Source organism: Talpa europaea (genome assembly GCF_964194135.1).
Source record: "Talpa europaea genome assembly, chromosome: 1".
NCBI lineage: Eukaryota > Metazoa > Chordata > Mammalia > Eulipotyphla > Talpidae > Talpa > Talpa europaea.
This window is the reverse complement of record NC_140073.1, coordinates 42,466,793-42,537,695: the sequence shown is the minus strand read 5'-3', so window position 1 is coordinate 42,537,695 and position 70,903 is coordinate 42,466,793. Positions and strand designations below refer to the sequence as shown.

Here is a 70,903-nt window from a genome sequence, read left to right as displayed (position 1 = left end):
TAAAACCATCAAATATTTATAATTTTCCTTCTGACTTACCTTGGAAAGCACTCATTGAAATGGGGTAGGGGAAATGGAGAGCTGGCCAACAGATATGAAGTTCCAGTTCATGCAAGATAAATTTCTGGAGATCAACTATACAGCATAGTGCCTGTAGTTAACAATATTGCCCTTTATACTTAAAATGTGCTAAGAGGTATAAAATTTAAGTTAAATATCTTCTCAAATAATAATAATACTAATAACAGAAACAGACCCATAAAATATGTCCAAATGATTTCTTGCAAAGGTACGAAAGCAATTCAGTAGAGAAAAACAGTTTTTTCAGTAAGTATGCTGGAGCATTTGGACTCCAAATGCAAAACAATATGCCACAAGCTAAACCTCATACCTTATACAAAATTTAACTCAGAATGGGTCACAGACAAGTAAAAAACACAAAACAATGAGGATTTTTAGAAGAAAACGTGAGAGAAAAATCTCTGGGATCCAGGTCTAGGCAAAAAGTTCTTATGTTGGGCTTTGTCAAGTTTTAAAACTTGCTCTGCAAAAGACCTTGTAAAAAATATGAGAAAACAGGGGACAGACTGGGAGAAAGTATTTGCAATATGTTCAGCTAAAGACTAGTATTTAAAATATATAAAGAATTCTCAAAACTCAACAGTAAAAAAATCCAATTAAAATTTGACAAAAATCAGGAAGAAACATTTCACACTAAAGGACATAAAGATGACACAGAAACACATGACATCTGCCCATGGCTACTCCAGTAGCCATGAGGAAATACACATTAATACCACAATGAGGTATCACTTTCCATCTCAAAAATAATTTCGAAAGCAACACCACCAAATGCTGATAAGTCTGAGAGAGACCGAATCACTCATACACTGTTGGTAGGGATGTAGATGATGCCTCCTCTCTAGAAAGGTCTGGCAATTGCTTCTAAAACTAAACATGCACCTACCATGTGACCCAACAGCTGTCCTGTTGGGCATTTATCCCAGAGAAATGAAAATTTATGTCCCTGCAAAAACTCAGATGTGATTGCTCATAGAAACTTTTGGTTTTTTCCAAATCATCTAAATATATTTAAAAAAATCTTAATTCTCTTCCAAAAAATAGAAATTTCAAGCTTTTACTGTAAAGCTTGAAAAAAAATTTCAAGCTTTTACTTATAAAGATGTATAAGAAAAAGAAGAAGAATCTCTTTATTCCATTCTAGAAACATACCTAGTTGGCCTTCACCAAAGAATGGCTGAACAAACTCTGGTATATCCATATCATGAAACTTCACTCAGTAATTTTAAAAAAAGCAATGAACTATAACAACTTGGATGTATCTGAGGGAACAATGCTTAATCAAAAGAAAAACATTACATAGTGTTATAACATTGCATATTGTTATGATTCCACTTACGCTACATTCTTGAGATGACAAAATTGTAGAAATGGAGGAGAGGCAATAGGTTGTTAGGAGTTACTCAGGGAGGTATGAGCAGGTACCAAGGAGGTGGGTGTGCTTATAAAAGAGCAAATGGAAGGGATCACTGTGGTGATGGAATTATTTTGTGTCTTGACTATATCTTGGTTGTGATACTGCTTTGTAGTTAGTTACTACTGAGGGAGACTAGTAAACTTTCTCAGTACAATACAATGCAGTATAGTTCTAAATGTGAATATCTAATTATCTAAAAATCAAAAATGTACGCATATGTAGACAGCTATTTAAAGAGAAGCCATAAGTGCTATATCTATTAACGTTAAGGGTCTACAATATATTGCTATGAAGCAAATTAGCACTTGGCATAAAGTAGGTGTTTCATTGATTTTATGAAGTTAATTTAAAAACAGCGTAAATACATAAAATTTGATTACAAAGTCATGTCTCCTTTAGGTCAATATTAATTCTGGTGACAGAAAAAATGCTTCTTCCATGCCTCACACTGAAGGAAAAGAATAATTGAATAATTTAAGGAAGGTTGCAGGGTCCCAACCCAACCCAACCCTACTATCTTACAGTGTTGCCTTGGAGACAAAGTTGGGGACTTTGACCATTTAGGAGATCACTGGTGTCTCTGCCATACATGGTCAGAGACAGAGTCCGTGTAAAGGACAGACAGAGTTGCAGAGGAAGGGGAAATGAGCAACGAGAGCAGATAATATTAAAGGAAAGTTGATTATAATCTAGATCCAATCTATTCCACACCCATGCCAGAGCCTGACTTCTACGAGATGCTATTATAATGGAGGAGAAATTTCCTCTAGCCAATCTGCACTGTCGGAGACTGGGGGCTCCCATTGCCCCTAAACTTTATGGACTATTAAGAACATTTCTGTAGGAGGAGTGAGGAGCCTGAGATGGAGGGAAGGAGGTCTTCCTTAGCAAGAAGACCTAAAAGACAGAATGTTATGGTCATGGTAGTTCCATGACTTCTCCCAATCTCCATAGGATTGTGCCACTTGATCTTACCATGGGGCTTCAGAGTTCCTCTGCCCTTCCAGAAACTAAGGGAAGGTGAAGCCTAGGATGCTGGGGTGGCCATAAAGGAATCTCATACTGACCTGGCACCTGAGACTTGACAATTGAGAATTCTTCTTAGGCATTTATGTTGAGTGGCACCACTAGGACCCAAGATTTTCTGATCTATAGTCTAGTGTATAAATGGGTGATCTTCTGTGTTGCTGCTTGCTGGTCACTGTAAGCAGAGAACTGGCACAAGCTGATCTCTGGGAACCCTATTCTCCAGGAGGTGCTGGAGAATATCAGAGCAAGTTCCCAGAGTCCGTCTATCCTATTCCCATGCCAGTCCAGCAGCAACCGAGAGGGCCAATGAGCTTCCCTTCCTCCTCCTGTTCCACCCACTCCTCACAGAGAGCTGGCACCCACCTGGGGCATAAGCACTGGCACAAAGCTCCACATGGCCACAGGTGTCTTTTCAGGCTATACTTGAAGAGCCAATGTCCCAGGTGAAGAATGGCCAGGTGGCCCCCAGCCGATAATGCTGGGTTGCAGAGTGGGAGGCCAACAGATGAACTTCTCTGGAGATGAAGGCAGTGATACCCCCAGTACATCCTGGATTAGTGAAGAGTGGGAAACGTAGAATACAGAAACATGATGACTTCATTTTTGTTGGTTCTAAGGGGTCTATGTTATCTTCTGAACAGTATTTGTACAAGCAGCCAGTACCCCGGATAGACAAATGTCCCACTGTGTTCTCTTGAGGTAAAGAACATTTCTCCCACCCCTCTCCTTCTTGGTTTTCAACCCACTGCTCTCGCCAACCAACACTCCTCTTGCCTCAATGATGAGAAATCAGTTCACTGCCAGGTAACTGATGTATTTCCTATATCTCCCCGTTCAGTAATCCGAGGAGTACCTGACAGTCTCAAAGTCTTCTAACTCCTCCTCCTGGGAACAAATGCCTTTTGCTAGAAACTCCTATTTATGTGCTAAATCTCAGCAGAAATGGTTGTAGTGGTTAAGAGCGAGGAGGCTAGAGCCAGGCTTGTTGTATCCTAACTGATATTTGCCAGTTGTGTGATCTTAAGAAAGTTACATTCTTTTTTTTTATTTTAAAAACAATTTTTATTGAAGTAAAATTGCATTATAATAATATATAATTATTTAAAAAACTATTTTTCCAGCTTTACTGAAGTAATTTGACTTCTCCCATTGTGATGATCTAAAGTGTACATGTGACACTTTGATGTATGTATATATTGCAAAGGGATAACCACAATAATGTTAGTTTACATACCATCATCTTAGAGTTATATTTTTTGTGTGCTCAGGACTTTCAAAATCTCTCTCCTAGCAACTTTAAAATATACAATACACTATAATTAATAATTATGAAAGTTATTTTCATTGTACCTTGGTTCTGAGTTTATAAAGGGGGGGCTAATATACGCCTACCACGAATGGGTGTTCTGAGAATAGGGCTTAGATCAATGCCTGCCTGTAGGAAACTTCACAGCACCCTGGGCCTCTACTGTAATTCAAAGAAGACTGCCCTGTCTGCCAAGATGAGGGCGAAGACTCCTTTCCCTGTGCTTCCACCATTTCTGGTACTAAGCTGAATTAATTTAATAGCCCTGTAACAACTGTTTGCACACTGTGGCCACTAGAGTGTAAGCTCCTGCGGGCAGCAGTGTCTTGTTGCCAGGGTAGCCTCACCATATGGCGCAGGATCAGGCACAAAAGAGATGCAATCACTTCCTCCTAAAGTTGATTTTGAAATACAAATTTGTTCCAACCATTTGGCACATTAAGGAACTGAGCACGACATGAACTTCTCGTTTGCTTACATGTAGCTTCACCTGCAAGAAACTGAGTGAGTGCAGAAGGCTACACCCAGCCGAGCCTCACTGTGTAGAGACCCAACATGCAAACGCCTCAAAGTTCTGCTGCCTCTGGCCGCAGGTCACGTGATGACCCACGCCCATCCACAGCTGGTGTTGCGGCACCCCGCTGACCACAGCGCAGCCTCTCCTTATACCACTTCACAGAAATTCACAAGTTGCTTCCAGAGCACTTCCCCAAAAAATACTCCAGACCTTTTTCAAGGCAAAGTGTTGTATTTCTTGGCATATTTATGTACTTTCTAGCCATTTATTGTGTATAAAATTTTGCTACCATTTTCATTAGATTTCATTTGATTTTTAAATGTGTCATCAACAAAGTTTTGAAAGGTGTGGCCCTATTCCCATTCATCCCATAAGCCCTGTATTTTATTGCGTTACCTTACAGACTGGTGGTGCCTAGTGTCTGCCTCCATATAACTGAGAGAAACACACTCGGTGGGCTTGTGGGATAACCCTCATCTTCATGGATACTAAGGCTCCAGAAACTGTAGAAGACCCTGTGCCTCAGCAAATGCTGTTTAGGCTAGCAGTTCTGTCCCACAGTTAAAAGCAATAAATATGTATTCATCAGTAGCAGCATGCCAGGGGTTGTGACGAACAGTGGAGATACTGTGGTTAACAAGAAACACTGCCTGTAAATCTACCTGTCTAGTGAGGGTGAGAGAGACATGTAATTACAATGGGGGTGTGTGTTGGATGCTATTAAGGAATAAAGCAATGTCTTCTCTCCCAGGCTTCAGGGAGTCAGCAAAGACCTCCCAGAGGAAGCTTTCCTCTTTTCCAGATTTTTCCATTCTCTTAAGTCGGTCCCTTTCCTGTTGCCCCATCTCTGCCTCAATACTTTCAAGTTACTGGGTCCATTAGTATTGAGCAAAAGGCAGAACAGCAAAGAGTTAACATGGCACAGGTGGGAGAGGGAAGGGCCCCAGGGAAGCAGGTGGAACCGGGACATAAAAGGCCCCACAGGCACTGGTCAAGGCAACAGTCGCTGCCAACACACTCTGCTCAGACCTTTCCCCCGTCAAATCTTCTGCTAAGGGAATGCTTTCTTCCTCATTGACTACTGTTCTACATTTATTAAGCGTTTGCCGTGAGCTGGATTCTGGGAGGAATCAGTTCTGCTCACCCTGCCTCCTCCAACATCAGAGATGCTTCTTCCTTGAATGGCTTCTACTCTGGGTTAAGTACCATTTCCTCCTCCTCTGGCACCTCCACTACCTTGGGCATCCCTGGAGTGAGACTCTAGGTAGTGGGACCCTCTTCTGAGTCATAAAGAAGGAAAAAAGGTACAGAAGGTTTTTAGTTTGGGTTTTTTTTTTTTTTTTTGATGCCCTCTGTCTGTCTCCACTGCTTCCCAGGCACTTCATCTCACTAGCCATTGCTCAAGTTCACTACCTCAGCATCAAGTTAAGAATGACATGAGCAACCCACACCCCCAAGCCCACCAGGTTTTTTTCTATCACATCTGGCTTCTGGCTTTACTCCAGATCCCATTGTCTTCCTCCTCACATTTCTCCCTTTCTCTCTGCTCTCCTCATATATTCTTGGAAGGTTGGGACAAGAAGGTTAAAACTGCACATTTCAGGCCATTGTGTCCACCCCCTTTATAAAGCTGAGCTAGCCGAGGCCTAGAAGTTCTGCCTAAGGATAACAGTCAGGGGCAGGACCAGACTGAGGCCTGATCACTCCACAGCATGGCCTTTCTCCCCACCTAGAGAAGCTGAGACTGACACACTTGTATCCAGAGAACGAAAAACGTTCATCTCAGTTCCACTTAACTGACGTCCCCCTGGCAGTCTCTGGCTGTGCCAGCCTCTGCAGCAGTGACCGACGCCCCACCCCCATCCGCCTCTATACCCCTCATTTCCCTCTACAACACTCATGGGCTCTCAGGCACAAAGGACTTCCCCATCCTAGCCAGGATTGCAACCTTGATTATCCATCTAACCCCCAACAAAGTTAATAACCCTGTGGTCCTTCCACCCCTGTGCTCCCCCTACACATGCTCCATTGGATGGGTCCCTGCTACTGTGACATCCTCAAAAACTCCCCTTGGTCCTTCTATCAGGAGCCAGTCCCCCATGAGCCCTAAAGCTTTCACCCCCTCAGCAGAGAATGGCAGAAGCTCCACAGCCCAACTCCACCTTCCCTCGCCCACCTTTCTTCATACTGACAGGCATCCCTGGGCTAGCAGGCACTCAGGTCTGGCTGGCGCTGATCTTTGGGCCCATGTATCTGCTGGCACTGCTGGGCAATGGGACACTGCTGGCAGTGGTGCGGATAGACTCCACCTTGCACCAGCCCATGTTTCTGCTCCTGGCCACACTGGCAGCCACAGACATGGGCTTAGCCACTTCCATTGCCCCAGGATTGCTGGCCGTGCTGTGGCTTGGGCCCCGGCCTATACCATATACTGCCTGCCTGGCCCAGATGTTCTTTGTCCATGCACTGACTGCCATGGAATCGGGGGTACTATTGGCCATGGCCTGTGACCGTGCTGTGGCGGTAGGGCGTCCGCTGCACTACCCTGTCCTAGTCACCAAAGCCCGGGTGGGTTACGCAGCCTTGGCACTGGCACTGAAAGCAGTGGCCATTGTCGTTCCTTTCCCGCTGCTGGTGAGACGATTTGGACACTTCCGAGCCAAGACCATAGACCACGCCTACTGTGAACACATGGCGGTGGTGGAGCTGGTGGTGGGCAACACACGGGCCAACAACCTGTATGGGCTGGCGCTGTCGCTGGCGGTGTCGGGGGTAGATATCCTGGGTATCGCAGGCTCCTACGGGCTCATCGCCCACGCTGTGCTGCGGCTCCCTACCCGGGAGGCCCGGGCCAAAGCCTTTGGTACATGCAGTTCCCACATCTGTGTCATTCTGGCCTTCTACGTGCCTGGCCTCTTCTCCTACCTCACACACCGCTTTGGCCGCCACACTGTCCCAAAGCCCGTGCACATCCTCCTCTCCAACATCTACTTGCTGCTGCCGCCTTCACTCAACCCTCTCATCTACGGGGCCCGCACCAAGCAGATCAGGGAACGGCTCCTGGAAACCTTCACGTTAAGAAAAAAACAGCTTTGAAGCAGTAAAAATGATGGAAGCTGGGGGAGGAGGAGGGATATATTCAAGAGAGTCTGGGGCCTGGAGGTGTGGACAGTTACCTTGGCCTCATTATCTGCCTGTGACTGATAGTCACTCAACACTCTATTTGCTGTGAAGTCCCTACCACATGTACCCCTGACACCTGTAGACTTTGGGCTAGTCATGTAGCCTGCTTGGGAAGAAGCAGGAGGCAGGGGGCAATATGTTACCATGCCAGGAATAGAAGAAGGACCAGGGAATGTGGTGCACAAGATTTAGAGAGATCACACCTGGACCACGTTAACTTAAGTCATCCATGTTCCCACACAAAAGCTCCTCTCCAGATTCTGATCTGGGGGTCTGGGAAGAGCAGCACTGCCCCAGGAGGCAAGTGCCTGGGTATTTGAGATCATAGCACTCTATTCCTGGAAACAGATCCTGTTTTCAGCCTGTCCTTTGGGAAGGAGTTACAAAGGCTCACTCTCCACCTTCTGAGAATCTGGATTATGTGCCCTGGGGTCCCAATATGGCCAGGTTCAGAGGATCCTCTGGGCTGCATATGTAATCACTATCCTACTTTACTCTCCTCCCAGTCTCAAAATTAATGACTAGAACTTCTGTTGTGGGCCTGCAGCTTCTGGAGTCAGCGGCTAAATGAAAGAAATTTGGATATCCCAGAAAATCGTCCTAACTACCGGTTTGCTTGAGGTCCAGTCACCATGGCCTCTTACCAGTCTGGCCTTTGCACATCCTCAGCTAGGATTGTAGAATTTGCAGATAAAATCCTCGTTTGCACCACTTGCCCTGGTTAGCACTACTAGAAACATTTGATGTTGAAGCTGTGTGATGAAACAGGAATATTTCACACTGCTGCAGCTGCCGGAGTCTAGAGATTTCAATAGGAAGAGTCATGGTGTTGCCCAACAGGAGATTCACTTTCAGCTAAGATTGCACACTGGAAGGAACAATGCACAAAAATCCTTGACACCAGCATGGAGTCCACGACGAGTGTAATCACACACAACATGTAGAGAACATTGCTATGCGGTAGGAGAAAGCTGTGAGCTGCACAGGCAGACCCCAGCTCACTGGGAAAACTATCAGAATTCAAGTGTTGGCATGAGCCATGAAGTGCTGAAGCCAGGGGCAACCCGACCGCTCAGCAGGTAGCTGGTCCATGCCCCGTGGGGGAGCACTTGGGAAGGGACACTGTGGGCCTGGAAGACCAGCTCATGCCACGGCCACACGAGCGCTCACCAGGTCCTCTTTAACAAGGAACTGAAGAGAGCGCCAAAGTGGTGAGTGATTTTCAGAAGTATTGTCACACAGTAGCAAGGGGACAAGGAAGTCAATTCCAGTTTTCCCCCACCCAAATGTGGGGGGCTGGGTCATTCTCAAGGTTAACCTTTTTCACGTCGCTCGAAGTTTAAAGACCTACCAGGCAATAATTTTGTAGATAATTGTGACATATTTTAATCCTAATGGGTCTTGAGTCTTTAAGATGCCCACTGAGATTCCTCTTCAATAAATCTATTGTGACAAAATAATCAGAGATGTGAACAAAGATGTATGCAGTAAGATATTTATTACAATATTAATATATAGAAATATAAAGAAATGTCTGACGTTCCTGTGTCACACATACACACACGCACACTTTCTTGCCTTTCCCCTCTGGTACATGAAAAGGGAAATCATATGTGATCATTGTTCATAAATGATGAATTCTGCCACCCTCCCACCCCAGGAAGCTTCTTGTCTAAGGCACCTTTACTCGCTGCTTATGCACAATGCCCCAAGTTAGTTGGCCCAAAGCTGGACATTGTCCATTTTAAGAAATTTTTTCCTTCAAGCCAAAAATTGACCCCCTTGGATATTTGTATTTGGTTCTGCGTGTGGGAGTGCACACACACTACTATGATGTGTCTAGAAGGCCTTGCCGGTACCCACATTCCTCACCCCTGAGAGCAATTATAAGCCCACGATACCTTCTCTGTGATTCCAAAATAAAAATCTGTCTGAAGGAACTATTAGTTTTATCCCCATAACTTCACAATCACAATCTTATTGAGTGTTTACCTCCACGTGAATATTCATACATTTAGCTGCAGAAATACTGATGCATTTGATTATAGGGCATCGCCCCAAATCTCACTGGGATATATCTTAATATGTCACACAGGTACTCTACACCTTTCTAAAATCTGAAAAATCCTGAATTCCAAAACACATCTGTCCCTAAATGTTTCCAATAAGGGATTAGGGACTTGTACATATGTCCCCGTAGTCTGGGAGAAGTGAAAAGACTTGTTAGAGCTCTTTCTGAAATCTTTGCTAGTAATACTTTTTATACTGCCCCAGCAGTTCTTGCAGGAAACCTCAGGTTCTCTAGATTAACCACTTCCATGCGCTTGCTCTCCACTCTGGTCACCCCTCAGGTATGATGCTGATGATCTGCCTTTTTCCCAGGGGGACCCCAGAACGTTGACGCAAACCCCATGGGCAGGGCATGGCCCAAATAAGCCTTGACCTCATCCGCTCCATCTAGGACTCAGACGTCATTTGTTTTCCTTCAGTAACTTTCATTTTCAGATTATGAACCAAAATCAGACATACCTGTTTAATGTCAGGGTAGAGCAATGTGGAATTTAGAGAGCCTAGAGAATTATGGCAAGCAGACAGTGAGAGAGAAGACAAACGGTAAGGGCTGCTGGCTGTCCTAAGTACCCCATCCCCCCTCTAACCCTTTCTCTGAGAACAAAAATTTCAGAGATCCTCCTCATCCATTTCCCCAAGAACCCACCATCCCTGCCCCTGCCTCATGCGGCCCCTTCTCATTCTGGAAACCCTCAGGAAATGGGCTTGCATCATTCTCCTCCTCCTCCTCAATAACCTCTGCACCTCTTTCTCCTTGTACCGTGTCAGTTTTGCCCCCTATCAATAGCCCTTGTCCTTGGGAAATGTGTCTCTCTCTACCTCTGTCTACCTGACTCAGAATCCTTTTCAGAGGGAACCAGAGGTGCCAACTGTACCATACCAGATGATCTTGTCCCTGTCAACCCTTGTAAAAAACGTGAAGAGGGATTAGGAGGAAGAGGCTTGGTTTCACTTGTCTCAACAAGAAACTTGGAGTTTCTGATTTGGTCTCATCCTGCCCTTTTCCTTTTCTTATCGCCTCTTTGCACTTCATCTAGCCCATACCCCCCACCACAAGCTCAGGTGAGCAGAAGGAACATGTTGGTTTCACCTTCCACCAAAAAGAACTACCATTTAATGGCTCAAGTTGGAAATAGGCAGACATGGATTTGAATCCCAGATCCTCTGTGAACTCGCAATATGACTTGTACTCATTTATTTAAACTCTTTGGCCTGTTTTCACTTATAAAAGGGGGAAATAATAATACCTACTTTAAGAGCTTACTGAAAGGATTAACTAATATAATGCATTCAAAGTGTTTGGCACAGCCCCTACCTGGAGCATAGGTTCATGCTCCCTGTCGAATCTTTGCTCAAAGACTTGGTGCTGTCTAGGGGAGACTTGTCCTCCCCTGAGGCCAATTACATCTCCTTTAGGAAACTTTTCTTGGCAACACTCTTCCCACCATTGTAGGATCTTCCATGTGGCCCATACTCATGCCACCTCAGCCAGCTCAAACTGCGGCCTACTTTGTGGGCTAGCTCCACATGCTCCAGAAAAGGATGAACTACACACATAAAGCATCCTCCTGGGCAAAGAGAGGATTTTAGAGGGACTCAAGAGGGAACACTTTGGACAAATAAAGGGTAGAGTGGGAGAGTAGCTACTAGAAAGACTCTCCAGAGTGATTCTTCTCCAGGGAAAAATCACTGTTCTTCTCCAGCAAAACACCAGGTTGAGAGATGTAGACTGACACACGAGGGGAAATCGCAGATAGATTAGAGCTGTCGTCAAAGGATACCTGCTAGAAACAGATCAGCCTAGAATAGGGAATGCAACATGAAGGAAAATTTCCTCAGATTTACCTGGGATGGTAAATTTAATGCCAGTTTCCTGAAAGGTCTCTCCAGTTACTAAGGCAACATTATCCCAATTAGATTCTTATCCTCCATGTTGTCACAGCTCAGTGTGGCACCCTCCTACACACACACCTGACTTTCATTGCAGTTGTAACCCACTCACTAATAATGGGTTTCAACCTATGATGCACATTACAATTGCTGAAGGAGCTTTTAGAAATCCTGATGCCTGGCACACTCCAGACCAATTAAATCAGAATCATTAGGGGAGGCTGGAAAGGGTAGCTAGAGGGGGTAGGATCCAGGCATCTGTAATTTTTAAAGCTTCTGGGTAATCCCAAAGTGCCACCCAAGTTAAGAAACTCTGCTCGGTTCTCACGAAGCCCCGATCTATACTTATCTCACATCCTTCAAGACCCCAATTCAGCCTCACAGAGAAGGCATCTGCAGCTGGCAAATAGCAAATTGCTTCAAGGAGACTGGTGAAGGGAGAAGTCAGATCCTGTTTCTTTAAAGAACGCAGACCAAGAACTACATACACACATGCTAATATAGAAAACACACCCTAATGGACACCTGCATTTCTGTCCCCAAAGCAGGGGAGTGAAAAGGTACCTCAAGAGTATGAACTCAGGCTATGGGTAGAGTGAGGCTAGGAAAGTGGCTGCCCTCTCTCCGCCCAAGGCTCCATCACCAAGCAGGACCTCTATGACCTCATGCTGTAGTAGGTCAAAGCCCGAGGCCTGGAGTTTCACCTCCCTGGCAGCTTGGGGTACCTGTAGCAGCCACTGCTCTGCCTTTCCCCTCCCAACCTCACCATGTTAGTCGGTACCCCCCACCTGCTGACACTGGATGAAGCTGATGCCACCTGGACCCTCATCAAGGACAAGGTAGGGAAAGCAAGAGGGCCGAGAAGGAAATAAGTGCAATCTAGGAGGGCCTGGGCAGCTTATGAGTAGAAAAGGCTGGAAGTCTAAGGACGAGGACAATTAAAATAGTCAGTTCCTGTGAAATGCTTTGTACAAACTGTCCAATTACAACTGTAAAAGTAGCAAGAAAGGTTCCTTGAAAGGCAATGTATAGGGAACTATGAGAGCAGAGAGGAGAAATGACAAGTCAGGGGTAGGACTTAGGAGGTCAAGAAGGCTTCCTAGAGAAAGCAACATTCTAGCTAGGAGTAATTCACACACAGAGAGAAGAGGAATCACAGGCACATAAATGGTGCTTAGTAAATACCTGAATGAGTTCATGAGCAGGTGGGCAGATCAGTGAACAGTGTACTATTTAAAGGTAGAGCATTTGCAAAAGCCAGGAGAGAAAAACAAAAAAAGTTTGGGTACCACAAATATTCTTCCAGAGCAGAGTTTAAAGGAACAGTGGTAAAAATGAGAGTGAAGAGGAATAGGGGCTGATTATAAAAGGCTTTGTAAGCTTTCTAAATAACATGAACTTTACCTTTGACCTTTTCACTTCTCTCCACTTTAATTTCCACAGAATGAGAAATTTGGATTTTTGGGTCAAATATGTAGATTTCAAGGAGCAGGCAGATCTCAGCTAGATGGTCACAAGATTCTAAGGTTGAGATCAGGATCTGGATCTGGTTCTGCTATCTGGAGGACAGTGAATTTAAAGGACTCGTAATAGGCAGCCCACCGACTTTAAAAGCACCATCCTGAAGGTGCCCACCAGATTCAGGGCAGGCTTCATGACAGGCAGCCCCATGGGAAATGAAGCAGTTGCTCATCACAAAGGTGTCTGCCAGGGAGCAGAAACAGGTCCTCCCAAGTATTAAAATAACTGGTTTCAGTGGGGGTTAAGTTTGGTCCTGGACTAGAACAATCCGAACTAGAACAGATGCACTGAGGTCTTCAACTATTAGAAAGCTACACCATCTCTGATATCAGAAAAAACCCTTGTCCTATTTAAATGGGAATCATCAGAAAAGTCAGGGTAGACATGCAGGATAAACCACTGGCAGCAGGTGGCAACTCAAGGAGTAGGGCCCCTCCCCTTTGAATGAGCTGGTTTCCTTTCTCTACAACTGTTGACAGTTGATTGGTCATTTTGCAGACCATTTGGCTCAAGAGCTCCACATTTAGAATTCAACCCAGACAAGGCACATCCAGGAAGATGATCTTCCATCACTTTCCGGGGCTGTCTTTGAGACCTAACTTTGCAGGCCTCTAAGGTCCGCAGAACTTCCATCCAGACATCAAAGTGCAAAGGGACCAGGTAGTGGTCTCAAATGGGAACTCTACCAAGAACAGTCACCCTAGAATAGAACTTGAGTGCCTTATTTTTCCTATTTTAGGGCCCTCACTGGGGCCCCCAGGGTAAGAAAGAGGACTTCATAAGCCTCCATGGCAAATTCATGTCTACATTCTAGGCGTGCTTCCAGCTAAAAAAGGGAGGGTTCACCTTTCAACAGAAACTTGCACCCTAAGAACCAGGTATTTTAAAGTCACATTCTTGTTAGAGGGATCGCTCCTGAGACATTCCCATTTGTCTTGTATGTACAAGCGCATAGAAGCAATTAGGATAGGATTCTGAGTAAAGCTGGTGACTGGACTTTCACAGTCATGGGCCAGAGTTCTATACAAAATGCCAACCCACCAGTGTTCTGATCTCACCTCTGGAAACCCATTGGCCCTTCTCAGCCTCATGTCCCCAAACCAAAAGTGGTCCATGTCTCAGTAATGCAAAGGAGAAGAAATGATGGGAATGTTTTCCATGCAGAGTAAGAAACAACACCAGTTATTTCCTCGGCTAAATGACAAAAGTCTAGTCTTCAAGGCACCTCAGCTGGTCCAAAGTGCAGACACAATTCGAGTTAGTGACCAGCCCCTTATGCTAGGGGGTATAATTCCAAAACAGTTTTATGTAGCAGAAAGCAGATCAGCCTTAAGGGGGCAGAGATGACTTTTACCAGAAGGCCAACGAAGTGGGTCATGATATCAGTAGGGGCACAGACATGTGGGATTTGGGGGCAGAGAGAGGGGAGCAGAGCACACATTTTAAGAATAGGTGTGTCCCCTAGCAGAACACAGAACCGGAAGTCTCAGCCAATAGTATCTGGGATGCATCGAGATCATACCTAAGTACAATTTAATTAGAGAGGACCTGACGAGGGTTCCCAGTTGGTCATGAAGTTAAACTTCCAGAACTGAGTTACCCAGCCCAAAATGGCCACAAGATGGATAAAACCATAAGGGACTGGCATCCCTAAAAACATTGGAACTAACATTTCAAGTATGAATCCACAAATCCTTAAAAAAGAACTATCTCTTGCAACTAGAGCAGAAGGTATACATTAATGATTACAGACACAGTGTAAGAATGAAACTTCCAAATCTCTTCTGTGTACCCATTCCTGGTTCATGGCATCACCCATTTAATCAATCAGCTAAGAACAAACCTTAAGGTTCCTGCTCCATCCCCTGTAAGTGCACAAGTTCTATTAATTCTGTAAACCTAAAATATCTTGCTCTGTCATTCTAGCAAAGGGCCTCACCATGTCTTGCCTAGGGCACAGTACTCTTAACTGATCTTTTTATTTTATGCCTTCCTATTCAAAATTAGCTTTTTAAAATGCCCATTTGATCCGGTCCTTCCAGAGGACTTCAAGTGGCTTCTTCTCTCTGCATATACATCAAGCCTTTCATAATCCAGATCCTCTGTGCCTGTCCCTCTTCATAGCATGCATTTAAGTAATAGGAAATTATGTGTACTCTTAGTTCAGTCTTGTTCACTGGCTGTTCCCCCTGCCTGGACCTACCCATTCTCCCACCTGGCTCAGGCATTCAAAGCTCAAGTATTACCATCTAGAAACCTTTGAATCCCTTGTCTAAACAGAGTGCTAAATCACTTTTCATATCCTTCACAGCTTGCTAGTATGTTACTTAGCTGACTACTGTTTACCTTTCCGTGTCCTCCATTAGACTGAGCTATATTGGGACAAGGACAAAGTCTCATTCTTTTATGCATTTCCCAGTATCTAGCAGAGTCTGGCACATAGCAGACATTCAAGATTTTGCTACAGGAGAGAGCTGGGAGATAAGCAGGAAGCAGAACAGTCTGAGCACACTGTGGAGATGAAATCAAGCAGGAACAGTGGGAAGGTCAGCCTAGAGCAGGTTAGAGAAGGTTACCATTCCTCCTGCCCGACTCAGTCCCTCACCTATAAACTACAGGTTATCGAGGAGCGCCTTGGGCCCAACGTAGTGGCAGTGCCGTTCCTGTCGGACGCAGCCTGCTATGACCTGCTGGGTGTGCTAGTAAAGAAGTCCCGCCCAGCCCACGCCCGCCTGGCTTTGCCCGGCAGGCAGGGTCGGAGGGCACTTCAGCCAGTGGGGCTGCTACCGAACCTCCTGGAGCAGGCTGGGTCTGAGGGTGCCTTTGCACACTGCACTCGGGAATACTCACCAAATGGCCAAGCCGAGACAGCTTATGAAGAGATGCGCCTGTTAGACGGGCAGCCCTGCCGGATCCGCCTGCACATGGGAGGCCTACGCAAGAAGGTGGCCTTCCTGCTGCTGCCACCCGGGCAGGTGCGCCTAGAGCAGACGCTTCCCTGGCTCCGAAGCAGCCACAGCATCTATGTCATCTACCAGGTCTTCTCCTGCTCCTGGCTGCAACTGGGGCTATTACCTACCGCCCAGGAGCCCCAGCTGCTGCGATTACAACGGTCACTGCCTATTGCCTTCTCCTGCCTCAAGTTTTCACTGCAGCCTAAAGGAGTACTGGGGCCACAGAAGCCCCTGACCAAAGATCCACTGCCCCATGGGGCCAACTGGGTCAGACCCGACCTCGACATTATGCCAGCTCTGGCCCCCACATCAGACCCTGCTGATACCCCTGAAGCGGCCGATGTGCCCCCACCTGTCCCAGCCCCACCTACACCACCTCCCCAGGAAGGACCAGAGGGCAGACCCATGAGATTCTCCTACAAGAGCCGAAACCCCTTCCGAAGGGGGCCCCAGATGTTGTCAGGTACTGCCAGAGGGAACGAGGATGAGAAGAATGGGATAAGGTGGACAGAGGGCATGGGAAGCAGAGCCCAGGAATGTGTGGGGCACCCATGACGCCACCTGGGACCCTGACAAGGGGGGATGGAGCGAGGGAGGGTGAGATGGAAGAATGATCTTGGGGAGAGGGTGGGCACAGCAGAGAGGACCAGATGGGAGGGACCGGGGAGGCAGAAAGGCCAGGGCACGAGTCAAGCTGTGACTATCCCCAACCCTGGCAGAGAACTGGCTCTTCAGCCCCCGCAGCCCCCCACCAGGAGCCCAGGGTGGGGGCCCCGGGGACCCCGACCGGCACTCCATGTCCCTGCCCCTGCTGCAGGGTCTGTCCTTGGAATTCGACAGCGAAGACGGAAGCTGAAGGGAGAGATGCAGGGGGCAAGGCCCCCAAGATCTGGCATAGGGATACTGGTCCCCAATAAACATCAGCTGCTGCTCCCCCAAATCGTCCTGGGCCCATATTGCTTCTTCCTTCTAGGGTCGAGTGGGGAGAATCCCTACTTTTTCCTCTAGCATTCATGCCTCGTCACCCTGTAAGGGCAAGGAGCAGCCTGAAGCCCTTTGGCATCCATGCCCTCACCAGAGATAGAAAATACCCCTGACCACCTCCCCAGCTATGTACAACCTTCCTGGGAACCCGCCCCCTAGGAAAAGGGTGGGAAAGAAGAATGAGCACAGAATAGAGATATCCCTTTTATACATATTGCAACAAGTTCTCATAAAACATTCATCTGAAATAAATTAAAAAGTCTTCTTGCCACTGCCTCCAAACATAAAAAGGAGCCCACACCCTGGCCCCAGCCTAGGCCACTCAGGCCCTGATTGTCCGTGGAAGAAAGTTAAGGATTGAGGGGCCCAACGCCTGAGACAGGAGGGCTAGATCCCTCCTCTGGAGAATCCAACAAGAAAGGCGAGGTGACGGCGTGGGCCTGGGAGATCGCAGCCAGCTCCTTGAGAAACTCAGGGAAAATGACTGCACAGTAGACAGCATTCTTGACTCGCAGAGCCTCACCCTGGCGCTCCGGGGCCCCGCCCCGGGGAGGAAGAACTGGCGTTGAAGCCCCAGGGGAGCTCCCGCCTAGGCCAAGTCCTGTTCCATCTCTCCCAGGCTGAAGAACCAGCTGCGGCGCCTGGCGGGCCCTGGTAGGACTGTGTGCGTGCCGCAGGAGCAGCTCCCCCAAGGACGGTCTCCGGCTCTTCACTGGGAACAAATGGGTATTGTGAAAGGGCTGGTGTCAGGAAAAGTCCCTTGCTCTGAGAGATTTCCCCACACCCTAGGTTCATGGACTTCTTGGCGAGTGCTCTGAGGGGATGGAAGAAGAGACAACATGGGCCAGAAATGAACCTCAGTTATCATTTCCTGTCCCATCCTTCAAGGTGACTGAGGACCACAGTGGGGAGGGCCCCTTCTTCACTCCAACACCAAGATACTGCCTGCCCAGCCCTCTGCCCTCTAGGCAACCTCCCCAAGCAGCCAACTTATCATCTTCAGTCTTCTCAACCAGTCAACGCTTCAGCTGCTTCATTCCCGGCCGACCCTTCTTTCTCCATGCCTCCTCACTCTCAGGCATTTCCATACGACACCTCCTTTTCTAATCACTAGTCCACCATCACCAAGCTATTTCTCCTCAATCCAGAACTCGACCTTACTTCATGTTTCCCGTCACTCTCCTGAACTAGCCAACCACTTCCACCTTCACCCTGCCTGTCAGAAACACCCGACCCACATCCTGTTTCTTCAATACCACACGGGCTCCATATGCAATCGTAGTTCAGTGACCTTATCTCTTCTGTCACAATCCACTAGCCCTCCGAGATCTGTTCTCCTAGAGGACCCTTTTGCTTTCTACCCACCCCACTGCCAGAGACACCCCACCACTGGGTGGAGCCAGGTTGGTAACTACATGTCAGCCTGGATTCAAATGAGCCATTTAAAAGATGCCCCCAATCCTCGGATTTTCTGCATAGACTCCTCACTCTGGATGCACATCCACCATCTAGGACCTGATTCCATTCTCTACCTCGAATACTGGTTTCAGAGATGCTAGACAGATCTATTAAATGTGGCATCCAGAATCCTTCACAACCAGGCTCACAGACCTTCTTCTCAAGACCCGACCCTGCCTCTGCATCTATACCGAGATGCACTTCCTGGGCTCTTTTCAGGCATTTGTAGCTCCCCAGCCTTAACTTTGCTTTCCCCACTATTTTCACACTTGAGATTTTGAAATTTCACTAACCCCATCTCTGAGAAGCCTCCCATTTGCCCTCCACTGACTTTTCATTCTATTACCCTTATCACATTGTATTTGAACAACTTGTTTACATGTTTCCTACCTCATACACTAATCTGCGAGCCTAAGGGCTTGGACTATGTCACATTCACCTTTATCCTTGCGTGATATCCACAGTGAACACAGTACCGGGACTGTGGAAGCAAGAAATATTCCAGGCCCTGAGAAATCAACACAATGGGGCTTCAGCTAGGTCTGCACAACTAGAAATAACCCTTTCTCAACCCACACACTTTCTCTGTAAGCCTCCACCTTACCTCTGCTCTCTTGCTCTCGGCATATTATTTTGCCTCCTATTTCAAACAGCAAATAAAAGGTAGTATCAATTCCCTGGCCTCTCTTCCCCACACCTACGTACACACACTGCACAACTCCTTACCATTACCTCATTTGTCGCTTATCATTTGCCTCAAAGGGGGAAACAATAATAACCTTTCCCAAAGCTAATCCCTTGCTGGAGCTCTGGCTCCTACTCCCTCCACACCTTTAGGACCTGATTCCTCCATTATGATATTCCTAGTCACTCTCTAGAGCACCAGCTTTTCAAAGGCAAGGCAGCGTATCTCAGACCTCCCTGAGTCCCCAGCACCAAAGACAGCCCCTACCACATCTGGCAAGTGCTCAGATACTTCATGAAAAATCTAGATTTATAACTTTGTGCTTGTTCTTCTTCACAGCTCAGAACCATTCACCAGATTCTGCCTACATTTCCCTCCCATTTTCACCGTATCCAAGTCTTCCTACCCACCGCCACTATTCTAGCTAAAGCCTTACAGATCACACGTGCATCATTATGGCAGCAGCCTCCTGACGACTCTTCCTGACACCATTTCTCCCAGCTCTGATTCACCTAGCAACAAACTAACACACTCATCATTTTAATCCCTGGTCTAAGAACCTCCACTGATTTCTCACTGCCTAAAAGATCCCACCTTCTACTCTGACTGTTTATCACCTTTCAAATCCCCTGCTCTAAACCATCTATGCCACCCCCTGTACAAAAGAATGAAGCCCTCTCATCCCTTCCCAAATCTCACCCATCTCTCAAGGCTCAGGCTACATGCCTTGTCCTTCATCAAGCTATAACAATATCTCAACCTAGGCACTACCCTTCCCTTTGTCTATTCTCAAATCCTAGAGCAGTTTTTGCTGACACAGCCCTTAGTGGACAGAACTATGTTTTTTACCCTCTGATCAAGAAGCTTGAGGACAAACACCAAGACTCAGTTTTCACCAAGACTCAGTTCCCAGCACATGGCTTCGCCTTTAATAAGAGTTCAATTACCCTCAGTTAGTTAGCAACCTAGCTGTCTTGGCAATCTAGGGAAGGGGTGGTGGGGAGGTCTCACCTAAGGGATCGGAGCGGCGGAGGGCAGGTCCTGCCGGAGGGCCCTCAGTCCAGTCCAACTTGCCACGGGCAATGAGGTACTTCTTGGCTTTGGATAGCAGTGCTGGGAAATCCTCCTGAGAGGCCGCAAAGCTCTCAATCTTATTCTTCACAGAGCCCAGGACCTACAAAGCACAACCTCATGACATTTCTGGGTGGTTCTAGACTGACACAATATTTTCTAATCCCAGGAAGCCTGTCCCCAGTCCCCCCCCGGGGCCACTCCAGATGTGGGCCTTGCCCACCATGGAGCCTGGACGCACCCATGCATGCATGCATCGCACACCTGCAGCAGGGACTTGACACTGGGCTGGAAGACCATGTTGGTGTTGAGCAGGAAAGAGCGGAGCAGGGGCTGGGGGTGACAGGCTAGCTGGGCCACCAGCCCCGTCAGCAGGAAGTTGACATAGACGGAGTTCTGCAGCATGTTCTCGAGTTTGGCAAAGAGCACAGCCATGAAGGGGCCTGGGGGTGGGGTGGGCACAAGGATACAAGGCCTGAACACAATGCACATGGCACGCATTCCTCCCCAAAACAAAAGCCCCCCCACTAGGTGAAAATTACTTAGACGTTAGTCCTTGGGTATGTTTAAATATTCTATGACCACCTACTCTAGATAAGATGGCATATACTACATGGACCCAAGAGTCCAGATGCCAGTTTTACACACATTCAAGCTGAAGAGCCAGATCATATAGGCTCTGGAGTCAGGCAGACCTGGTTCCAATTCCAGCTTTACTCCTTACTAGTTAAGTTATTGGATAAACCTAAACTGTTCAAGTTTAGTTTCCTAAAATAACAAAATATACCCACCTTAGAAGGTTATTAAAGCAATACTAATCAGGGATATAAAGCATTTAGCCCAAGATGTAACAATGTATATGTGTTTAATAATCGCTACAAGCTACATAACATTCCTCAGTTTTTAACAAGTTTCACTCAAAAGGTACAAAAGAACAAGTGAGAAAGCAATTAAGACCAAAAAGAAGAATCAGGTTACACACAAGGCAGAGGATAACACTAGAGCTGGGGTAGAAAGCAAGCAAGAAAAAAGTGTAACAAAGGACAAGGAAAGTGACTCTATGGGTCAACTTAAAGTTAGGGGAGGAATCTTTGGATGACCAGAGAAGAAATCAGCTCTGCCCTTCAAAAGCCAGGAGCCAAGAAGGTGGAACAGACTCTACAGGATAGTTTAGGGCCAGGGAAGACTGAGTCAGGGCAGACTCTGACTCAGTGGGGAACAGGATAACAAAGTATTAGAATCATCTACTGGGAGAACTGGCATTAACTAGCACTAAGTTCTAGAACCCCAACAGCCTGTCTGCTTTGGCACTGGTGTGCCTAAGAACTGCATTATGAACACTCAGAATAATGAAAGACAAAAGGCAGCAAATGCTGAAGAAGATCCTAGAACATTTCCACTCCAGATGTATGTAATTAGCCTTAGCTCCAAAATCAATCTTGACAGGTCCTAAGATTCCCAGAAAATTTTCCCTTCTGTCCTCTCATTTCCTGGGACTTTACTGCAACAGAAAATTTTTCAAAAAACCATGAGTTTGCCATGAAGGAAAAGGATAGAGATTCAATTAATGCTTCAGGAATGTGGTAAAATCTAGGGGTCCTAAGCAATAGGGAGCCAGGAGAAAGGTTAAAGCAATGGAGAGATATTTCTGTAGTCTACAAGAAGGACTGTTCCGACTCGAGCAGAAGCCTTTGGTGCTATGCGAGCAGATGGCAGCAGACCCCAGCCTGGATGGGATTTGTACTGATCAAGGCTTGACGACCTGACTCCAAATTGGAAGGCGGGTGGTTGCCTTGGTCACCTGAAAACACCATGTGCCTAAGAGAAGACAGGGCCAGGAAAAAGCTACCACTCGCTGAGCTCTCACCATGGACCTGCATCACAGTGATTTACACACCCAGTGACAAAAATGAGATGCTAATTCAAGGCATGTCTATCTCAAAGCCTGTGATCTTAGCCTTGCCTTATCCACTATCCGGCTTCCTGGAGGTGGTGGCTGGTGTTTTCATTTGCAGGGGAGGAAGCAGGAGATGGGCTTCCCCCATCAGGTGGCGGCGGGGAATGAGGATAATAGGGCTAGGCTGGGCAGAGATGGCTTGCAAAACAAAAAACACAGTGCACTTAGCCTAGCCTTTCAGGTCAGGTCTAGTTCCAGGGGTAACCTGAAGACCCCAAAGAAGTCAGCTAAGGAGCTCAGGGTCATACTTTGTGATTTATCCCCAAAGACATATTTCACTCTATCTGCTTCAGTCTTAACTAATAACGGTAAAGCCTTAAAGTCTTATTGGGCAGTCATGGCAGTCAATAAGGTATGGGGAGAGAAAACAAGAGCAACATGAAACTGAGTCCTCCTCTGAAGAGACCAGAAGAAAGGAGGCGGGGCTGGTAAAGGTAAAACATCAGAAAAGCTGGTCCTGGACCACACAACAGCTGACAGGAGGCCTCAGGTGCAGACGGATATACACATGGGAACATTGACACCACGGAGCAGAGGCGCCTCTCACACAGGACAGCACATACACAGCCTCCACATGGCTCAGGTATATTGCGGTGATTAACTGGGAATACCACACAGACTACCCTGATCACAAATCCCAGGAAATGGCCTGACAAGGGAGGAGGAGGAACATGCACACAGGATGGACACACAAGGCTCAGACATAAGTCAATATTCAAACCAGCACAAGCATGGACATGGAGAGACAGACACAGAGACACAAGTACGACATGATATGTATCTGGAAGGGACCCGAGCAGAATGGATGAGGAGCTAGGCAAGTGCCCAGAAATGATGTGGCCAAGACGTCTCAGAAACCAGCACAAACATGTCAAGAACATGCAGAGTACACAAAGGAGAAGGCCTAGGCAGAGTAGCTTACCAGTGAAAGGCTGGCTCGGCAGCTGGTTGAGAGTCCGCAAAGGGCTGCTGAGGAAGGGGCCAGGGGGCTCTGGGGGACAGGTGAAGCTCTCGTAGGCCTCCTCCTCCTCAAGAGGTAGTGGAGGCTCTAGGGGGGGCAGTGAGCCAGCCCCGCCATTGCTCAGTGCCACCTCCAGCTCCCGGAGCTCTTGCCCAAAGCCCTCTAGTCCTGCCATGCCCTCGGAGGTGCCCTCTAGCAGCTTTCCAGCTCCCTCCTGTGGCACCCGACGAACCTTCTTGGCCCCCTCAGGCCATGGTCCTGGCACCCCATTCAGCTGGGGAGGGGACAGGTGGCTGGGGCCCTCCCCTGCACCCCCAGCCAGCCCCCCACTCCCCAGCTCTTCCTCCTCTCCTTCCCCAACATTGTCCCTGTCCTCCTCAGGCAGTAGGCTGCGTTTCTTAGTCCGGGAGCCAACAGGACTGGGCTCAGGAGGGGGCCGCTCGCCATCATAGGGGGCAGACCAGGAACGGCAGGCTCGGACACAGTGGTCCACACCACAGCGCGCCTCACGCAGATACTCCAGATAATTGTCTTCCAGCTCACCAGGCTCCTCTGCGGGGCTGGGCCGTCGGCCAGGGCTGGAGGCTGGGGATGAAGCAAGCCCTGGGGAGCGAGGGGTGGGAGGTGGGGGCTCGGAGCCACCCAGACTCTGCTGTCGCAGGAAGAGTGCCAGACGGGATGGCGTAGAGGGCCGAGGCACTGTCACCACAGAAGAGGAGTCAACACTTGGGCTTCCGGGGCCTAGGGAAGGATAAAAAACATAAGTGGGAGCAAAGAGACAGCAGTCCAGGAGGAGGGATCAGAAACCCAGGGAGACTGAGAGAAAAGGCAATGAGCAGAGAGAACAAAGGAGACGCTTCAGAGAAATGACTCTCCCCTCTAAATTAAGCTTTTCTCCATCCACCGCACCCTCTTGCCACCCAAGAAACAATGGAAACAGGAAGAGAACAAGATGGGAGTGAAAAAGAGGAACAGTTTTGCTCTGAAGCGAAATTTCTTTGGCAGAGTTGAGGAGCCACTTTGCAAGACCCTTGCCGACCTCCCCAAAGATGGAATGCCACTCATGGCCGCCTCCCTCCCCTCACCCTAGCCCCACCTTCTTGCTTCACTCCCCCGGAACCGAGGCCATACCCGTGGTGTCCTCCCTTCTCCCTGCCTCTCTGCTAGGCCCACCTCGTGCCCACGAGGCATGCTCTGGACGAGGTGGGCTGGGAGCGTGGTGCCGACAACAGCGTGGGATTAGGGAGAGAAACTTGTCAGCTGCTCGTCCATATAGGTCCACATCACGCACAGCTGGCTTCTGGCTCAGCATCACGTGGTTACACGGAACAAGATACCTGCGAGGGGCAGCAGAAGGGGACACGGGTAGATTAGGAAGGAAGGACAGTCTGGATGAACATCAGGCCAATGAAATGATGTGGCTAAGTAGAGTTCCAAGAGCAACACATGAACAATCCCAACAGAACCCAGCGACCCAGCAAAACACAAGACCCTGAGGTCCCTGAGCCTTCAGGATCCGCCATCCCTCAGCCCCTGCCCCCACAGGTACCTGAGAACCAGCTGCAGCAGGACATCCTCACAGCTGAGGTTCAGTAGGGTCCTGAAGAGGCTCAGAGAAACCATGCAGAGCTGGGGGGTGGGGGAAGAGGGAGAGTCACCATAAGAGCTCTCTACCCTCCAAGATGTTGACCAAATGGGAGTACCCACACCTCCAGCCCCAGGCCCGACCGCTCCTACAGGGACAATGTGCACAGGGCCTGGCACATAACAGTCATTCAAGTATTAAATAAATGATCACATGGTCTTTGTGGGCAAGATTTTACTAGGCACAGGTAGGAATGAACCATGTGTCCAAGTAAATGTATTTCTAAAGACCACACACAACAGCAGACTTCTGGCCATATACACCCAGCAGCAGAGACCCCAGCAACACTTAAATGGAATGAATACTCATGAAGAGACCCTAGAAAATACTGGGACTGAGTGAATGACCAACAGGAGACAACAGCAACATGGTAACTAAGTGAATGGCTGTCGGCAGGAACTGTAGCGGCACCGCAATTGAAAGCCTGCCAAGAAGAAACCAGAGGCAACCTGGAAGAATCCCAGTTGGGAAGTGGGCAGGGCTGTGAAATGAAGTCTGAGTCACCTCTCCAGCACTACTTTATCTCTCAGAAGGTAAATTAAAGAAAAGCTTAAGGGCAGCTGACAGGAAGAGGAAACAGTGGGTGGGCCCAGAACAGGGGAAATCTTTTGTTTTAGGAAAGGAAGAAGGGTGGTTGTCTCTGGCTAGGCTAAGAGAACAGACACCGGTAAGCTGCCCCTCCAGCCTCTGATGCCCCGCAGCACTTTCCCTACACTTTCCTCACGGCAGGTGTGTCAGACCTCCGCTCTCTGAGGACAACTACTGGGTCTTAATCTTGGACACCACCCGCACAGTCTGGGTGCTCATCATTTGCTAAGTGACTGTGGGAGCATTAAAACCGGGGAGGGATTTACAAAAAGCAGTTCACTTTTTATACAGCCGGACATTGAGGGGGTCTACCCTAAATGGCCACTGCAACTAGCAGCTACTGTTTCATAGGTACAGTCAGAATCACTGAATCACAGAATCACTAAAATGATGTGTGGAAGGTAGAAAAATCACCCCTCAAAGATGTCCACGCCCTAATCTCCAAACCTGTAAATATTTTACCTTATGCAGCTGAAGGGACTTGGCAGATAGATTAAGAGTAGGGAGCTGAAGATGGGGAAAGTATCCTAGTATCCAAGTTGGTCAAGTCAAATCATGAGTCCTCAAAAGTAGAGTTTCTTCAGCTGTATCAAAAAAGGTGGCGGAAGAGAGATCTGAAACAGGAGAGGGACTCAAGCCATCACGAGTGGCTCTGAAGATGGCAGAGGGGTGATAAGTAAAGGAATTTGGCCTCCGGAAGTGGAGAACGGTCCTTTAGTGACATTCAGCAGAAAATAAGATCCCAGCCCTATAACACTGCCAGGAAATAAACACTGCCAGCAGTCTGAGAGAACGAGGGAGGAGATGGGGTCTTTCCTAGACTCTTTAGAAGGAACACAGTCCCGCTGACTCTTCTGTTTTAGTCTGGTGGAATCCATGACAAACATGAGCCACATAACTACAAGATAATAAATGTTTTGTTTTACAAAAAACTATGAACCAGAGACACTTTTAGGGGGGCGGGGGCGGGAGGGGAGGGATTGGGGTCAGAATGGGGGGGCTGCAATTGTATGGGGAATATAACAATAAAATTTATTACCTAAAAAAAAAAATAAATAAATGTTTTGTTTTAAAGCACTATTTTTGTGATATTTGTTATGACAGCCAAAGGAAAATAATACAGATAGGCACACATGATTCCCTTTAGCCACAAAAAGACAAGCTACCGAAGTTACAGGTCAAGGTTTAAAGGGCCAGAGAGCGGAAAGGAGAGCACCTGCATATTTAGTACAGCCATCCTGAAATCAGACGAGATCCGGTGCCTCCAAGAACCAGGAATCAAGAAGAAATAACCCAAGAACAGGAAAGGTTCCTGGACCCAGAGTACCAAATGACAGAGTAATAGAAATAAATGCTAAAGACTAAAGATAATAAGGGAGTATCAAAGAAGAGGCAGAGCTTAGAATCTGTTGCTTTCATCATTGTCAAATTCTCAAGTGTACACCTTGCTTACAAAATTTGGTCTAGTCAGATTTAATCTGTAATGTCTCAGATAGTTGCATATATACTCTAAATAGCTACTTAGAAACATCCCTTGACAAAACCCAGCTAACTGGGAACCTTATCTATTTGGAACCCTACCACCAGGTATCTCGAATACCTAGAACAGTTTTCTAGAACCTTAGAGATCCACAAACTTCTATTTTAAACACAAAGACTAGGGAAACTTCAATTTTTTGTAATAAAAGATTCCAGAGCCAAAATAAATGCCATAAAGCCTATGGTTAAACTAATGTTTTAATCGCCCTAGAAAGACTTTAGGTCTTTATTACTTGGAAACCTATTTATGCCCATGTTGCACATATTTTTATTGGTTAATATAAAAAATTCTTTCCGTGGTCTACAAAGCCATGCATAAAATGAATCTTATCTTCTTTCTTTCATCTCGCTCCTTCCCCCACTTGCTCACTTTACGTCCAGTCACACTGGCCTTTCATTTACTCAAATACACTTGTCTTTCATGCTGCTCTCCCTCCCCGCCTAGACTCTTCTTCCACTTGATCTTTACTATGCCAACTCCTGTACGACCTTAAGTCTGAGCTCAATGTCACCTCCTCAGAGAGGTTTATTTATCCGCCTGTTATAGTCTATGCACCCCATTTGGTTTTTTCATTACAATGACCACATTTTTCAATTATTTCATTAATGTGTTTGCTCGTCTACCTCCTCCCCAACGGAAGCTCCATGAAGTCAGCAACCACATCTGCCTCGTCTACCATTGCATCCTCGGTGCCAGCAACGGTACGGCGCGCAGCGAACAGTTAATAAAATGTTCAGGAGGAAGGAATGTAAGCAGGGAGATGGGGAGATGGCTGGCCCAGGTTATAGCAGTCCAATTGCAGCAAATCCAAAGGAGAGTCAAGATAAGCACACGAGTAGGAGCTGGGTCATCTATCAAAGCAGACACAAAATCTAAAGAAGTGATGTCTCCAGAGCAGGCCACGGAGCAATCCACAGCTGAAGGGAAACCCACATCATTGCTACATTACAAGTATAGCACAGTGGCAAAACCCACAGTCACCCAGAAGAGGTAATTGTGTTATAGAGTCATATATTATAAAAGAGGGGAGCAGGTTAAAATCTTGTGCCCAAGGTAGTTAAAAGTTTAATGCTAGAAAGTAAGTACCACCTGACTTTGAAGTGACTGCTGAAGACAAAGGGCAGGAACGCCCTTCCTAGAACAAAGGACAGAGAGAGAAGATGGCTTACCCAGGTAAGCCAGGACAGAGGTAGGGGCCATACCCGGGAGTTGCTGCCAATACGGGCAACGAGGGTGTCAAGGATGGTGTGGGTGTCATGCCGGTGTAACAGCAGGAATCGTAGGAAGGTACGGAGCAAGGCAGGCTCTGAGATACTCCGTAGGAAAAGTTCCAGATAGGCGGTACTGGCGATCATCTCCTCCACAGAGGTCTGGATGAAAGGAAGGGAGAGTTTGGAGATTTAGGACTTCCCTGCACATACACTCATTTTCCCTGAGTTCTAAGGAAGAACAAGGAACAGATAGAGAGAAAGGGAGAAATACCCAGTCCACTGCCTCCTACTTTGGTCCTGAGTTTGAGGTTACCATCCCTCAGCCTGGCCCCAATCTGCCTTGCCACCCATGACTCTCACCTTGTGCAAAGCAGGACCCATGACAGGCACCAGGAACCCATTATGGATATAATCTACCAGCTGCTTCTGCACCAGAGGGTGAGCCACCTGCGGGGGAGCAAGACAGAGGAAGGAGGATTTGAGGGGGACCACTATCTGAAGGGAAGAGAACGGTGCAAGTTCACAGCCTACCCCCAAGATGGCAGAACTCTGGAGAATGTTTATCCCCTCCCACTCCATCTCCCCGAATGGCCAAGGGCCAGACCTCCTGTGAACCCCAGTCCCACCTGAATGACTGCATTGCAGAATTCTAGGGAACTCATGAAAAGCGCGAGGGCTGGTACTCCCAGCCAGTCCTCCCGTCGCAGGCAGTGCCAATCATCCCCTGGAACCTCAATCTTTCGGGGCAGTGAGGAGTACAGGGCACTCAGCCCTGTGGCCAGCACCTAGGAGCCACCCCCAAGGATAAGTTAGCAAAGGTTCAGACAGTATAAAAAAGGGGAACAGGGGAGCAACTAACCCACAGTTTTCATGGGAACAGGGGGGAGAACTATCGCTAGAGTGTGTATTTAGCCACTTGATGTGTCAGGACATTACCTGAGAACACCGGTCCATGAAACACTGGTCTAAACCCATGTTCACCCCCACCCCAATTCTAGAAGCTGCTTTCAAAACTAGGGGCTATTCCCTAAAGGAAAGGGCCCTGGAACATAGCCCCTCCACGCCTCCTGATAGGACAGTACCATCCAAGGCCCACACCCCATCCCCCATCCCCCACCTCCCATCCCAGGAGGTGCTGACCGGGCAGAAGTAAGAGTGATCTGCGATGTAGCGGCCCACAGTGGGGCTCCCAGCGGACAGTGCCATGAGCAGGAGCAGGGCATCCCGGGCCTGTTGACCCAGAGTACCCTCTCGATGGACAAAGGGGACAAGGCGAGAAAAGAGGAGTAGACGGGGGGCAGCTCCAGGCTCAGGAGGTGGCTGCAGGAAGAACTCGAGCAACGAAGGCTCCCGGGCCAGACACACACACAGCTGGCTGAGAAGTAGCACCAGGCCTTCATCCAGTGCCGGGCTACTGGGCACGGGGCGACCACAGGCATCCAGCAAGGTCAGCAGAGCCTCACGGACTGGACCGTGCCGCAACAGTGGCTGCTGCGCTTCGCTCACGAGCATCTCAAATAGCTTCAGCTGCTCAGCCCGCCGCTCCTCGACTCCATCCCCAAGCTCATCCCACTGGAGCTGCCATGCTAACACACGCGTGAGCAGATCCTCACGCAGAGCAAATTCCAGCAGGGGCCCAGGGGCCGTGGAGGCTGAAGGGACTGCACGGTCCTCTGCCAGCAGCGTCAACATCTGGTAAGTGTGGTTGCGGACAGCACTGAGATCATCCGCTGCCAAGGAACCTTGGCGCTCCAGAATGCGCACCACCTGGAAACAGGCCAGAAGACAGAAGGAATCTAAGGTGATACAGTGGGAGACGCAGAGGCTAGGGAGACCTGGGAGGCTGGTAGACTGGACCCTGCAGCATCGCCTCCTACCTGGGACCAGTGATTCTTGAAGACCATAAGGCAGGTCTCAGGGTCAGCCATGACAGGGGCCTGCAGACTGGCCCCTTGAGGTACACGGTGCCCAGGGCCCCGGGAGGCCAGTCTGCTCAGCCAGTTCATCCTCTCCATGAGGCAGGCTGGGCAAGGCCAGCAGCCGGAGGGCCACACGCAGGAAACCTGCCAGCTGGAGACTTTCTCCACTGATGTCTCCGGTCTGCTTCATCCGGTCTGTAGAAGCCAGTAGCTGGCCATGAAGCCAGAAGATATATCAGGTTGGAGGAATGAACCCAGAGGTCACTGCCCAGTCTGGACGTGTAAATCTAATTCAAAGAAAGAGAATGGAAGAGATTAACAGCTTACCTCTCTCCACACCCTAGCAGAAAGAACTCATGCCACCAAGAACCCCACATGCACACACGGTGAGCACCTTACATTCAACACGTCTAAACCAGAATGCGTTTCTACCACCCAACCTGTTACTCCTCAGTCTTCTCCATCCCTGATTCTGATGCCAATAGTCACAGGCCAATAGTCACAGTACAGCTCAGGCTAAACCTGGTCATCATCTTTGTTTTTTCCTTTTTCTTACTCCCAAGACCCAGTACATCAGCAAACCCTAGTATCTCTATTCTCATAACTTATTTCATTATTGCAACATCTTCCAATCTGATCTCCATGCTTCCAGTCTTGCCAATGCTAGTCTCCACATAATAACTAAAGCAATATTTTCATATTACAACTCTCCTCTACTGAATACCTTCCAATAATTTCCTATCACATTAGTTGCAATCCAAATCCCTTACCTTGGCCTAGAAGACCCTGTATAATCTAATAAAACATCCCCTCTTACCATCTTCTTCCTCACCCATACTTTACTCATATGCCTTCTTAAATACCTTCTGTTCCCTTTGCCTGGGATGCTGCTCTTCTGCTCACACCACTCAGTTCTTTCCAAATGCCACATCCTCAGGGAGGCCTTATTTAACAACACTATCTAGGTAGCACATCTTCCCATCTTCATAATACTCCTTTCTTTCTTTTTAGCAGCTTACACTATGAAATTATTTGTCTATCTTCCCCACTAGAATGAAGCCCATTGAGAGCAGGTCTTGTCTGTTTTATTTACTGTCATATTCCCAGTACCCAGAGCGGTGTCGAAGGACTCAATAAAGATTTATTAAACGTATGAATATTTAAGTGAATGAATGAGTGAACAAACAAATAAAAATGAACAATCAGGAAACCCAGTCTAGATCTGACTCCAGTCCTCTGGGACTGAGGAGGAAGAAAATGTTTTTCTACCTATCACAGTTCCTCCCTAAAATCTGCAGACCCTGAACTAGCAGAATACTCTTAAGAGGTAGAAATCCAAAGCCAACCAAATGAGCGAAACAATTTTCATCCTTGTGGGGGACACAAGGACACACTTGCATACCCACACATAGGCCCCATTTCTATAAGACATATGCAACATCCCGGGGACATGGCATGACACCCTCACTAGAGAAAGTTCCAAAATATATGTTGGCCTAGGGGAAGGGTCACAGTTCCTTGTCTATCCTTGTCTATCAGCACTGCCTCTCAAAAACATAACTTCAGAGGAAAGGTGTGGCTCAGTTGTCCTTCCTCTTTACGCTCAATTGTTTATACTCACTGTTGCGGCATGGTCCAGTTTGTGAGGCTCTGCTGACCTCAGGTTGCATCAACCATGACCTCCTTTCACCCAGATACTACCTCTCACTGTGACAAGTTCACAACTACAGAGCAACTATGCTGAAGGGAATCCTCTGCAGAACAAGAGAGTCTTATAAAGGATGGGCCCATTTGTAATGGGCAGATAGGGCTCATTCATTGATTAATTCAGCATACAACTAACTAAACTAAATTACTGAAAAAGTACTGGGTACTGGACTTAAGCAAAGGAAATATGAAGATGGATAAAAATGATGGGAATGGGAAGAAAATTTTTAAAAATTAATATTACAAACAGAGGTATTTACAAAAGGGTCACGGGGCATGAAGGAAAGCAAGTACTGCCTGGGAGGCTATCAGAAGGTTCCAGGTAAGAGATGAGTTATTGAGTTAAATATTTGAGTTAAATCTTTAACTATGAGATACTAGCCACAAAGGGAGTAGAAGGAAAGGTCTACTACACATTAAAAACAATACATACAAAAAAGTGTGGCACTGTGAATGCGCATGACAAATCTAAAGAAAAGTTGCAGTTTAGTGTGGCTTAATCACAGCCTGTTTAGGGAAGAGAGAGCTACTGAACTGAAGGGTAAATATGATGAAGGTAATAAATATCACTGAATATGCTAAGAAGTTGGGTTTTATCTGTTGACACCCTACAAACAAAGAAGATTTATAAACAAGGAAATGATTTGTCATGCCCATTCACAGTGCCATATTTTTGTATGTACTGTTCTTAATGTGAAGTAAATCTTTCTTTCTACTCTCTATGTGGCCAGTATCTCACAAAAATATGTCAGAAAGCAGTGTAAGATGGCGTAAGAGAGACTGGTGGCATGCACAATTTACAAGAACCTATTTCAATGGTCCATTAAATTAAAAAAAAAAAAAAAAAAAAAAAAGAGGTGGCATGAGCCAGAGCCAGATTTTGAAGGAAAAACAAAACAAAACCCAAAAACAAAACGGATTCATGGCTAGCTGAACATGTCCCATGTGATACTAAAAATATTATACATATAATATCGCTATCAATAAGAGCAAGTTCCTTGATAAAAGGGAACACACTGTTCATTCTTCTTTGAAATGCCAGTGTCAACATGGCACCTGGTTGAATTAAAAACAAATGAATTAAAAACAACAACATATATTGAGACTTACAAATTGCCAGGCTCTATTCTCAGCACTAATTGTAGTAGCTCACTTCATAAAACATCCTGCATGTACTATTACCTCCATTTTACAAAAACATGAGAAAATCAACACCTAGAAAGATTAAATAAATTGCCAGTTAGCCAGCTTGTAAGTGGCAGGACCAGGATGCAAATATAGCTAATATGCTTCTAGATTTAACTTAATCATGAAGCAAAAATAAGAAGACCTGGTAAATGAATGAAGGACAAAAGAAGACCCCAAATATGATGATAAGAGACTCTGTAAAAGATAATGCCATTAACAGTCAAGAAACACTTTAAATAAAGAGAATTTTGTCTTAGAAAAGAAGATGGGTAATTTTGGACACAAGGGACACTTGTGAAAATCCCTATCTCCAAAAAGCAAGTAGAAATATTAAACTAGAGCTCAAGAGTGACATCAAGACTAAAGATATTACTCTACAAGTCACCAGCTTATAGGTAGTAGATGAAAGTAAGAGAGTGAATAGAATCATCCAGGATTAGCAGATCATAAAAGAAACCAAGGGTCCCATCCTGGGGAAAACCAAAGGAAGAAGAATCTTTAAGGCAGATTGTTAAGTTAGTCAGAAATCAAAGGAAAAATCTAAGAAATAATTATGATCTAATCTAGAAATCAAGAAAAGGAAGTTTCTAGAAACTGGAGGTTGTCCATAGTACAAAATCATAGAGAAATTAAGCACAATGAAGACTGAAAATGGTCCATCAGTTTTAACAATCAAGCTTAGCAATCAAATCTTTAAAGAAAGATTAGGACCCAAAGAAGTATAAGACGCAATTTCAAAAAATTCAGTAATATGGAGAAGGGTAAAAATAGGGCAATCACTTACAGTTGAGGGCAACCAGGGAAAATAAAGTTTTTATGGTCTGATCAAATCTGGTCTGGTCTGGTCTGGTATCAGATTGGGAGCCTCAAGGGCCTCTGTCAAGTAAGGAAAAGAAGTCTGAAAAAAGCAACAGATTATGGATAAAAGAGATGGGATGAGACAAAAAAAGGTATAAAATTAATCTGAGAAAAAAAAGGCATGCCACTTTCTCTGAGAAAGGAAGAAAACAGTAGTAAATAAAGGATGTGAAGCATTTCTGGTAAATCTGAAATCATCTAATACCCACCCCCAACCCACACTGAATTTTCCCTCACTCACTCACTCAAGAGAATTGGGGTGGGGGAGAAGGGAACGTGAGAAGATGATAGAGCACAGAATTTATGTTCATTCTTTCGCAGATGGTTTCCTGTAAACCGTTCAAACATAGTCACGCAAACTAGAAGCTAACAAAGCAAGAACGCACTGGAAAAGGCTCGTGCTGTACTCACCCACTGTCCCAGCACTTAAGATCCCAAGTAAGCTGGGGAAGCAAAGCCACCCGCTGAGAAGACTGGGAAGCGGTCTCACCTGTTACCAGCCCCTCTCACCGTGATTAGGCCTGAGATTATTGCATCACAGCTGGCTGGTTTACTTAAACTCTGCCCATACCTTTATAAATACAGTTCTTTTATTAAACTCTTTCCAAACCCAATGTGTACCATCTGCTACCTGCAAGACTTCTGCTATAAGAATTACTTATTACTATTTACAGAATGCTTTCTCAGTCATATCTCATTTGAGGACTGAAAACAAATAGAGGCCCTAAGATCAAGCAAAATAACAAAAAGCAATAGGTAAAGCATGAGCTTTGGAGTCTCTCAAACAAAAATCTGAATCCCAGTTCAACAGTGTTCATCTGTGTGACTTCACACATCTGAAGTCTCAACCTCAGTTTCCTCATCTATATAAACTGCTGATGAAATACATACTGTTACTGTTTTTAAGAATTAAGTAAAATACCTATGGAGCACTACAAGCAGATACCCTGCGAGTGACATTTTCCTTCCCCCCTTTTCTCTCCTGATGCTGCTTGACCCAGGGGACCTCATCGCTGAGAGATCTATTCTGCCTCGACACCTCACACACATACCCTGGGGAAGTAAATAAGGGCCAAGTATCCTCGCCAAAGCATGGTTTTAATGTGTCCCAAACTAAACTGCCTCCAGTTTCTAGAATTTAATTCCAAAGATTAATAAACTGCTCCTGTTCTGAAATATACCCAGGATGCCCAATTTCTGCTTGACCAACAAAGGGCACTGTTCAGAGACCCGGGGTACTTGCCTCCTGGACTTTGCTCATTCCCCACCCCCATCTCTTTTAGAGGACCTCAATGAGAGATCACAATGGACTCAGTGTCTCAGAACTCAAAGCCAGCACTTAACCTGAGCCCTGTTCACATACTACGGAAACAAAAACGGTCATAGCCTCGTGTTCCTGTCACCTACTTAGACTCTCTCACTCCCTGTTAACTCTGCATAGTTCAAAACAGGACAAAGAGAGTACAGTCGCCACGCTATTACTGTGCTCTTTCCTCCCACAGCCAAATCTAGAAAAAAAGTGGACCCTTCTTTTCAGGTTTACCTTCAGGGCCAGCCACAGCTGGGGGGGAGAGGTGAAGAAGGAGTTGCTCTTTCAGCCCCACAAAGAGCAAGGAGCAGGCACTTACCGAAGGGCGGAAAAACAGTCTTCTTGTAGGTACATTCAACAAAGGTGTGCACCAACCTCTGAACAGAAGGCCTGTCATAGAACAGGCTCAGTCTCAGAGATGAACCTTTGCCCTGGGAGAGCCAAAGGGAGAGAGGGAACTGGGGGCAGAGATACACCTGCAACACTTAAAGCCAACAGGAAGAGACCAAAATGATCTTCTAAGGACAGGTCAGTAAAGTCCCGAGGCCTCTCTCCCTACAAAGGCTCTTAGGCAAGATGACACCAACATTAAGAGACAAGGTTGAGCTGTTACCCTAAATACCCAAAGAAGAAGGACCTAATTAAAATCTTAAAGGAATAGAAAATGGGAAATCCCCTGGCAATAGCCTACCAGTATAGAGCTCAGCTTGCACAGACCCCCCTGCTTTACAGTCCCTCAGGGTCATATGCAGAAGACAAGTGGGGTATCAGTGAAGAGACCCAGCTCACTCGCTCTCCAAAGCACCTCTGCTTCTTGTAGGGTCTCTCCTCCCCTGGCTTCAGCAGAGTCCTTGTAACACACATGAACCTCCCCTTTACACAGTGAATCCCCAAGCCACACAAGGTTCTCTCTATCCCTGTTGAGTAAGGAAGACAAATAAGATGTCAAAGAGGAGGTGATATTGAACTTGATTCTAAAGGAAGAAGAAAAGTTCACTGGGCAGAGAAGAAAGATATTCCTAACAGAGGAAACAGCCACCACAAAGAATTCAAGGCTCAAAAAAGTAACATGCTTGTTAGGGAACTGTGAACAATTCAAGCTGAACAGAGTGGGGAGTGGCAGGAGATGAGGCTGGAGAGGTGAACTAAGGCCAAATGATGCCAATTTTAAGGAATTTGGATGCTGTCCTACAGAACAAAAAGAGCCAAAAGTTTTTAAGTAGAGGCGTTCCACGATAGGATTTATATTTTTAGAAAAATCATTCTAGGGATGGACTAATAAAGAGCCAGTGTGAAGGCAGGAAACTGTTGGGGGGAAGGGGGGAGTCCAGATGAGAGATAAGGAGGAAGTAAAAATGGAGATGTAGTGGTGGAGGTGAAGAGAGATAGCAGAGAGAAAATGTACTAAGATTTTAGTAACTGATTAAGAATCAGAAAGAATGGAAGCTGACACTGAAGTCCTTCCTGGATTGAGACACAGCATATGGTGCATAAGCAAGCTTGTGGACAATGAGTTCTGGTTCCGGACATGTTAATTTTGAGATACTTGTGAAGATCACTCACTGCATATGGTTGGAACATAGGGAAAGGCTGAGACTAGAAACAGAGAAGTAATCACCTCATTATGACGTACACATACTATATTTCACATTTTCTCACTAAATTGAAATAATCTTTTCATGTGTCTAACTCTCCCAACCAGACTGAGGACCATGTCTTAATTATATTGTTCTCTTGAAAATCGTAAGCACCAGAAGGGCAGATTATCTGATGAAGTATTTGCTGAATAAATAAACTAATATATGAATGAATGAATGAAATAACTAATGAATGAATGAACCTATTATCCCAGCACTCTGCAGAGCACTGGGCACATAGCAGATGCAGACCCCCAACATGTTTCTATCTCTAAATCACCACTCGCATCATGTTTCACCTGCCACTCAGCTATATGCCTCAAGTCAAAATTCACCATACTTAACTCAACAGGAAGGTTACTAAACCCAGTGCTTTCTATAGAATAACCAAGAATTTGGACAGTCCCTAAGAAAGATGACTTGTGACTTGACTCATCCTATTAGCACAAATATGTAGCTGTTCTTATGTCCTGCCACCTATTAAACAGAACCTTCATACCTATGTCAAAGTCTCTTTAATCCCTTTTGAAAACAATTACAAATCATAAAGAATGCTTTTTGACAGTATAATGTCCTCCATGTCATCACAACCCTTCCAATGTATCACCTGCCTTTTTAGTCCACATCACCTTCATTCTGTTAAAACCTTCTTTCCCCAAGTCAGTCTCTCAGGAGATCAAGTTTGGGGTTCAGCTTTGTTGTTTTATCACGACATGACATCTAAATGCTGAACTTAATTCCTCATCTGTAAAAGAAGTCCTGCCCTTACCTAACTCATGAGGTTCATGTGTAAATACAATAAAATTTAAGAATCCTATGCAAAGCATGAATGACATCTGAATGGATGTCAGAAGTTATATAGAATTGCAAATAAACACATGCTTTCTCAGTACAAAAAGCATACCATCATTACTCTCAATGTCTGTATTTCATGAAATAAAAGAAATGATTTCTTTTAATATTTAACAAGAGTTACTAAAGGGGGCAGGGGGTAACTTGACCAATAAGACCATCTTTTAAAAACCCGTGTGCAGCCATCATTAATTCATCACTTTAACACCAAAAAAAAAAAAAAGGAATAATCTCAGAATAAATTTATTTTTATGAAAAACTCATGTTTCATATTGTCTGTCTCGCCTTTCACCTTGGATGGATGAAAACTTTATCATCAATTCACACTGTCCTTGGTCCACTTTAGGAATCACTGCTCTAAATTTTGTTATTATGTAGGTAGGTTCTACCGGTTCCAACCGTCTGGGCAGGTTGCCAAGGGTTCTGCCAGCATGAAAACCTATTTGGCTTTCAGAGAAAAGCAATGAAAACATACCATGGGATAGAATAATTGGTTCTACAGCTGAGATTCTGGGTGAGAATGGGGACGTGGAATGGCCCTTATTCTGAAAGAATGGTCTGGACAGGAAGGGTCAAAGTCTTCTGAGGTTGGGAAAGGTGTCTAAGCCTCTGTGACAGACTATCAGTAGAGAGGAAAATTCAAGAGTGTGGAAGTGGTCATTATCACTGAGTGCCAACCCAGCTTTCCAGAACTTTCAAAATTTTCATGTGCATATAGGTAGGCAGGGAGGACAGGACCGGTAAAATGCCAATGTGAAGCCAAGAACAGGCTGTGAAGGGAGGGGTGAATTGCAAAGGGACAGGACGAAACTTTCGAGGGTGGTGGCAAAGTTCAGTATCTTGAAAGTGGTGATGGCTTCACAGATATAAACATTTGTCAAAACTCATCAAACATGTACATTTTAAAATGAGCAGTTTATTGTACATAAATATTATCTCAATAAGTTATTTAAAAATTGTAACATAAGAAAATGAGCACAAAGTCATCCTGTTGCCGGCCTAAATGTAGTGTTGTGTGTGACAATGTGACAAACCATGTGACTTCCATGAAAAGTAGAACGAGCAACTAAAAAGGATCAGTCCACTAAACATGACAACCACGAAAGCCACACAGCTCAGGATAGGTGAGAAGCAGCAGCAAAGTAAGGGTGTCCGGAAGCAGGTGGAGTGAAAACACATAGGCAGTCATGCCCAAAAACTCTCCAAAGGGAGCCATCTTCAAATGTGCCGTCCCAAGGAGAAACTTGAGGTTCCAGGGGTTCCTGTGATTACTTTGTTGAAGACTACTGAGCTCAAAAATTATTGTGATTACCATAGATACGACTGCCCCAGACACTGCTTGATTTTGTCCTCCAAAATATCTAGAGCCCAGGAGCAGAAGAGCCAGGTGCACAACACTTACACCCGAGCTGTCTGCCCAGTCCAGAACTACTGCTCTCGAGGGGCAGGGCAGTACGTTGAAGGGAGCTTCAGCCCAGCATCTCTACTCCAAGACTCACCACCTTCATGCCCTGCCCTCGACTCCCGCACCAACTCACCCCCTCTGCACGCTCCCGCCTTCGCCCTCTGCTCTCCCCCTCCCAGCACAGGCCTGACCCCCGCGCCCCCGGGTGCCAACCTTGTCCCACATCCCTGCCCTGGGGAGCCTCAGCCCTTAGGAAATCGTGTGCACCAGTCCCTTCCACTTGGCCCCTCAGAAAGCACTCCTGCCTCGCAGACACCCCGGCTCCGCACGTGTCCTCTCCCCCGGGGCGCGCACCCCGCTCCCCCCACCCTAAACACACGCCGGCCCCTCACCACACGCCGGCCCCTCACCCAGAACCCTCCCGCCAGGGCAGCCGCCGAGCCCGCAGGCGTCATCCCCAGTCCCGCGCGTCCTCACGCGCCTCTCTGGGGTTCCGGCCCATACATACTGTTCTCTCAGAGAACCCCGACCCTGACCAGGCCCGATCGCAGCGACGGTGCTAGGTGAGTTCAGGCCGCCGCCATCGCTCCTCAGGCGCACCAGCCGCGCCCCGCCCCGCGCCACACGCAACCCGCGCCCCCGCGCACCACACGTAACCGCCCAGCGACGCACGACTGAGCAGTGGCGTGCCAGCTCATTGGCTGGGCCCGGCCAAAACCAGAGCGTCGATGCTTGTTTCCCGGCAACGGCAGGGCGCAGGGGCGGGGTCGCCGACGGCATTCCGCGCGAGAGTACCGCCCCTTCTCCATGCCCCGCCCCTTCAGGCTGTAAGCCCCGCCCCTAAGCAAGACTCCGGCCTGTCATTGGATAAGACCTCTGTGGAGGCGGAGGCCAGCGAGGAGGGGGCGGAGCCCGGGAAGGAAAGGTCGAACCAGAAGGGCAGAAGGCGGGACCTAAGGAGGGAACCGACTTCGACAGCAGGGAAGTAAGTGGGCGGGGCTTAGAGGAGATGGAGCCGAGACTAGCCTGGATGGGGCGGGGCCATGGGTCCTTGGGCGGACCTTAGAGTGGAGAATGGGCGTGGAAGAGGCGGGGATAGCAAGAAAAGGTGGGCCTGAGGGGGAGGAGTCAGCAGGTGGGCGGGGCTTGTTTTTTTAAAAAGCTGAGCCCCAGAGCAGGTGGCTAGCAAAACTAGTTCATTTTTTACCCATCCGCGCCCATGGTTTGGCACTGACCACTCCTGCCTCCCCTAACACCTGCTGCCTCGCGATCCCTTGGACACTCTTTTTCATTCAGTCACTCAAGGAATACAGAATAAGCGCCTTCATCTCAGGCGGGACTCCAGATCGATTAGCACCTGTCTCTGGCCTCAAATCAGCCCTTTACCTGAGGCGACTGCAATGTAGGGTAACATGTGCCACCAAACAGCAGCACTTAGCATGATTTGTGTGGATACAGGATGCAGACAAAGAAGTGCAAAGGAGCTTAGAGAATGCTTCCAGGAGCAGATGATGGCTGAGCAACCTTAAGAAACCAATAAAAGTGCGATCATGTAAGAGAAAAATGGGAGTTTGAGATAAGGTCTGTGGTTTAGTTGAAAGTATTGTAAAAAATTCCAGTTTGGGCCATTGTACTCTGGTTATATAAGTTGGCAACAGGGGGTCATATGTGAGAGCTTTTCTAGAATTTTCTGTACTGTTTTTGCAACTTTTCTATAAGCCCCAAATTACTTCAAAATAGAGAGAAAGTAGGGCCTCCCCTGGTGGCGCAGCGGTTGAGCGCTGGGTTGCGAAGCTGCCTGCAGCCTCTGCAGCGCCGGTTCGACCCCGGCTGCTCCCCGGCCACCGGAGGAGGGTCCCACATGGCGCGCAGACCTCTCCTGCTGCCCGCTGCTCCCCTCAGCAGTGTGTTTTGTCAGTCTTCCTGTTCTGTTCCTGGCTCTGGTGAACTCTCTCACCCTCCTGCGCTTCTGACTATACTCAGTGCTTGTGTAAATAAATAAATCTTTAAATAAATCAGTATTTCAGTCCTTTATACATATATATATATGTATAAAGAAAGTATTTATAAAGAAAAAGAAATGGAAGTTGCATACCAAAAGATCAGCACATACCAAGGCAAGGAAGAACTGACATGTTGAGGTTGCTATGGGAACTACAACTAGTACATGTGTGGAGCCTAGGGAACAAGCAGAGGAAACACTGTGAGATGAGGCTGAAAGACACAGATATCTGGTACTAGAGAGCTTTGTGGGCCATGTTAAGGGGATTAGATTGTTTTAAGATTTATTTATTTATGCATGCATGAACTGGGGTACAGGCCAGAAGTGTTGGAGGTGAGAGGATTCACCAGAGACAGAGTGGGGAACAGAACAGGCAGATTGACTGAAATACACTGCTGAGGGGTACAGCGGGTAAGTCAGGAGAGGTCTGCTGCGCCATGTGGGCAGCTCCCTAGCTGGGGATCAAACTCACGCTGCAGTGGCTGCCTTAATAGTGCTGAGTCTTAACCCCTTGCACCACCAGGGAGGCCCGCTAAGGGGGTTAGATTTGGAACAACAGAGAACTCTACCTTTTTTTTTATGCATGGCAAGATTTATAGGGTCCAAATTAGAGTAGTAAAGATGCAGAAAAATGGGTATGTGTGTTAGCCCTTTCCCTGGGGACCACCCCGTTACATGTAGACATTGCAGTTAGATCACCAGGACTTGATGACTAGATGAATATATGAAAGGAAAATAAAGTTTAAAAATTGATGCTTTGTTGATATCAGTTCAAACACAGGCAAAACTAAACTATGATATGTTAGTGGGTATAGATGTCACTTCCAAGACTCTATAGAAACACAAATCTGACCATATTCCTTCACAGGATCCCCACTTCCTTTAAATAAAAATCAAGCTTTGTACTTCAGTCAATCTGCCTGTTCTGTTCTCCACTCAGTCTCTGGTGAATCCTTCCCCCGGCCCCGCCCACCATAACCCACACCTCTGGCCTGTACCCCAGCTCTTATATGCATAAATAAATAAATCTTTAAAAAAAATCAAGCTTTATAACATAACTAACAAAGATCTCCCTAAACAGTTCTCTGTTTCATTCAGCCTCATCTCTCACACTATCCCCTCAGCTTCTCTACAAAAGCTAAATGATGTTCCCCCAGTCACCCATGCTTTTTGAAGCCTATGCCTGTGTACTCTCTAAACACTTTGCTTCCAGTGTTCTTTACCCACCCCTCTCTATACCTAACCAAACTACTTACCCCCACAGAACCCAGGCTCAGCCAGGACCTTTCTATATACTATACCAACTTCTGTGTCTCCACCCATCAGACAGATGTGTAATTGCCTATTTACCTGCTTGCCCTACCAGACAGAGTTTCTGGAGATCAAGGAATGTGTCTCATTCATCTTTTATCTTTAATACTTAGCATAGTATTGGCCTAAATCGTAGTAGGTGTTCTGATCATGACTTGTTGACTGAGGAAGATGACAGTAGGGAAAGGGACATCAATTTAAGGTAGAAATTTTAAGGATTTTGTTTGCTTTTGATATGGGAGATATTTAAGCATGTTCACTGAAAGAGGCTGAGGATCTAGAAAGCCAATGGATTAGCTAATGGGATCTGGCTCTACGGGTATCAGGAAGGCAATGAGGTCAAAACATCACAGACGGCCCCCTCCAGCAGGAAGGAGGTGAAGGAGGTGTGGATGTTGATAAGGGTACAGATAACAAAAACAGAGCTCATGTCTGAGGTGACAGGCGTTCTTTGTCCCTGGAGACCAGTTTAGTACCTGGCACAAATAAATCATTCAGTAATAGATGTTAAATGAATAACCAGTGACACCCAAGCAGGAAACTTGCACAAAGTAAAACAGAATGAATGTCTAAGCCCACATGTGAATCTAGGCCTCCTGACCTAGAGGTCCCTTATATAGTTCAGCATATTGGGTGAAAGAGGGAAAGGCAAGGCTAACCTTACCTCTGAAGCATGCACCCCACCTTCTCCAGGGACCTCATTAGAGATGTTTAGCTGGGAAGGTGTGAGCCCAGGCCCTGAGAGACAGGGCGGAGCGCTGGAGCCTTACTGCCTCCGCCTCTTCAGTTGCACAGCTCTGGTTGTGTTGCTAAGAGCTTCAGGAACCAAAGACCGAGGAATTGCAGCTGGCGGCCAAGGGCAGCCTCTTCCACGCCAGCAGCCACTAGCCCCGACCTCTGAAGCTGCCTACCAGAGAGGCCCTGGATCTCTCGCACCCAGGCACCAGGCTGCAGAATCATGAGCCAGGACAGCAAAGTGAAGACGACAGAGTCCAGTCCCCCTGCCCCATCCAAGGCCAGGTGAGGGATCCTGATCCCCTGTGTCAGCTCAGTCTTCCTCACTAGATTAAGGCACCCCCAGTGCCTCTGGGCACCGATTCCTCTCGGCGCTCCCAGTGACAACCTCAATACTGACCGGTGAATAAAGGAAACATGACTTCCCCCTCTTGCCCACAGGAAGTCGTTGCCTGTCCTGGATCCATCTGGAGATTACTACTACTGGTGGCTGAACACAATGGTCTTCCCGGTCATGTATAACCTCATTATCATCGTGTGCAGGTTTGGTGGGGGCCTAAGGGAAGGTCTTAAACAGAGACAAGGCTGCAAAGTGAGGCCCAGGGGAGAGAGGTGGGCCCTGGGACAGGCCTGAGGAGGGATGGCAACAGGGAAGGGCACTAGGAGGAGTGCTAAGTGGGAGATCACGTCAAACGCACAGGGTGCCTTTAAGCCAATCCCTTCTGTCCCTACCATGCAGAGCCTGTTTTCCCGACTTACAGCATAGTTATCTGGTGGCCTGGTTAGTGCTGGACTATCTAAGTGACCTGCTGTACCTACTGGACATCGTGGTGCGCTTCCACACAGGTCAGTGACCCCCAACGAGTCAGTGACCCTTTATTCCTTCTTGTCTTCCTAAAGAGAAACTCCCAGTACCAGAAAGTCACCATGTCCCGGGCCTCCCCTGGTGGCGCAGTGGTTGAGCGCTGGGCTGCGAAGCTGCCTGCAGCCTCTGCAGAGCTGGTTTGATTCCCGGCCGCCTGGCAAGGTTCCCACATGGCATGCAGACCTCTCCTGCCCTGCCCACTGCTCCTACCAGCAGAGTATTTTGGTCCTTCTGCCTGTTCTGCTCCCCTCTCTGGCTCTGGTGAATTCTTTCACCCTCCCACGCTTCTGACTGTGCCCAGTGTTTGCCTAAATAAATAAATAAATAAATAAATCTTAAAAAAAAAAAGTCACCATGTCCCTGACAGCACACTCACGTGTCCCCGTGTTTGACAGCACGCCTGTGCTCACCCCAGAAACCCTGCTGTAGCTTTATGCCTGCGCTTACTCTGTCCTCACCACTGTTTCCCTGTCATACCTGGCCTGCCCACCCACACCCGGGTTTTGCAAGGGCCTAGTGCCCTGACCCAGCCCCACACCAGACCCCATCCCACAGCTGAGTCCAGGCCCTTCTCCCCCAACCCAACTTTCCACTTCCCTACCCTCCAACCCCCCAGGATTCCTGGACCAGGGCATTCTGGTGGTGGACAAGGGTAGGATCTGCAGTCGCTATGTGCGCACCTGGAGCTTCGTCTTGGACCTGGCCTCGCTGGTGCCCACCGACGTGGCCTATGTGCGGCTGGGGCCACACACGCCCACGCTGCGGCTGAACCGCTTTCTGCGTGCACCCCGCCTCTTCGAGGCCTTCGACCGCACGGAGACCCGCACGGCTTACCCGAACGCCTTCCGCATCGCCAAACTGATGCTTTACATTTTTGTCGTCATCCATTGGAACAGCTGCCTGTACTTTGCCCTGTCTCGATACCTGGGCTTCGGACTGGACGCGTGGGTGTACCCGGACCCCGCTCGGCCCGGCTTTGAGCGCCTGAGGCGTCAGTATCTCTACAGCTTTTACTTCTCCACGCTGATCCTGACCACCGTGGGGGACACGCCGCTGCCACACCGCGAGGAAGAATACCTCTTCATGGTGGGCGACTTCCTGCTGGCCGTCATGGGGTTCGCCACCATCATGGGCAGCATGAGCTCCGTCATCTACAACATGAACACGGCCGACGCGGCCTTCTACCCCGACCACGCGCTGGTGAAGAAATACATGAAACTGCAGCGTGTCAACCGGCGGCTGGAGCGGCGAGTTATCGACTGGTGAGGGGCCTGGGCTTCGAGTGGGGTGGGAGGTTACTGGACAGAATCTGAAGAAGGTGGGGTGGGCAGGTCCTGGGGCAATTTGAGGGGGAGGGGGGCATTCAAGGTGGAGCTTGGGAAAGGCGGTTCTGCACTAATGTGATTAGGACTTAGGGGGAGGGTGTGGGTAAGAGACTGATAGGGAGAGGAATCATGCAGAGTCAGGAGAACCTGGACACCAGAAAATGGAAACTGCCTCTGCCTGATAGGCTTCAAGACCTGGTAGGAGCAAAGGAAGAACAATACTCCCCAGAGGAGGGGCCAGCAAGATGGTTGACCGTGTCATGGTAGTTCATACTATTATGAGCAGAAGGAACTGTCACCAAGCTGGGGAGCTAGAGCAGAGAGCCTCTGGAGACTAAGGGTCTTAGTGATTGAAGTAGAAATGAGTAGGATGGGGTCTCTGTGGTGGCGCAAGGTGTTGAACACAGCGCTGTGAAGCTGTCCGCAGCCTCTGCAGTGCGAGTTCCATCCCCAGCCAGGGAGCTACCCACATGGTGCAGCAGACCTCTCCTGCTGCTCCCCTCAGCAGTGTACTTTGGTCAGTCTGCCTGTTCTGTTCCCCGCTCTGTCTCTGTTGAATCCTCTCACCATGCACACCTCTGGCCTGTACCCCAGTTCTTGTAATCATAAATAAATAAATCTTAAAAAAAAAAAAAAGAATGAGTAGGATGGTACCAAGCACCACTGGTTGGCAGGGTACAGCCCACCAGGAGGTGCAAGTATCTAATTCAACAGAGACTGAATTAGTTTTTATTAGTCTGGTAGAGATGCATGTCCTGATGAAGGTAGAAAAGGTCAATACACATTTGTGACCAGCAAAGGAGATTGGGCTGAAGATATTCAGCAGTCAGCTGTCAAATATCCCCACGTGGGTGGGCCCCTGATTGAACCTGAGCTGAGCACTGGTGAACGACGTCAAGGTAAGGATGTCGGGGGCTAATGAGGAATGGATACTGTTCTTGCGCTCAGGTACCAGCACCTGCAGATCAACAAGAAGATGACCAATGAGGTGGCCATCTTACAGCACTTGCCTGAACGGCTGAGGGCAGAAGTGGCTGTGTCTGTACACCTGTCTACTCTGAGCCGGGTGCAGATTTTCCAGAACTGTGAGGCCAGCCTGCTGGAGGAACTGGTGCTAAAGCTGCAGCCCCAGACATACTCACCAGGCGAATATGTCTGCCGCAAGGGGGACATCGGGCGAGAGATGTACATCATCCGCGAGGGTCAGCTGGCCGTGGTGGCAGACGATGGCGTCACACAGTATGCTGTGCTTGGTGCAGGGCTCTACTTCGGGGAGATCAGCATCATCAACATCAAAGGTGGGCACCCCAGAATTTGTTCCTGGTACAGGCCTGGGATGGTGGGGACAGCAAAACCCAGTGCTGAGACCAGGTGGTATTTCAGGGCCTCCAGACTGAGGAAGCCTGGCTATTGTATGAGTCACTAAGGGTTCAGAAAGAAGCAGAACAGGGAAGCTCTGTTTCCTGAGGCAAAACTTGGCCAAGGTGAGTGAGTAGGTAGGGGCCTTAAAAGAGAAAGCAGACCTATTCTGTGGGTGGGAAGTGGCAGACCCATGGAAAATTATAGAGAATAATAAATTCTTTTATAATAAATAACAGTAATAGTAGCTAACATTTACTGAATGGTTACCGCCTGCCCTATTCAACTGCTTCATTTGCACCAACACATTAAATTCTCACCTATAAGGTAGGTACTATTAGCTGCATTTTAAAGGTTAGGAAATTGGAGCACAGGAAGGTTTGGGAATTTGCCCAAGGTCATGCAGAGAATAAGTTCACACACTTGGGGTCAATATAAGGAACAACTTTCTCATAGTCAAATGGAAAGGACCATCAAGCCCAGACCCACAGGTGCTGTACACCAGTTCATTTATGCCTCTCATCAGCCCTGGGCAGTAGGAGTTGCTATGCCTAATTACAGGTAAAGAAACTGTGGTCATGGGAGATCTAAAGGGGGGGTGAGTGTGCTCTCTCTGATTGGGCCTGGGGTCAAGGGGTCCACTATGTAATTGCTCTAAACAGCTCACATCTGTTTCCCAAAGATCACATCCTGAGTGCAGGCAGCCACTGTCCACTTGACTTTGGACAAGTTATTTGCATTTTTAGATTTGTTTCTTCACCTATTCAATAGGAATGAAAACTCAGCTATTTGTGAGGATTTGATAAGCTCATGGGTGAGGGACCCAACACAGTGCCTGGCCTGTAACAGGTGGTCATCAGTGGTTCCTTTCTATGGTCCTTCTAGCTCTGAGACTTTGCAGCATTCAGCCTAACCATCCTCCCATCCATCCCCCACCAGTATCTTTCTAAAATACAAATGAGACCATACAGATCCCTGATACAAATAGTCCAATAATTTCCCCATCCTCATCAAAATGTGGGTGTGGGAACTTCTTGTCATAGCTTAGGAGACATGGCAGGATGTGACTCTTTCCTCCTCTTTCCAGTCTCCTTATTCCCTGTACCTCAGCCTCTCTGACTGCTTTTTGTTTTTGTATCCATCAAACTCTCTCTTACCCCCTCTCCTCTACTCATGCTCCTCCCTCTGCCTAGCTGCCTCCCCTACATTCCCCCATCTCTCTAGTACCTTCTATTTGATCCAATCATTACTTCCTTCCCTGAATTCTTTGCCTTACTGCTTGTTAGGGGCTTGTTGCTTGTCTCTCCACAGCCCCGATACCTGCATCTACACTGCACCAGCTACACTGTTATATAACCATCCAATTAAACATCTCTCTCCTCTAGGCTGAATTCTTGGAAACTAGTCATAGATAGCCTAGCACAGGGCCTTCTCCCCAGTACATTACTGAATAAAAGAACTGGTGAGGCAGAAAGAGGCCCAGAAGCGCAAACATGGAGTTAAGGGGCCTGGTTCATCAGTGAAGTGCCCCCTCACACCCACCCTGACTAATTATCTCCCACTCTGTCTGCCCACGGGCCACAGGGAACATGTCCGGGAACCGCCGCACTGCCAATATCAAGAGTCTAGGCTATTCGGACCTGTTTTGCCTGAGCAAGGAGGACCTTCGGGAAGTGCTGAGTGAGTATCCACAGGCCCAGACTGTCATGGAGGAAAAAGGCCGTGAGATCCTGCTCAAAATGAACAAGTTGGACGTAAATGCTGAGGCAGCTGAGATTGCCCTGCAGGAGGCCACAGAGAACCGACTGCAGGGCTTAGACCAGCAACTTGATGACCTACAGACCAAGTTTGCTCGCCTCTTGGCTGAGCTGGAGTCCAGTGCCCTCAAGATCGCTTATCGCATCGAACGGCTGGAGTGGGAGACTCGAGAGTGGCCCATGCCCGAGGAGGCAATTGAGGCAGATGATGAGGGCGAGGCTGGGGAGGGAACATCCAAGGGTGGAGAGAATTAAGCTGACCAAGTGGGGCCCTCAGGCCCAGAGTGACTCCATCCTTATCCCCAGGACCCCCACCTCTAAGTCAATCCAGAGTTGTAGAAAAGCCTGTCTGCAGAAAATCTGACATCCTGTCTGCTAGGTTCCAGAGACGGGCATGACTGGGTATGTAGATACCCTCCTAGAGATGTAGGGGAATAGCATACATCACACACACACACACACACACACACACACTGACCCCAAGGCAGTGCATTCCATATGAAGTGCTCTGGTGTTCCCATTCTCAGAGCACAGATGTTTCTCAAAAACATAGATATATCTTCTACCTGCATAATATATTACACTCAACTGTGCACCCCACGGACACATATACCGAGAGTCATGCACCAATATACACACCAAGGCCTTCCCTCAAGTGCATTCACTTATGAATATACAAAAGCATACCCGGGTCCTCTTGTTCCAAGATATCCTTTAATGCCCCCATATGCGAGGGCCATAAGTGTACCCTGCAAGTTGCACTTTCAATAAAGTATTTGCCACCTTAATGAGCACTCGTGGAGTTGATGGGAAAAGACAAAGCCAATGGTGGGGCCAGGATGAGTTCTGTCTTAAATGCTCAGTCACAGGGGTAAGGGTGAGGACTGGTAACCACAGGATTGGAATCAAGAGACTGGGGTACCTGATGAGTCGGGAATCAGTGCTGAGCCAAGGTGCAGCAGATGTAGGCCCCACAATGCTATAGGCATGCACGTGCTTGCACCGATATATTAAGACATGCCAGTCAGGGCACTTCAGTGTTAAAGTCCTCTACCCTGGGAGCCCCGGGAGTTTGATGTCGCTTAGTGGGCCACCTTTTTTCTGTCCATCATTTTTCCTCCTCTGCTTCAACCCTGGAGCCCAGGGAAGTGCCGCCTTTGTTCAGGATTCCCTGGAAAGAATATTTCTCTGGATCCCTCACCTGGCCCTGACCCATCATACCAGTTGTTGGAACTAGCCTTGGTGCTGGCAGGAAGTCAGCTTTTCTCCTCTGTACAGTAGTCCAAAATGTAGGGTGGAGAACAGAAACTCAGTGGAGTGGAATATCATGCTTGGGGATAACTGGAGATGAAGGATGTGGGGGTTGGAGTAACTTTGGCTTACTTGGAAGAAGGTCTGAAGGTTGGGGCAGGGAAGGATGTGGGATCTGTGGGGAGGAGTTTGATGCCATCTCTGAGTGAGAGTCACCTGGTGACTTTAGCACCTCCAGGGCCTGGCCAGCCTGGGGTTCTGAGCTATGTCAGGTGGTGTTTTTAAATGTGTTTGGGATTTAATTTATCAATATGACTGACAACACAGAGATGTCAATGTCATTAAGAAGAATTTATGACTTTAATCCCTAAGAGGAGGGGCAAGATGAGCTGGGCAAGAACATGTGAGGAAGCCCCACGTCAGGCCAGGAGAGAGAAGGCCTGAGGGAGAGCATGGGCAAAAGGCCTTTATCGCTATAGTGATGGAAGTTTTTAGGTGGGGATGTCCTCTATCAGGCAGGAAGTAAAACACACATTTGGGGGTTCATAATATGATTTTCTAGCACCGGTGAAAGCCAAACCACAGGAGATGTGAACCACTTTGATAATTTTGGCCCATTATTTCAAGATGCCAAATAATCATTTACAAAATATCAGGTATGATTGTTTCAGATGGTACAAAAGAATGTAGGGTATGTAGGGTGAGGTCCATGGTGCTTTGAAGGCAGCATATCTAGGGAGCATCTGTTAACCATTTGGTCAAAGAGATGTTCCCCCAGAGTTGTCGGTACCCTCAGAGCTGGCCAACCTTTGGAATGTGTTGGTTATAGGTGACACAGATGCACTTAGACACGAAGGACCTGGAACAAAATTTTCTCAAGTAGCCATGGGAACTGAGGCTATGGTGGCGTCCAGGTGTCAGGGGAGTTTATGAGGGTCAGGACATATGAAATCATTTTAAAACATGTAGTTATTTTGTGATACCTTCTTCACAAAATATGAGATCCTTAGGGCTGGCACTAGATCTGTCTTATTTATCTCACACTGTCAAGACCAAAGTTGTGCCTGGCACATAGCAGGGGCCTAAATATACCTTCAGCAACTGAAAAAATGGGAATTGAAGTAGATAGAGGCCCAATGTTGGGGGAAGATATATGACAATTTCTCAACAGATTATTGTGTTGTCTCTGTCTTCAAATTGTGCTAAACTATATCGAGTGGGTTTGTTAGAAAGGCCGTTTTGGTGGCATCCAATGGACTTAAGGACCTGAGAATGTTTTTCATTGCATGTGACAGTATGTACACCTGCCCCAAGTGACGGTTCTCCTGAAACAGCTGGCTCCTGCCACAACATCGAACCCTGACCTTCAGCACAGGGAGGGTGATGACTGGACATCTGCCTATCTTGACTATAGAAACAAAACTCTCCTGGGGCAAGCTGCACCTCTTGCCCTGCCTCTTTTGTTCGAGGGTAAGGAGAACATATTCCTCCTGGTGGGGTCACCACACCAGAAGACACATTTCATGTGAGTGATTCCATGCTGGTGTCCTCTAGCTGTGGAGGGATTTCCATCACTGTGCAGAACATATTTTTGCATTTTGGAATCAAGCTGGATACTTAGGGTGGGAAGAAGGAACTAAAACAATGATCATCATCATTGCAATAATATTTTTGTCCAAAGAAGGATAAGTACTTACACATGTGGCAGGAAACTTTTTTGAGATATTCATTTGGGTTCTGTTATTTTCTCCCTCCCCTCATCATAAGAAAGTACCTAACTCATTGTTTCCCCTAGATGTAAACCTTTTTGAATTGCAGGGTCAAAACCAGAAATTTTCTGAAACTCTCTGCCCTTTGTGAAAACCAGGGCTTCTAGGTTTCCACAAATAGTTCACCCAGGGTTAACTTGTTCCTGATTGGCTGTGAGGGCTGAGTTGAAGAAGCAGAAGCTTCTGGACCTGAGGAGAGGAAATTCCCCAACATTATGAAGAGACTGGGTCACAGGCCTGAGCATTATATTGGTTTATTACTATTGTTGCTGTTGTTATTATTTTATTTTGGCTGCTGTGACATATAACCACAAATTCAATAGCTTAAAATAGCACCCACTTACTATCTCACATTTCAGTGAGACAGAAATCATGTCCTCTGTCCAGGACCTCGCAAGGCCACAATCAAGGTGTCAGCTGGGCTGGGCTCTTATGTGGAGTCTCTGAGGAAGAGTCAGCTTCCAAGATTATTCGTGTTGCTGGAAGAATTCAATTTCTTTTGGTTGTAGGACTGAGGTCCTTGTTTCCTCAACAGAGCACCCCGTCATCTTTAAACCAGCAGGGGCACCCTCAACTGTTTTCGTTCTTCAAATTTCTTACTTCCCCTCCTGCTACAAGGCTGAGAAAGATCTTGCTCTTCAGGGCTCCCATGATTAGATTTGATGCATCCAGATAATCCAGGATTATTTCCCTATTTTAAGATCAGAGGATTAGAAACTAATTACATCTGCAGTGTCACTTTTGCCGTAATAAGAGAAATAATACCAGAGGGAAAAGGTAATGGGAGCCAAAATTCTACCTATCAACTTCTCCCCTATTCTGGAGGGGAATGGAGCCCAGGTCCCCCTTTTACAGGGGTCCCAGAATAAGAAACAAGAATTGAATTTCTAGAAGCTGGAGAAAGATCACCCTGCCCTGGAAACTCGGAACAGCGCCACCTAGGGGAATCACCGGCTTGACCAAAATGCAGACCCCCATAACCAGCCTGGTCTGGGTCTGGAAGCTGGAGGCCTTTCCCTGCTCCAGGGATTCTGTCTGGTGCAGAAAACTCAGAGACTTTTGCAGGACCCTAAATTATGGGGAGAGAAAATGAAAAGAAAGCCACAAAACACTTGATATTAAATCTTGTGTAGGGTAGGTGGTTAAAAGCTTAGATGAGAATTGTCTGATTCAGAGAATCAGAAAAATGTCCATTTTTTATACTCTGTAATGGAATCATTCATAACTGTTTATATACATTATTCCTTACCTCTTATAACAGTGTTAAGAAGTTTAAATTATGCTCATTTTCTCACATCATGAAACTGAAACCCACAGAGCAACTAAAAACAGTAGATTCATTTTGTTGAAAAGCTGACTGTGCCCAGTCCCACACTAAGTGCGTTGTCTCAATCAGTCCTTACAACTATATGAGAAAGATGCTATTACCAGCCCCATTTCAAAATGAGGAAACCAAGACTCTGGGAGATCAGATCACTAGCCCAGTATCACAAGGCTTCTAAATCACATAGAATGAAATCTGGGTCTGCCTTACTGTTTTGTTTTTGTTTTTTAAGGGAGATAAGGAAAGAGACATCTCAGCTTTAGGCCAAGGCCAAGCTCTTTCCTTTCTTGAGAATAATTGCTACAAGCAGAAACAGCGGTAACCAGGGAAGAAGGAGCCAGTCATGCAGAGCAAAATTTGTGAATCACCAGCAAGTTTGCCAGTGTGCTGAAGTGTGATCTCAGGGCTGCAGCCAAAGACCAGGACCACCCACCGCTCTGGGGAGGAGATGCCAATTCCAGCCTCTGGCCTGCAACACATGCAGCTGCGGGAAGAGGGCAGGAGCTTGGATTTCCACTGCGGTGTCAAGAACTCTTAAAGGGCTCTTCTGCAGAGGGCCCAGCTGCATCTGGTTTAGCTCATCTCCCTCCCATAGAACCTAGGACCTCACCCGCTTCTCCCTGGGTCACGCACCTCAGGAACCTCCCCTTGCTAGGAGTGGAGCGGTGCATGTCTCCCATTTAGTTCCTCCCCCACAGAAGCTTCTTTGACCCACCCACCCCACCTCACCCTTGTCTTTAGGAGGATTTGGCTGCTCACCAGGAAGACAGATGGAAATAAAGCACCAAGTTTGGGAGCAAAACAGACTCACAGGGAGAGGAACAGTTCAACTCCAAGGAGCCAGAAGCAGGTGGCAAGGTGGGTGGATTCCACCCTGAACTAGGGCTCGGCTTCAGGCTCAGATCAGAGATGAATGGTCACACTGGGTTACAGTGAGGTCACAGTCATGGCTGGACTAAAAGCATGACAGAAGAAAGAGCTTGGAGCCAGTGAGAGACAGATTTTAGTTCTGAAATAGAGCTCTTATTAGTGGAGGACTCCAGACCTCCCACAAAATCTTTCAGGGCTGTTGAAAAATAAAATGTAAATTAGATCATGACAGGAAAGTGTCCAAAAGATAGAAAGTGCTTAATAATGAGTAGTGGATACCACGGTTACCCTGACCCCTCAGCCGCTGTGGATTGCACCTTCATGGTCCTGAGGGTGTCCGTTGTCTGGCCAGGCAGAACCTGGGGCCTGGGGGCCCTCCTGGCAATGCCAGACCTGGCCAGCAGAGGGCGCAGGGCTTCCCTTCCCTCTCCCTCCCTCCCCAGGCCTCAGGATTTCATTGCCTTGTAAATCAACAATTACGAGGGGTGGTGGGGGGAGAAATGGAATATTAGGGACAGGAAATGATGCTCGGGGATCGTGTTTTCTCCTGGTTTGTGGAAACCTCTGCTTGGGTTTTTTCACAAAAACTACAATGCCACAGTGGTGATGCTCAGGGACATTACACAGGCAGTCATGTCAAATCAGTCTGAAGGAGTCTTGCAGGGGCAGCACCTTGGATGGGTGGGTGCACAAAGGACTCATCTCCCTCACAGCTTGCAAAAGTCTTGTGCTTTCCACTCTAGGACACATGGGGCCTCTCTGTGTCTGTCATTGCTTTCAGTTTCAGTCCGTTGGCCTCCTGTCTTCAGTCTTGCCCTTCACCAGCAGGCCCCATGGGTCCCAGGCAGGAACTCGGACGTGTTGGTGGAGGTCCCCTCCTGGCCACTTCCTGAGTGAGTTTTCCATGGTTCCTTTAGCTTCAAGTGAGGTCCTGACCTGGGAGGTCCAGGCCTTACCTGTGAGGGCCCATCTCTGGAGCCAAGTGTAGGGAACACGCAGTGGGGCCAGCTCCTGCAGTGTGCCTCTGCTATCCCCGGCACAAGCCTGGGGTCTGGAAGGCCAATCTTTTCCCTGGTTACTTAGTTCTCCCTGACATGCCTGCCTGCTCTGGCTCCAGCCCATCTGTCTTCTCAGCCCACTCCCTCTTTGTTTAATTATCCCAAGAGAAGGGCCTCCTCCATGGGCAGGGAGTGTGTGGGCAGTAGCTCCGCACAGGCGCGTATCTGCGCATCATATGCAGAGAACAGAGGGCTTGAAAGATACAGGAAGATGCAGGAAGATGCTAATCACAACCCAGAAGCAGAGGCTGAGCCAGTGGGCGAGTGGACATTCCAAGGTCTGGACTGTGACTGGTCTCTCTCCTAGTGCTGGATCTCCACTGCAAGTGTGTGCAGCAGAACTGGGGGCCAAAGGAGGAGCTTATTCCAGGGCCCTCACACCCCTGCAAGCAGTAGAATAAACAGTAGCCTGTGAAGCAGGTTATCTGGCTGTGTTTTAGAGGCGATCCACTCGCCTCTCTTAGTTGCTTCCCCTGAACATTTACCAAAGTGTTGTTTAAATGTTCCCCACTTATCTCAATGGTGATATAGAATATTGAAAGAAGGATCATATGCTCACACCTGGGGCAGTAGCATGGGTGACTGAGATTTCCCCAGGGTAAGGTAAGTTGTTCTAGCCAAAAGAGTCAAACTAGGCAAGCTGACAGCCCTTTCCAAAATTCAGACATCACGTACACACACACCCCCCACTGGCAGGCCAAGGCTTGAGTCAAGAAGGAAGCTTCTGGGCCTCCCTGGTGGGGCAAGGGGTTAAGACTCAACCTATGAGGCTGTCCGCAGTTACTGCAGCAGGAGTTAGATCCCCGCTGGGGAGATGCCCACATGGCGCAGCAGACCTCTCCTGACTCGTCCGCTGCTCCCCTTGGCAGTATATTTCAGTAGATGCTCCTGTTCTGTTCCCCACTCTGTCTCTGGTGGGCCTCTCACCTCCCCCCTCCCCGCACCTCTGGCCTGTACCCCAGTTCTTGTATGCATAAATAAATAAATCTTTAAAAAGAAAAAAAGAAGGCTGCTTCCCTCAGCATTAAGCTCTGCCCTAATTCAGAACATATTGCACTTGCTTCCTTGACCTTGTAGATTTCTAATATGACCTGAAACTAGGATCCAGGCCTCTCTCCTCTGGTTGTCCACACTGACTTTGCACCCCTCCCTGCTGTGATAGAAGTCCACCCCTGTTGCCCTAAGCAATCCTACTCTCTCCAAATGGTAATTTAATCCCTGGCACAGATGGAATTTCCTTTGAGAAGAAAGCTTTGACCCTCCCAGCACTACATTTCCATCCCCTCCTCTGTTCACAGTACCCCCTTCGCCACTGTATTTACAAATTGTGGTTTTTTTTCTTCTTTGCAAATAATCTTCTGGAAACAATCTATACCCACCGACTCTTGGCCCTTGCTGCCCATTGTCCATCTGAGTTTAGTCAGAGGGGAGATGAGCAAGGTAAAGGGTGATGAATCCTGAAGATGCACCGTGAAACTCTATGCACTTCAGTTTCCTTGAGCACAAAGAAAAAACAGAAAATAAGTAATGAGAACAGTGGGGAGAGTGGTTTGAGAAACCGTTTGAGAAAAGAAACCAGACCTTGGAATACAGACAAGTAAAAGGACAATGACAAGATGTATAATTATAAAAATGGCTGTACCAGAGGCATCAGGTGTCCCAGAAGTACCCAGGAGAGGCACCTAACCCAGTCCTGTGGAGTGAGGACAATGTCTCTGAGAGCCGGGGCTGTGAACTCTTACCTCCTTGACTTCTCCCCACTCCTGTGTTAACTAAAACCAGCAGTCTCCTGGGCAGCACATCCTAGGCAGACAGGGTGGCTTCATATTCTCTCCCAATCCTTGTACACAAAATTGGGTCCCCTGCACCCACCAATGCTGCTTCACTCTAAATAGACCCCTGTTCCTTGACACTCCCACATTATTTGCATTTTACTCTCTCCCCTTTCTCACTGCTGACCTTTATCAATCTTCTGAAGCCTACCTTCGACTTACTTTAGAATTTGTCATCTACCGCCTTTGAGTTCTGTCTTTTCCACATTCAGCTGAAATTTCAAGGCTCATTATTTTTCGCTTGTCCATTTGTTTTTCCATCCCACCCACCTAGTAAAATCACAGCTTTGGAGGATCTGAACCATCAATACTCTCCTTGCTTGCATCTCACTCTCTGATCTCTGCTGGCGAAACTGATACCATCAGAAATTCCTGGTTACCAGCTCATAAGTGCATCTCCAATACTTTCCTGATTATCTTACTACATTCTGCTGGTCCCCACATTCCTTTCCCCATTATATACAGTTTTCTTACACCACATTGACTCCTAAAATTTCCATCTCACACGCACACACATACTCCACCACCACCACTCACCGTAACCAGATCTTCAAATTTCATAGAGAAAATGGAAACTATCAGGCATCAGCTCCTCACCAAATCTACACACCTACTGTCTTAACTAAGATACAGGTCAAGTGGCTATGACAAGAAAGAGAAAGTTGTAGAGCCTTAAGATAGTTTCTTTGTCACACAGAACCTGGAGTGGTGAAATGGGTCAAGAGCATAGTAGACACCAATTCTTGCATTTGTCACTCTGCCACCCCTGGTGTGTTACCCTCACTGCACGCCTGAGGATGGCTTACCCTAACATCCACATTCAGCCTGCAGAGACAGGCAGTGAGGAAGAGTCCACGCCTATCCTTGAAGATCTTGATCTGGATGTTCTGGAAGCTGCAGGTCTCATGTCCACCTGTAACCACTGCCTAGAATGCAGTCATAAAACCACATGTAGCTGCAAACAAGCCTAGGAGTAGAGTTGTTATCTGCCAGCCATGACTTCTTTTCACATACACATGTATTCTCTTATATCCACTTCCTCTGACAACTGAATCTCTACTCCCATCAAGAGTTAGTGGCCTCCATCACGTGCTAGGGAACCCATACCTTCCTCCCTTCTCACTTTCTCCCATCCCACTCGCCAGCACCCCCACTCTGTTTTTCTGCCTCTACAGCCTCACCAAAATGGCTCCTCCCCAGCCTGCCACGGATGTCCCAGTCACTGAGCGCAGAGCACATTTCTCAGTCCTTGTTTTTCTTGGTCCCGGAGCAGGAGTGGAATCAGGCTCAGCATTTTCTTCTAGAAAATCTCCTCCTTTCTTTTGTATGATGCCTGCTCCCTCCGTTCTCCTCCCACCTCTCTGTCTGCTCCTCTTGGTCTCTTCTGCGGACTGGTCTTCCTCTATCCAGCCTTTAAATACTGGTTCTTTTTTATTTCCAGGCTTCTGACCAGGTTCTTGATGTCTTCTTATTTAACACTCTCTCGTTGACGCTATGGTTTGAACCCTTCCTATGCCACCTGTATTCAGCTTCCTCTGGGAATTCCTACCTAGATCTCTAACAAGCATGTGAAACTTAAAGTGTCCAGAATGGAACAGATTCACTGGTGGGAGTTGCTGTCTGATAGTTACTATTTTCTCTCTAAAGTAGGAGGTTATTTATTATGACTGAAAGATGGTGGCGTGTGTGTGTGTGTGTGTGTGTGTGTGTGATGAAATTAGAGATTTTATGAGTCAAAAATTTTTGAAGAAAATATTGAGATAAAGATGAGAGCAGTATAGTTTGAGCACCTGAATTCTGATTTCCCAAATTGCTGGCTTTAAATAGTGTTTTTTTTTTTTTTTTGCACCTAATAGTTTTGTGGCTTTGGGCAAGTTACTTACATTTTCTCTGAGCCACAGTTTTGTTTTTTTTTCCCGTCTAAAATAGTGATCAATAATATTGGACCTAAATATATAGCTATTTGTCAAGGTTAAAGGTAATATGCTTGAAACCCTTTTCATCAAAGGATTCCCATCCAGTTACCAGAAAGCTTGTTCAGTTTAATCACATCCTTCTCCCTCATCCTGCACATACAAAAGGTCTCTCGATTCTGTCTCTCTACCTCTTAAAGAGCTCTTGGGTCCATCTTCTCCACAGCTTCCATGACTTTAGTTCAAGCCACTGTCAATTCTCAGCTAATGGATGGTCCCATTAGCCCAACCAAGTTGTTCTCAAGTTGTTCTCTCTACCAGCAGCCCCTGCAATTTCTCCAAATCTTTCTAAACCTTAGCAAATAGCCAGTGCTTCCACTTCTTCCTGGCATAGTTTACAAGCATCTGCATTTGCTACCTCCTGAGATGAGAGGTGTGTCAGTTTTTCTATTGCTACCATAATAAATCGCCATGAGTTTGATGGACCGCAGATGTGTCCAGAAGGCTGGGTTCTTTGCTCTGGATTCCATCAGGTTGAAGTTAAGGTGTCAGCCAGACTAAATCCTCTTCTGGAGGTTCTTGGGAAATCTCCAAGCTCATTCTTGTCACTAGCAGAGGTTATAGGATTAAAGCCCCCGCTTTCTTGCTGTCTGCCAGCAAGAGACTGATCTCAGGTAGCAGTCACTCTGTGCCCTCCTCAAAGTGGCCACAGTGTGTCAATCCTTATACTTCAAATTTCTCTGACTTCCTCTTTTGTTACCAACCAGAGAAAACTTGTCTCTTAAAGGACTCATGATTTGATTAGTGCTAGTGGAATAACCTATCTTGAGGTCTGCTGGTTAGTAAACTTCATTATATCTGCAAAATCCCTTTTGCCATATACACAATCATCATGTTTACAGGTTCCACCCACCCTCAAAGAAGGAGATGGGACAAGAGGAAGCCTCCTGGGGGTCATCTTATAATTCTGCTTACCATGAGAGGGGAAGTAAAAAAAAAAATCCTAGAGAAATGTTGAGACCTTGAGCTGAGATCATAAGGAATATAGACCTTCATTTGATAAAGAAGGAAAGCTTCCAGAGAGCAAGTGAAAAAGTCATGTAACTGGAGGACAGATAGCCCAAAAATGGACTAGAGGCAGGTCAGTGTGAGAACAAGAACCCAAGATCAGTAGGCCCATGCAGGCCACCTAGAGTCTGGTAAAAGGTTTTCTCTGTCCCCAAGGAAAATGTAAGAAGAGAGGCAAGATCAGATTTGTGTATTTTGAACAGATCACTCTGGCTATAGGGTGGAGGGCAGGTGGAAGGAAGCATCAGTTAAATGTGGTCAACCACGTATAAGTGTGGTAGTGCAGGAGACCATGGGGCAATGTCACTGGAGATACAAGCAGATTCAAGGAACACTCAATAGCTAAAATCAACAGGGCTTTGTGATTGATTGAAGACAGGAGTGAGAAGATACATTCCCCAGGAAGCAGACTCTACAACAACAGAGATCACTGTGTAGGGTGTTTAGTAAGCAGTGCTCTAGCAGTCAAACAAAGAGAAAGGGGATAAAAGTAGGATTGGGTGACGGGAGAAGCTGAACGGTAATTCAGCTCCAACAAGAGCTTCAGTCAACCTGATGAACTGTGAACATCTTTCAGAATTGTCCTCTGTGGGGGTGAGGAGGCTGAACCTATATGCCTCTGTATGATTAGTCACTGGATACAGGATGCCCCAGAAAGGGAACATGACCTTGGATGAGCTGGCTTTCTTCAGCTCAGGCAACTCCCAGAGGGGCTGACAGTCCAGGGCTGTCTTCCAGCAGCACTCTCAGCAGCAGGAGAATAAATCCTTCCTTTCTGAGGAGTCTGGGCTTTCTGTCACAGCCTCCACCACAGGGATGGAGGAGTATAGGGGAGTAAGGTTGCCAAGATGATTCCAAAATTTCTGATTTGTACATCTCGGGGGCTGCACTGACGACCCCCTGTTGTCATCAGTGGCTTACCTGTCATTTTCCCCACTAGAGTGGGAGCTGCTCAGGCACAGACTGCATCGATGGCTGGTGCACAGCCCTATACCTGGCACATACTTTGCTGAATAAGTGAATGCCTGTCTACTTCTCCTATTTCCACTTCTCACTCCCCCATGTTTCTTCTGCTCCCCAGCCCCCACACCCTACCATCATCCAATGTGGGAAAAGTCTAGCAGGTTATCTGACGCCCCACCTGTGCTGGAACTGAGCAAATAGCAAATCACTCTCCTCCGGTCAGGACTCTGATGGGGAAGGCAGGCGGTGCCAGGAGCCAGCTCCTGCTGGAGTGGAGTGGGGTGGGGTGGGGTGGGGAGCAGGGGAGGAATTCCCCACCCACCTCAGGCTGAGATCCTCCTTCAATGGCCCAGTCCCTATAAACTCAGAGCTTTCTGGACCCAGGTCTCTCCAAATGACTGATTGGATAGGGCTTTCTGAGTCCCCATAAATCAAATCTCAACCTCAGTGTAATCTCCCCTACCTCTCATCGCTAGTCTGGGGACCAAAGAATAGAATTCCAGGTCACACTGGAGTTTCTTAGGAATGGAGGAGAATGCATAGTCAGAGGACTGAAATGCTAGGAGAGGTAAGTCCTGCCCAAGAAGCTGAACCCTCCTCCGTCCTACACATGCCCCCTTCACCTTTGTCTTCAGTGCACCCCAGTGATGTAGCCCCGCTTTGACCCCCTCCCGTGGGAACCTGACTCCGCACACGAGCTGCTCCACCTGCCCAAGAGCAAACAGCGCGCGCCAGCGTGCCGGGTGATAGTGGGCGCTGCCTGGAGACCACGGGCCAAGCGGCCACTCATGCCCGCGCGGGCCGGCCCTGGAGTGCCACCCCCGCCCGCGTCCGGCCGCCCCACCGCGTGTCCCAGGCAGTTCTCCCTGACACCGCAGCAGCCCTTGCCACTCCGGACGCCCTTGACGCCCCAGTAACTCTTCCCCCAGGCAGCCGGTTCCCCTGCCAGCGCTCCCCGGAGATCGGAGCCTGGGGGCAGCCGGCCCCGACCAGCTGCCGCAGCCAACTACGGTGGCAGCGGTGCCGGGGGCGCTGTGGCCGCTGCGGCGCAGTGGGGTACCCGGGGATCCCGCGCGTGCCCCCGGCCTCAGCCGCCACCCATTCGCGCCCTGACTCCCCAGGAAAGATGATAGCACCCCCCCCCCGCCCTGCCCCCGCAATCTTGCGCCTCGCACCTCGCCAGCCACCCCGAATGCCACCCCCCCCCACTCCCCAAGAATTCCCTGCAATCTGAACGGTGGTGAAGGGGACTGGGCGGGAAGAAAATATCTAAGGGAGTGAGATCTAGAGAGATCCAGGAGCGGCGAGCCCGGGGACCACCTCTCATCGGGGCGCTCAGCCGGGACCCCGGGACGCCGGGGCCAGCGGCCACCTGGCGCGGGTGCGGAGCCGGGAGCCTGGGCGGGGCGCGCGCCCCAGCAGGGCGGGCGCGGGAGGCGTGGGGGGACCCGCGCCCAGGTTGGGGGCGGGGCCAGGCCGCGCGGGAGCCCCCGCCCGGACCGCAGCGGGAGCAGGTGGAGCCGCAGCCGGAGCCCGCCCGGCCGAGCTGAGAGGCGGCGGGCTGGGCCGGGGCCATGGAGCTGCCCAAGCTGAACCGGAGCTTGCTGGGATCGCCAACCGGACCCGGGCCCGGGGCTCCCCTGTGCCGCCCCGGGGGGCCGCTCCTCAACATCAGCGGGACCGGCAACCTCAGCTGTGAGCCTCCCCGCATCCGCGGAGCTGGAACGCGAGGTGGGTGCCTCCCTAAGCCCCTTCCACGAGCGCCTTCTCACTGCACCCAAAAACAGTAATCGATGCTCCCCCCTCCCCAGCCTCTACATTGCCTCCCAGACGCCCACACTACCCCTTCACAGTGCTCCCTGTCTCCCTGACACGTCTGTCCCCCGCAGCTCCCACAACTCCATCCCGGCTTCACACTACCTGGTCAGAACCCTTTACTCCCGGGCCCTGGTGACACCCAGGGGTCCTGTTCACCCCTAACTCATAGTCTCCTCCAAGGCACAGCGGGTGGGTAGACAACGACCTGCTCTTGCCAACCTTTCTGGGTCTCCTTTCACAGCCACAAAGGGGAAGGGAAGGCTGGGGAAAGAGGGGGCTGGTTGAGGGAGGGAGCGCTGTGGAAGGCCTTGATGGGAAGTTGACATTATCCTCTCCTGTGCCCCCACACCCAGCCAACGCCAGTTTTCCCAAAGCAGACCCTGAAACCTAAATTAGGCTGGACACGGCAGACGACTGCCTAGAGTTTTCACTCATCCTAGGATCCCACTGTTGGAATTCTTCTCTGGTCTTTTCTTTGCCACCAAGAAATATCTCCAAGTCCCTCCCAAGCCCCCTCTCCAACCTGCCTTTAAGGGGTCACCTCCTACTAGCTGGCTGCCCCCTTCACTATCCACCCCTTGGTGCCCTTACCCTCTCCACCTCGCCATTTGCCCAGTCGCCAAAATGATTTTCACTCTTCTTATCAGCTAATGCCTGCATTTTCTTGAGAGCTCAACTCAAGATCTCTATTTCCCCCTTCTTGTACCTTACTTTCACTTAAATTTTTATTAGACACCTGCTGCTGGCCCTGAGCTGGGTGCTGGGGACTCAGGGATGAGCTAGGCCCAGTCTGGACCCTCATCAGTCCTTAGCCAAGTGCAGAAGGACCACACCAATGGAAAAACCACAGCAGGCGTGGGGAGCCCCACAGGGGGTCTCAATTGTGGGCTCCTCAAGGAGTTGGTGTCCTAGAACTTCACAGAGGGCACCTGGGAGTTGGGTCTTGAAGTCAGGGTTCAGAAGGCAGGAAAGGAAGAAGTGGGTCCAACAGAGGGACCAGCATTAAGCAGTATTAAATAATAAAGGAAATTATTCCAAGTTCAAGAACGGAAAGTGGGAATAAATTATAATTTAAATATTTATTCACCCCTCAAATGAATGCCTGTTTCTCAGACTAGTTGTTAATACACTCTTACTTAGGAGGCTTCATTCACCAAATACTTATTGAACCAGAGGTTGCTCTAAGCACCAGGGTCGTGAATAGAGCAAAAATGACAGAGTTCCTAAATAGGAACTCACGCTTGGGTGAGGGCAGTGACAAGTAAGCAGGGAACTGCAGAGCTAAGCGGGCAGCGCCTCCTGAGGTCTTTGGGAAGTGGGTGGTGCACTCTAACCTAGCCTAGCCTTGGGAACTGAAGTTGGCCTCTTTAGGATGTGAAGTATAAATTGCATAAAAATGTAAAAGCTGATGAAGAGTCAACCAAGTAAAGGGGAAAAATTTGTAAAACATTCCAGACAGAACATTTAAGCATCCAGAGTTTTAAGTCCACTGCGTGTTTGTTCAGTGTGTCAGTTTCAGAGCCTGACACATGGGCTGAAAGCGAGGAGTAATGAACACCTAGAATGAAGACCAGCCTACGGGTTTTATCCTGAGGGCAATGAGAACTACTGAAAGGTTTGGTAGTACTGCCAGGATTTGCTCTTTGGTATATAGGATGGATTGGAGAACAGAGATGAAGAGGGTGAGGAGACATACTTTTTAAAAGCTATTAAGTTTCGTGCTGGTTCCTGTGAAAGATGATATTGGCTTAACTAAGGTACTGGCTGTGGGGATGGACATAAGTAGAAGATTTGAGAGGCCCTGTTGACAGAATTGATGACTTATTAGAAACGGAGGGGGAAGAAGTCATGGGGTGACAACCAAGTTTCTGGCTTGGATACTTGGATGGATGTTGGTGTTGGGAATGATAACAAAGGAATAGAAAGGTACTTAAAAGAGGAGATTATGAATTCAATTTGGAACCCACTGAGTTTAAGTGCTGGTGGGATATTTAGGTGGGGTTGCCAGTGAACTGTTGAGTCCAGGAATCTGGAGCTTAGGGGAGAGGTGTGAGCTGGAAATATAGGCTTGAAAGGTCTTTATTTTAATAAGGCAGTGGAAGTCATGGGAATAGATAAAATCATACAAAGATTGTGTGGGACAAAAAGAAAAGAGGACAGGCCCCTGAAGAAGCCAACATTAAAAACCAAGCAGAATGAGAGTGCATGGAGGACATCCAAAACCATCAGAGGAACAAGGCAAGGAAAAGGAAGGTTTCAATCAGGGTAGGATAGGTGACGTCACATGCTGCTGATATAAATTGGATAAGGTCAGAACGGCATTCTTCAGATTCAAGAAAATGTCCTTAGGTAGAATTATGACTATGAAGACCTGACTCCGGCAGACTGAAGTCTGAGCCATAGAGAGGGGCTTATGAGAACTGAGCCAGAGACAGAACTATTGAGAAGTTCAGTAGGGAGAGAGACAAAAGGAACAAAATAGGATAGTGCCAGAAAGAACATGGGGTTGAGGAAGGATGTGTGTGTGTGTGTGTGTGTGTGCATGCACTCGCGTGCGTTGGGTGTGTAGGGGCAGGGAGGTGGAGGACCAGTAGAAGAAGCAGCATAAGTTAGTTTCTGATGGGGAATGTGTGTGTGGGCGGGGGGAGGGAGACAAGGGTATCAGGGAGAGTCAGTAGCTGGAAGCACACTGACAAAGCAGAATGTGAAGGAGTTTAGAGTACAGGTGCAAACCTGGCCTCACTCATCTGCATGTTGTTACCCTCACACATCTGGATGTAGCCCAAGCTGTCAGAAGTGACCTGCAAAGACTGTTAGCTCCACTCACTCAGATATGACCCCGCACAAGTCTGTTACCCAGCCACACACCAGTGACAGCAGTAGAAATTTGGATGTTAACCACATTACTCTGCTGTAAACCACACAAACTTGAGGGTGACCCCTGTTCACTCAGATGTTACCCACAGAAAGCAGATGTTACCCCATCCTCACTTTAATGTTGCCCATAGTTGTTTAAATGTTACTCATCCATCAGCTACACCCACTTTCATTTTATTTTTATCCACACACAGTCAGATACTACCCATGGCCGCTCAGTTTTCCAGATATTAACCATAGTTACAGATATTGCCCACAAAGTTTGTATTACTTCCGCTCGCCCAGCTGTTACCATCACCACTTGGAGAGTCCTCTGTTCATACACACACCTCTGAATGCCACCCCTGCTTCCTGAAGACATTACCTACAAAATGAGATGCTGTCTACAGAGTAACATTTGCTCGTTCAAACATTAGTGTACCTACTCAGGTATTACCTAAACCTAAGTGTAACCCACACTCAATCAGAGGTTACCTATAAACACATAGCTGTTACCCTTCTCCAGACAGTGTCCATAGAAATATATGTTACTCTCACCCTTCCTGTCTCAAAGAACAAAGTATTTCCCAGCGCCCACTCTGATGTTACCTGTGTATGCTTGCATGTTATTCTGCTCCCTCAGTTCCCACCCACTGACATTGGGGTGCCCCCATTCTCCCAGCTGTCACTTGCCATCAGTTGGATGCGCTCCTGCCCACCACACAGGTGTTACTGGACATCTGCGTGATGGAATCCATCACACCAGTGGAAGGCAGGACTGGCGGCATCAGCACCTAAATGCTATGTGGAGCCCTTTTCTTAGAAAAGCCTGTTTTTGTTTTATGTCACATTATCTGGATTTTTGTCTCATCACCCCAGTGTTGTGCTCATCCTTCTCTGCCATCATTTGGAAAGAACAAATGGAGGTTCTCTAGACCCCAGAAGCAGAACTGAACTATCCCGGTGTCCTGAGACCCCAGGTCTGATGCCTGCTCTTCCCTCGCTCCCACCAGCTGATGCCCACAGCCAGGGCACGAGTGGCTGTACCCTGGGAGAGGCCCTCTCCCTTCTTCCACCCTTGCTCAGGTTCTCAGTCACTGAGGACACTGCGCTCACTCCAGGCCTGCCTTAAACATACCTGTGTGCATATAAACACACATGTCTACACACAAGCCTTCATTCTGATCGCCGTGGCCTATGAAATTTTAAAAATTTACAGACTATTTTTACAGCAATTTTAGGTTTATAGACAGAGTGGAAAGTACAGGGAGCTCCCAACACATACACACACTGAGCAGCTCCTCTGTCATTAGCATCTTGCACTGGTGTGATATGTCTGTTAGAATTGATGAGCCAGTGTTGAAACACTTGTAATTCTATAGTTCACATTAGGGCTCACTCTTTGTGTTGTAACTTCTGTGGGTTTTGACAAATGTATAATCAGAGTTGTCTGCCATTACAGTACCATACAGAAAAGCTTCGCTGCTCTAAAACTTTCCCATGCCCCTCTTTACCCCCCCTCCCTCCCTCTCCTCAGATCCTTACACCCAAGATTGCTTTTAATTCATCTTTTTCACATCTCCTAACTGTTCAACAACAAAGTCTTGGTAAGATAACTGTGGCTGGAAATAAGGTAATAACTGGGAACATCTAGTAAAACAGCAAAATCAAAATAGCTGGTCATTTTTACTGAGATGTTGGCCTTCAGTTTTCAGGACCCCACCCCATGACGTGGGAATGTCACGGAGCAGGCCTGGTCTCAGATACTGCCCCACCACAGTTAGCCCCGTTCAAGGGTGCATGCGTGCAAACATTCCCTAGATCAATAAGAAACGTGCTCTTCACATTTCAAAATACTGTACCAACTCAGTGTGGTTGTTGAATCAAGAATTAGCTGAAGAGAAAAATCCAGAGGAGGACATGAGTGAGTTATTAAAACCAGGTTGTTAAAAGGTTAGGGAGGTGGTGGCAAGGAAACACAAAGAGTGCAAGACAGACCACCAGCTCCATTTTGGGGGGGTTCAAGAACCTTTCTAATAGGGATCCTCTTTCCATAGGTCCTTTATTTTCCCCTGCATGCACACACATATCACACACACTTCTAACTGTCACACAAGACTTTCCTGTGAAGAGGGATCCAGCTTCTAAGAGACACAGATGGTTTGTATATAACAGTAAAAAAAAAAAAATACATTCAAAATCGCACCCTGTCACACACACACACACACACACACACACACACAGATCCTCCAACATGCATCTCCAGAGAAAAAGCTGCAATAAGGAGCGTGCACGCTGGAGCTTGAGAGGCAGAGAGGTGAAGGATGAGTGAGGAGGGACAAAGCAAAGCATTTGTATGGGGAGTGACAAAGCGATTCATCAACAAGCTTGTGTTAGCACCGCCTACATGCAGGCCTTCGGTTGAGTGCTCGGGATATTTTAGGGAACAAAATGTGTCCTTGCCCTCAGGAAGCTCCTAGTCTAGTAGGGGGACATAGGGAATGAAACAAAATATTTCAGTGAGAGACAACAGAGAGAAAGGCTCTGGGGGTGAGATTTGGCTGGGAGAAGGAGGCAGCGTGATGAGTGACCAAGCGGGCAAAGTATTTTAGAGACCAGAGCCTTGGCCTCTATTCTGATTCAGCTGCTTACTTGCTGTGTGCTCTGAGCTTGGGAATCTCCTGGAACTCTGACTCGATGCCCACAACAGCTTCTGAATAACAGTTATTGTAATGAGAAAATGGTTTCATTTGGGGGCTCAGGCAAGAGTTAGCCAATGTGTGGGGCTGTGGAAGAAGTTGCTGCAGCTCCATAGTTCCCTCCCTACAATCTGGAAGTTGCTGTCCCTGCCCTCCAGACTCCTCATTCTGAGGCCACGGATTGGGTGACTTGGTTTAATTCAATTCCATTTTGTCTGTGTCTGTGTGTGACCTGGAGGCCCAAAGATGGATCCATCTTCCAATAGACAATGACAGAGAGAATGGGGGCAGCCCTCTGTCTGGCCCAGCAAGGCAAGGTGTGCTTCCTGCGTGCTCCTGCTGCACTCTGTGTGCTCCTCATCCTCACCCCTCATCACACTGCATGTCAGTTGCCTGTTTCCATACCCAAGTGTCCCTCTAGACTGTGAGCTCTCAGAGGGCGGGGAATTTGTCATGCTCACCTCTTTCCTCACTGTCTGGCATAAAGGGAGTACTCTGTAAATGTTTGTTGAGCGAGAATGAATGTTTGGAGATAATTAAAACACAAGACAGAAAATAACCAGGTCTCTAGCAGATGTGAAAGGAACATGTGTGGGTCAGAGGAAAGGGCTACTAACTCCAAATGAGGTGTCCGGAGAGGCCTCTGGCAGAGGCCTTTCTGAGTCTGAAGGATGATGGATGAATGGATATTTACCAGTTAAAGAAAACAAGTTTGTGATGGACAGTTATTGTGGTGGGTGGTTACTAGAGGGAGCATGGAAGAACTTTCCAGTCTGAGAAACTAAGGCAAGCACGCACATTACGAGTGTGCATGATGCCTTCTAGAAACTGAGTCTTCCCGTGCAAGAAGGAGGTGGGAGGACAAAGAGGTCAGTTTTCCGAGAACCTGATGACAAGCTAAAGGACTGCAGAGAGTAGAGAGCAGGTAAAGTGGTTTGCGTGTGCGAGAGTGTTTTAGACAATAAGGATAAGATGTGACCTGTTTCAATAGGCAGTGGGTAGTCAACGGTATCAGATGACACAGGAAAATCAAGTCTGAGGCGTGACCATGATTTGGCGGTTGCAGCTTAGTGAGTTAGGAAGCAGTGCCCAAACAGTGAGGGGGACAGGGCACTGCACTGTGTGGATTGAGGAGTGAAAGAGAAGATGCAAATCATATTTTTTTTTTACTATTTTACTTTATATACTTCTTACATCATATTCCATTTCTGCACAATGTATCATTTTCATTTTGGTTATATTCCCCATACAATTGCACCCCCCTTATTTTGACCCTAATCCTTCCTCTCCCCCCGCTCCCCCGCCCCGGTAGTGTGTCTCTGGTTTGTAGTTGCTTGTTGATAATATTTTTAAGAAGTTTGGCTGCAAAGAGAAGCATAGATGTGAAACAAAGTTTGACAAGAGACAGGTTTTCTTAAGAAAAGATAGAGTTGGGCCAATTTGACTAAGCCTCAGGGTGTCAGGGGTAAAGGATTCAAGTTCACCATTTGCTGACTGAGGTTTGGGGGTGGGAGCAGGGTTCTTGGGCAGCAGGGGATCTGGCTAGGTAGTGGGGTTGGGGAGAAGTGACATTGGAAGCCAGACCCCTACTGCCACCCCCTCTCTCCCTCCCCAGAGCTGGAGCTGGCCATTAGGATCACCCTCTATGCAGTGATCTTCCTGATGAGTGTCGGAGGAAACATGCTCATCATTGTGGTCCTGGGACTGAGCCGCCGCCTGAGGACCGTCACCAACGCCTTCCTGCTGTCCCTGGCGGTCAGCGACCTCCTGCTGGCTGTGGCCTGCATGCCCTTCACCCTTCTGCCCAACCTCATGGGCACGTTCATCTTTGGCACGGTTGTCTGCAAGGCGGTTTCCTACCTCATGGGTGGGTGAGGCGACCCGCCTGCCCCTCTCCTTGCCCTTGGGCAGGGAGGGGCATAGCCCAGTGGAGGTTGGGGGAGTCATGCTGGTGAATGCGTAGTGCCAGTTCCCTACCCGAACCCTTCCTCTCCCCTGTTTAGGGGTGTCTGTGAGTGTGTCCACGCTGAGCCTGGTGGCCATCGCGCTGGAGCGGTACAGCGCCATCTGCCGGCCTCTGCAGGCGCGCGTGTGGCAGACGCGCTCCCACGCGGCCCGCGTGATCGTAGCCACATGGATCCTGTCGGGACTGCTCATGGTGCCCTACCCGGTGTACACCAGCGTGCAGCCCGCAGGGCCCCGGGTGCTGCAGTGCGTGCATCGCTGGCCCAGTGCGCGGATTCGACAAACCTGGTGAGGGATCCTATTGCTTGTTCCCGGGGTTTTCCTTCTCCATCCCCATCCGATGCTTGGGACCATTCCCCGGACCCTCTAGGTGCTCCAAGAATCACCACTTCATTTCCCTTCCTGCACCCACCAGCTTGGGATTCCTACTTGGGGCCTCTCCCCAGTTTCTAGCCCTTCCCAGCAGCACCCCCAAAGGCTACTCTCCTACCTCTGAGACCTGGTCACTAACCCTGGAAGTTTTTTTTTTTTTTTAAGATTTATTTATTTATGCATACAAGGGCTGGGGTACAGGCCAGAGGTGTTGGGGGTGAGAGGATTCCCCAGAGACAGAGTGGGGAACAGAACAGGCAGACTGACTGAAATACATTGCTGAGGGGAGCAGCGTGGAGACAGGAGAGGTTTGCTGCGCCATATGGGCTGCTCGCAGGTGGGCCGGGGATCGAACTCGTGCAGCAGAGGCAGCAGATTGCTTCATAGTGCAGTGCTTAACCCCTTGCGCTACCAGGGACGCCCAAAAGCTCTTGGAGGTTCTTCCATGGGTGTTACTGCCAGCCAGAGGCCGAGACCGGTGTGTGTCTGTCCCCAGGTCGGTGCTGCTGCTCCTGCTGCTCTTCTTCGTCCCGGGCGTGGTCATGGCGGTGGCCTACGGGCTTATCTCCCGTGAGCTCTACTTAGGGCTTCGCTTTGACAGTGACAGTGACACCGATAGCCAGAGCCGAGTTGGAAACCCAAGAGGGCTGCCAGGTGGGGCAGGACCTGGCGGGTCCTATCCAGGGGGTGTGGCTTTCAGGGCGGGGCCTGGAGTGGCTGGGACGCAAGGTTGGGGAGACGCAAGAGAGGCTGGGGCCTGGGCGTCAGGAGGGTTGGGCGAAGTGGACACGACTCAACCTCTGCTCTCGCCTCCCCCCTCTGTTCTCAGGTGCTGCCCACGCGAACGG

General features: G+C 48.0%; 5 protein-coding genes across 9 annotated transcripts in view; 4 read left to right on the top strand and 1 right to left on the bottom strand.

Moving 5' to 3' along the window:
• Positions 1-6,483: 6,483 nt before the first annotated feature.
• On the top strand, positions 6,484-7,446 carry OR52W1 (olfactory receptor family 52 subfamily W member 1; the record flags this gene model as incomplete). Its single annotated transcript, XM_084250805.1, has 1 exon — positions 6,484-7,446. The coding sequence occupies one exon, from the start codon at positions 6,484-6,486 to the stop codon at positions 7,444-7,446; it is 963 nt and encodes a 320-aa protein (XP_084106931.1).
• Positions 7,447-12,260: 4,814 nt separating this feature from the next.
• LOC311177549 (uncharacterized protein C11orf42) lies at positions 12,261-16,824 on the top strand (the record flags this gene model as incomplete). The annotated part of the gene is made up of 3 exons (XM_084243693.1): positions 12,261-12,332; positions 15,633-16,431; positions 16,688-16,824. The coding sequence occupies 3 exons, from the start codon at positions 12,261-12,263 to the stop codon at positions 16,822-16,824; spliced, it is 1,008 nt and encodes a 335-aa protein (XP_084099819.1).
• Positions 16,825-17,302: 478 nt separating this feature from the next.
• Positions 17,303-30,083, bottom strand: FHIP1B (FHF complex subunit HOOK interacting protein 1B; the record flags this gene model as incomplete). Of its 3 annotated transcripts, none has more annotated exons than XM_084231928.1 (11): positions 17,303-17,664; positions 20,107-20,269; positions 20,431-20,609; positions 23,046-23,825; positions 24,216-24,421; positions 24,634-24,713; positions 28,060-28,227; positions 28,429-28,515; positions 28,695-28,853; positions 29,209-29,835; positions 29,946-30,083. In XM_084231928.1, the coding sequence occupies 11 exons, from the start codon at positions 30,081-30,083 to the stop codon at positions 17,303-17,305; spliced, it is 2,949 nt and encodes a 982-aa protein (XP_084088054.1). The 3 variants fall into 3 exon arrangements, with proteins under 3 accessions (XP_084088054.1, XP_084088056.1, XP_084088055.1); XM_084231930.1 differs by having other exon boundaries at positions 23,628-23,825; XM_084231929.1 differs by having other exon boundaries at positions 24,258-24,421.
• Positions 30,084-43,214: 13,131 nt separating this feature from the next.
• Positions 43,215-48,552, top strand: CNGA4 (cyclic nucleotide gated channel subunit alpha 4; the record flags this gene model as incomplete). Its single annotated transcript, XM_084253694.1, has 6 exons — positions 43,215-43,276; positions 43,433-43,534; positions 43,731-43,837; positions 44,473-45,118; positions 46,130-46,479; positions 48,125-48,552. 6 exons carry the CDS (start codon positions 43,215-43,217, stop codon positions 48,550-48,552), a joined length of 1,695 nt encoding a protein of 564 aa, XP_084109820.1.
• A 13,367-nt stretch (positions 48,553-61,919) lies between these two features.
• The window catches only part of CCKBR (cholecystokinin B receptor), a gene marked incomplete at both ends in the record, with an annotated part of 9,504 nt that continues 520 nt past the window's right edge, over positions 61,920-70,903 (top strand). Inside the window, 5 exons of one of the 3 annotated variants that reach the window (XM_084230715.1) lie at positions 61,920-62,076; positions 69,334-69,585; positions 69,722-69,971; positions 70,552-70,709; positions 70,885-70,903. The exon at positions 70,885-70,903 is cut by the window's right edge and continues 520 nt beyond it. In XM_084230715.1, coding sequence (XP_084086841.1) covers positions 61,920-62,076; positions 69,334-69,585; positions 69,722-69,971; positions 70,552-70,709; positions 70,885-70,903 — 836 coding nt within the window. Of the gene's footprint in view, positions 62,077-69,333; positions 69,586-69,721; positions 69,972-70,551; positions 70,743-70,884 lie in introns of all 3 variants that reach the window. The other 2 variants (XM_084230714.1, XM_084230716.1) reach the window with 2 other exon arrangements.